We start from the raw sequence: 72,089 nt of genomic DNA, 5'->3' as shown, positions 1-72,089 counted from the left end.
TTTGGTAGGACCTGTAAATAAGCTTTATGAAAAAGCTTTCCTATAGTGGAAAGATATCTTGAGGTTTTTGGATTGTTGAGTTGGTGCACAAAAAAGCTTTCCTATTGTGGATGGTCTAATAATGTTCATATTAGTTAAATCCTGTTTTGTTTGATTGAGCTTTTTTACAACTTGTTTCAAATGCTAAAAGAATGTTTATTATTGATATTTTGAACAGAGCTAAGTTGGATAAAAACGAACGATTAGCGGATTTTGTTACAAAGCTAGAGACCTCGTGTGTCGAGACTGTTGAGTCAGGAAAGATGACGAAGGATCTTGCCATTCTAATCCATGGACCCAAGTGAGTGCTACTTTCACTATCTGATTATATTTTATTATTTAGGCTTTACATACTAGAAAACCACAACATACTTATCTTCATTTTATCGATTTAGCCACTCAACTATTATTTCTTTACGACTATAATAATAATTCAGTGGCTAAATCGATAAAAAAACAAAATAGTTCAGTTGCTATATTGATAAAATGCTGAAAGTAAATGGAAGCTAATCGAGTCACTCTTTATAAAGTATCAACTTCAATGAGTTGACCAACATGGCTTTCTAATTTGAGTTTTATTTACAGGGCATCAAGGGAGTTCTACTTGAACACTGAGGAGTTCATTGATGCTGTTGCTCAAAATCTCAACTCTAAGCTTCAACCTCTTGCAGTTGGTTCATTAAAGTAAAATACAGAACAGTGGTGAGTGGTGGTCTTTGTTTGGGTTGATTAATTTCTGCCAACAAAGCGTTAGAGCCATTCATTGCCTATGACTCACTCTACTGTGAAAATGGATAACCGACACCTTCAACAAAAACATACGAAACAAAATGTTTGTTTGTTTCTCAACAAAATAAATATTTTTTGCGCAGAAAAATGATTGTTAACGAGTTGGTTTGGTAACAAGCTGTTAACGAGTTAATTTTCCACAGAAATGTTTATTCCATTATTTATTCTAGGAAAAATGATTATTTGCAATGATGGGATGAGATTGACAAGACGTACATTTCTTTTTATTTTGTACATACAAGAGATTTAGAGCGGGCAATTGCAATTTTTTTCCTGTTCAATTCAAGGTATGGTTGGCATCACCAATTTAATTAAAGGGAAATCTCTAGAAAAATTTTAAAATTTTACCTTAATTTACGAAAAAGTCTCAAACTAAAATTTGTTTACAAAAAAACATGAATTACCGGTAAAAATGGCGATTTGACCACTTTTTTCCGGTTTTCCGGTTTTATTACTTATATGTTTCACTAAAGTCTCATTATTTTACCATAATTTGCGAATAAGTCCCAAAATAAAATTTACTGATAATTTGACCATTTTCTCTATGTAACATACATTTTACCGGTTTCATTGCTGACCTGGACGCCTAGTCATTAAATGAGATGATGAGATAGATATGTTGAGTTATATAATGCTATGTTTAGCATAAAACTTGATATCCTGATGTATTGTATACCTTTTTGGAACATAAAATGCATCCAACGAAGACTACAATAATTACATAAACTAACAACAACTGCGTTATTTTTTACGTTTATAAGAAATATCAAATTGTCTATCTAATCTTATGTAACCCAATATATTTATCTCATCAGACATCAACTCATTTTTGTAACGATGTAAATTTTAAAACAATTTTTCATTTTTCAAACATAATAAAACTCATATAATATTCTCAAAATCTCATGTATCAAATGTCATCACAATAAAACATATCCCAGAATCTCAACACATAATCTTCTGCCAGTGTGTACAAATCATGCCGACGCCTTCCCGTGATCCTCGCTGGTACTTGAAACACATATCACATAACACGGTAAGCATAAATGCTTAGTGAGTTCCCCAAAATACCACATACAACACATAAGCCACTCGAGGCTATAACTCAGTATGACCCTCCGGTCAATGTGTCTCAGCGGGACCCTCCAGTCCCGTAGCTCGTTGGACCCTCTGGTCCGGTCTAGCTCGTTGGACCCTCTGGTCCGGTCTAAATCGTAGGACCCTCCGGTTCGGTCTATATAACACATAACATACATATATCACAATGCACATAAACTCAAACATACACATAACACATAAGACCCTCCGGTCTGCACATAGTTACCACTCTAGGTAATGTATAGTGAGAAGACTCACCTCGGGTAATCTCGGAAAGTCTCGAACTCGAATCACTGATCTAGCCTCCGCCTAATCACATAAAGTAATTATCTCTAATTAATACGGCTCTCAAAGACTAGACTAGTCTCTCCCTATATTCTCTCAGAAGGGGAAAATACCATTTTACCCCTCCAATAGTACAATGTCCAACTATTGACCAAACCCTAAAAGTCAACCCCAGTCAACGATCCAACTTTGACCAGACTCGTCGAGTGCACTCGGGTGACTCGGCGAGTCCATGCGTGTCCTCTGAATCCTCCTAAGGCCTCACTCGACTCGTCGAGCTAACCTTTCTCTCGACGGGTTACCATTGATCACGAATCGTGGTGCAACACAATCCGACTCGTCGAGTCCTTTCATGGACCCGACGAGTTTCTTCCATGAGAATGCTTAAACGACCTTCTGAGGTCAGATCTGTTTCTCTAACTTATAGATCTGACCTTCTAACACCCAAAAGTCACGTAAAGGTCTGAACTTTACGTTCATGCATCGCACATATGGCTCTATTTGATGAAATAGCTCTAAAAATGGAGCCCTAGGCTCAATATTCTCATGTAACAGCATAAAGCTTGGTTGTTGGGACACTCTGGACCTCTCAAGGTCCAGATCTAAAGTCTATTCCTCAATGGGACTTCACATGCTCCATAGTCCAACTAAAGAAAGGGTAAAGATACCCTAGATTCAAGAGATCTACTATATACACGAAAATAGGCATGGATTCATACCTTGACAGCAACCTTTGGTGAAGTAATGGTAGGTCTGAGCTCCTCAATCAGCCTAGCTTGAATCCCCTCTCTTCTTCTTGCAAGAATGCACTAAAGGTGATGCAATTACCTCCTTCCCTCACTCTCTATGCTCTCTGGTTCGTTAGGGTTTCTCAAGTGGGTGTGTGGCCGCAATGAGGGCCATAAGGACCCTTAAATAGGGCACATGCCCGAAGATTTAGGGTTTCTGTCCACAGCGAGGACTCGTCGAGTCGACTCGCCGACTCGTCGAGTCCATTCATTAATCCTAGTCAGCAGTTGCGATCCTACTCGACGAGTTTAGGCGTCAACTCGTCGAGTCCCTCTCCTTGACTCAAAAATAAATACTCAATTTATGATACTTAGAAATCCAGATGTTACAATTTTCTGCCCTTTTTTCTTGGAAACACACATTTTATTGGTTTCATTGCTGACGTAGATACCTAGTCATAAATGAGCCGATGAGATGAGTATCAAATTTTATAGTAAATGTGGCATTATATAACCCATCGTATTCATCTTATCAGCTAATTTAATGACTAGGCGTCTAAGTCAGCAATGAAACCAATAAAATGTATGTTACATGAAGAAAAGGGCCAAATCATCAGTAAATTTTATTTTGGGACTTATTCGCAAATTAGGGTAAAATAATGGGACTTTAGTGAAACATGTAAGTAATAAAACCGGTAAACCGGAAAAAGGGGTCAAATCGCCATTTTTACCGGTAATTCATGCTTTTTCGTAAACAAATTTTAGTTTGAGACTTTTTCGTAAATTAGGGTAAAATTTTAGGACTTTTCTGGAGATTTCCCTTAATTAAACGAGTTGAGATTTTCAACCCAACTTGTTAGGTACACGGGATGACCAATCATTTTTTTCTTCCAATGTAGTCGGTTATGTAAAAGTGTTGGACTTGGTTTGACATATTTAAATTTATCATTTATATTACATAAAAAATCTTAGACTTTATTAAATCAAAACCATTGTTCAGGAAAAAAAAAGCAAATACAATTTAATTGTCAAAATAACATTTTGTTCTTGAACCCTTTTAATTTAGGGATAATGACTTAGGAGGGTAATTAGGTTTCTAGTTTGTCCGTATTAGGTCACTAAGGTTTTTTTTTTTTTGTGCGTATTAGACCAATATGGTTGTTATTACTGTTTAGAAATAGTCATTTTTACCGGTTTCTTCCTGTTTAACCGGTAAAAAAGACTCTTTCTAAACGGTAATAACAACCATATTGGTCTAATACGCACAAAAAAAACCTTAGTGACCTAATACAGACAAACTGGAAACCTAATTACCCTCCTAAGTCATTAACCCTAATTTTAAAGACATTAAGAATATATGACCATCAACAGTAAACTAGTTCGTTTAGAAATCGCGTCGTCCCATATCGACCAGAAGAAGAACTTGCTACTCCTCTATATGGCGAAACTCTTCATCTATAGTCGTCCCTTCGGGGACATCCGATAAAATTGGAACGATACAGAGAAGATTAGCATGACCCCTGCGCAAGGATGACACGCACAAATCGAGAAATGGTCCAAATTTTTTTTAAACCCTTCGTCGTCTTCTCTGAAACCCTAATTCCCTTTTCAAATGCTAATAGAGTTCAATTGCAATTTTTACGTTTCAGCAGATGAACTACTGAAGTCATGATCAGACAACATGTGGATTCCATGGTCAGATTGATATTCTTGTTGATGTCTTCAACCATTTGTGGCAAGTAAGGGTGATCTTTCTTTCTATAAAGTCTCCTTCAAGTTTTTTACTTTTCCTGTCATTAAGTTTCATGCTTTATAAACTTCTGTTTATGTGTTGTATATAGTCTGTATGTGTTTGGTTATGTGATGATTTTTTATTCATTTTGCAACTTCAGTTTCTTAGTTCATGTTGTGGTTTTGATGTTTATAAAATAATTGATAATAGGCATCCTTTGCAAGTCCTTGTTGGTTTTACATTTCCATTCTTTATCAAATGTAGACATTGATGGGAGGTATCAAAGTGAGATTGTTTTTGTACATATGGACGTGTTCATGTAAGCATTTAAATGACAAAAAAGAAGTTATTGATATAATGTTGCATATTTATGTAATGAAGATCATCAATCATATGAGTTTTTGGACTTGGAAATTCTGGAAGGGTTGTGTGATAAATTTAAATGGAAGCAACTATTTTCAGTCAAACAAGTCAGTCACATTGATTAGTAAGCATGTTTTCTAAATAATTAGGGTTAATGACTTAGGAGGGTAATTAGGTTTTCAGTTTTTCCGTATTAGGTCACTAAGGTTTTTTTTGTGCGTATTAGACCAATATGGTTGTTATTACCGCTTAGAAATAGTCATTTTTACCGGTTAAACAGGAAGAAATCGGTAAAAATGACTATTTCGAAACGGTAATAACAACCATATTGGTCTAATACGCACAAAAAAACCTTAGTGACCTAATACGGACAAACTAGAAACCTAATTACCCTCCTAAGTCATTATCCCTTTAATTTATGAGATAAGACAATATAAAAATGAATAAAAATATACATTTAAAAGGATTGGGTTGGATTGGAGATTGGGTTGATTTTTGTTGGTTCTGGTGTTTGAAATGTCCTCAACCAAGGTTTTGGTGTTTGACATGTGTTGTTTTCCAAAAGAAGTTAGGGATACTCGATGATGTGCACAAATGGGAGTTGGATGTTTGACTTCTGTTTTATCTTCGCATCCGACTTTCAACCTTTTGTGGTAGATTTTTCCAGAAGCTAACGACTAAAATCTGAAGTTATAAGTTAAAGCCTAAAGGTCGTCGAGAGTACCATTAAGTCAAAATGTAAGTGGTTAACCTTTAATGGGTGTTGGGGTTGTAACAAAGCGTCTCTGTCTCTGTGGACTGTGGCCGTCAATTGGGGATGTATGGGTTGTTTGAATTACGGAAATGGTCCCCATTATATTACAAAAAGTCCCAATGTGATAGCAACGTAATAAAAGATAGTCCTTATATAAGAAAAATTACAATAATGGTCCGGTGTAATGCCTAAATTACTGAAATGGTCCATGTAATAACGCAATTACCCAAATAGGCCCAACGATGATGAGGAAGAAGGGATTCATGTCGACGATGAAGAGTAAGGCGGATGAGACAGAGAAAAAAACAAGAAAAAATCGGTGTTGGAGAGGAGGAGATGGAAAGTATGTCGGCGTCATGAAGCTTCATTGAATATTGATGGGTTGAAGCTTTTAGGATTTTAGGTCTTTAGGGCATTTTTTAATACTCTACAAAAGTTTTTACAGAAATAATTCCTTGAGTTTAACATATGACAAAAAAAAGACACCTGAAAAAAAAACATGGGAATTTTCATCATTATACATTTATTTAACGAAGGCCTACTAAGGGTAGCTGCCTTAAATGCATGCACACAACTTTTGGAAACCATAACGACGAACTATGCAAGAAATTAAAAAGTTAGAAAACCATAGAGAGTGAAAACCATAGGGACTAAAACTCTAGATAGCTTTACACCAACTCTTCTATTAGTTTATTTAGTGTTTTTAGCACTATAAACTAGTTTTTTTTATTGCAATTTAGTAGTTTGATGAAACCATAAAAGTAGCTTATCGCAATATATAAACCGACATATAGGTTTGATTTTTGATAAACTATTTAAGGTGACTATTAATAAGTTAACTTATAAGCTAAAAACTAGTTTTTCAACTTGAAAGCCAAATAAAGCCTTAGTTGAAAATATAATATTAATAAATTCGCCATAAGGCAAATACCATCACCACTAGGTCAATGTATAAAAAAAGGAAACGATCCAAAATGAAAGTGTTTCCGACATTTTTAATGTCAAAGCTTAAAATATAAATAAACATTTAAAAATAAATAAATGAATAGATAAATCAACTTCCCTTCAAAAATCCTAATAAATTCTTTTATTACATTTAACATATAAAATCAAAGCCTCAGAAATCAAAACGACACGAATATATGTTGGTTTGTTTTTCCCATCACATGAGCCTTGTGTAATAAGTCAAAGAGTGTAAATGGAAATGAATTGCATTATTACATGATATTGAAACTTTCATTTCATTGTCATCCTTTTTTTAATAGCAAACACAGTTTTTTAAAATGACGTACATATGCACACACTGCTATACTACTCAATGTACACATTTTGATCATGAGGGAGTTAAACCCTCCATCTATGGTTGATGGCACCATTCCATTACTAAATCCGCATCTTTTATCTTAAGAGGAACTTGAATCCTCTATCTTTGGTTGAAGACACTTCTATGCTATTAACCTACATCTTTTATTTCAAGAGGGACTTAAACCCTCCATCTTTGGTTGAAGATACCGTTCTACTATTAAATCTACACCTTTTATCCGAAGAAGGAAGCCTCCATATTTGGTGGTCCATGGAACTACTATACTAATAAATCTACATATTTTATCTCAAGAGAGACTTGACCCCCCCCCCCCCCCCCAATTTTTGATGAAGAATCCTCTTTCTTGTTTTGCAAAGCGTATTTTATAATTTCTGATGATAGTTTGCACAGCAGAGGGGAATTCGCTGATGCAGTGTAAATTGGTGCCTTCTAGATAGATAGTGTCGATGAATCCATGAATAAAATAATCGCATAAAGTCATAGGATCTAATAAATCGGCTAGGAAAACTGCTTTAGGGCCTGGGCGCCTGGCTACTGGGTAAAAGCCCATTAAAGAATGGACCTCCGTGTAGGAAACGAGGCTATCCCATAATTCAGCGAATTTTTTGGCAGATGGTTTTTTCATGGCTTCCTTTTCTTTGGTTGATAGAATGGATTCAAGGGCAATTTTTGCATTTAATTGGTTAAGGGATCTTGGGATGGATACAGGTTTTTGTGGTGTGAAGCTGGTCATAGGTTTTTGTGGTGTTAGGAGAACTGTTTTTGAACATTCTACGTTATCTTTTATTACTGCTTTGTATGCTTCGTTGTATGCGGCTTCTGCTTCATTTTTTGTTTTGTAACTTTTGTGAATAATATTAATTGCCCTTGAATCCATTCTATCAACCAAAGAAAAGGAAGCCATGAAAAAACCATCTGCCAAAAAATTCGCTGAATTATGGGATAGCCTCGTTTCCTACACCGAGGTCCATTCTTTAATGGGCTTTTACCCAGTAGCCAGGCGCCCAGGCCCTAAAGCAGTTTTCGTAGCCGATTTATCAGATCCTATGACTTTATGGGATTATTTTATTCATGGATTCATCGACACTATCTATCTAGAAGGCACCAATTTACACTGCATCAGCGAATTCCCCTCTGCTGTGCAAACTATCATCAGAAATTATAAAATACGCTTTGCAAAACAAGAAAGAGGATTATTCATCAAAATGCATTCTAGCTACCCAATTTTTGATGAAGATTCTCAACTAATTGTCCCAAGTATTACTTTTGCAAACATGGGAATAAGCAACGGCTCAAAACCAACAAAAGATGATCTACCCCGTGAATCACCAACACAAGAGCATCTAATCTTTGCACTTGCCGGTGTTTATTTAGCATCATCACGCATTGGCAACGGTAAAGATCAAAGGTCAAGAATCAGAGTAAATTATGCTAGTAAAACTTTCATTATCTACTCTTTAACAGACAATGAAATCACTCCGGAAGCAATGAAAGCAATTGAAACATTCGAACAACCTTTCGAAAAATTTTCTCATCAACTGGCTGAATTACCCGATGATATCAAGAAACAACTTTGCAAACATATTATGCATGCTCCAAGACACAATTGCAGTCACTGTTCAGAAAACACAGAAGAAACACCATTCATGGAAGATTAACGTCAGCCATGACACAAGCAAACATTATTCAAAAACATGTCTTTTCGGAGGCGGGAGGAATGACGTAAGCAATGACATAAGAAGCCATTATTAAAGAAGACACATTATTGAAGACATGTGGCCTTTCAATATGGAAAGGAATTTGTAATTATTTATGGTTTTGTCTTTTATAATTATTGTATGCAAAGTGTCGGTAGCATAGTAAAATAAAGTATGTAAGACCTTCAATACTCTAGGGGGCATTAATGTAAATAGGTTTGTCATATTGCAATCAACCGATTGCAGTTCTATTATTGTACTCGGCTCCTTTGAGCCTATAAATAGGGCCTTTGCCCATATGGAATAAACAAGCTAAAATTGAGTGTTTAAGATTTGAGTTGTTCTCAATCTTCTTCTGTTGAAATAGCTCGTCTATTTCTGAATAGCAGAACCCTATCCAAACATATCCATATATTCATATAAACATATCAAACCCAGATAATCAATCCATTCCGACGCATCATTCAGGTACAATTCTATCCTAATTTTATTAATTCCGCCATGTTTTTCAATTCCTCCCCCCCTCCTCCTCCTCCTCCTCCTTGGTTAAAGGCTAGTCTACTACTAAATCTAAATCTTTTATCCCAAGGACTTGAACCCTCCATATTTGATCGGGGCAATACTCTACTATTAAATCTCTTTTTTTTTATCCCAAGAGGGACTTGAACCCTCATTTGGTTGATGACACTACTATATTATTAAATCTACACCTTTTATATCAAGAGGGACCTGAACCCTCCATTTGTGGGTGAGGGCACTACCCTACTACTAAATCTACATCTTTTATCTCAAAGGAGACTTGAACCCTCCATCTTTGTTTGAGGGCACTACCAAGTCTACATCTTTTATCTCACGAGGGACTTGAACCCTCCATGTTTGGTTGAGGACATCAATCTACTACTAAATCTACACCTTTCATCATAAGAGCTACTAGGACCTTTTATCTTTGGTTGATGGCCATCTATCCATCAATTTCTGATACCGTTAGCCAAAAGCCTTGTGGTTATAGTTATAATAGCAAATGTATTATAAACTCATCATTCATCAACTTTATAGAAAAACTAGTTTGAACTTTTTTATCGACACATGATTTGTTTTAAAACGTAAACTTTCTTATGGAGTGATGATTTGTATGAGATCATTTTAATTACGAAAACTTATTTCAATGTAAATAGTATGCATGGTATAAGTTGGTTCTGTTAAATTATTAATTATAATATATGGAAATATAAATCTCGTGGTTTATACAAAAGGGTTCGGTAAATGCCGGAATTTGAGAGGAAAGCTAAGCCCATCTTATGTATGGATTGATAATGAGAGTGATTTTGGCAAGACTAAAGGCTGTTTGGAAAACTTTTTAATGGTTTAATTAAAAGACAAACTCGTTTTTCAAATGTTAGTGAGTGTTTGGAAACTTTAAAATGAACATCTTAATAGTTAAGAAGCATCTGAATCAATGTATAACCTTTCACTAAACCATTCTATTTTCTATAAAACTCCTCATCGCCTTAATAACCTAAAATGCTCCCCCTTTTCTCCACTGAAATGTGATATTTATGTACTTATTATAAACTTAATTCAATTAAGTTGAACATTGCTAAATAACCTATGTGTATATGTACGCTCAAGATTCTAAATGGCGTGAGGTGTGGCGTGGCGGCAATATCAAGCCTCAAGCTTAACGAGCCATGACGAGCCATGACGTTTTTCAATGCGTGATGTAAGGCGGCGATTTTGTATTGATTTATAATTATATTACCACATAAATATAAATTTATATTAAATATAACTACTTTTTAGAAGTGTTATATCAATAACTAATAACAAAAAGTTAACAAAAAACACAACACTTGTATCCTCGATTAGAAAAGACATAATAAAGAGCAAAAAAACGTGTCTCAAACGAAAAAAAACACGCACCATAATACGCCACAATGCACCATGGCACGCCATATTATGCCTTGCCACGCGTCACACCTAACAACAATGTTATGAAGCTTTTCGTAACGATGAAGTCATGCCTCACGCCATGGTGCGCGTCATGGCGCGCCTTTTAGAACACTATGTACGCTATACATTACATATCTATAAATTAATAAACACATATTTATTTGTCATTTTGATCAAAATGTTTGCTAAAATAAAAATGAAAACCGAATATAATACCATGAAATCTTAAAAAATTGGTATTTAATATTATAAGATACTATTCACGCCTCTTGAAACCACCATTGGATCTGATCATTGCCTCCATCACCCCTACTGGCACTGATCACTGCCTCCATTACATGCCACCTCTTTGTTAAGCTCTGCCAAAGGCCCATCGACATCACTACCAGCATGTCAACCTCCGCCGCCGACGTCAATACCGGCCACTGCTACACTTTCTCTGATTTAGGTTTTGAAATTCTCTTTCCCTTCCCTTATTTGATTATAATTATGATTGAATATATTATTCCTATTTCTGAAATGAAATCAAATTGCATTTAAGGTTAGTAATTGAAATGGAATTATAGGATTTGATATATTGAAATGGAATTACATGCATTTTAGGTTAGTAACTGAATTTCATTTTAGATTATTTTGGGTTAAGGTTAGAAATCAAATTGCATGATTTGAAATCAACTTTGTTTTCATTTTAGGTTTTTTGGCATCGCCTTTGTTTCAAAATTGAAATTGAGTCATATTGTTTGTGAAAGGCCATAGAGTTAAAATGTCCAACATCAAAGTAGGGTTCGAAGAATCCTACTACTTTACCACAATCATTATTGCTTTAGGCAAAGAAGACTATATCATTAAGTATCAAACACTTCTAAAAGACGACGATTTGTGTCCATTCTGAGAGGTTTTCAACGAAGAGTATATCATGTTAATTCATCCTGCAATTCCAGTGAGTGGATTTTCTACGAGGATATCGTAGATGCAAACCACATGGATGTGTGTCGATGGGCAATATTTTGCAGAAAGTAAGGAAAAAAACTCATCCTACTTTCACACCTGCTTCTGATCCTGAACACCTGAACAATTCTCCCCCACTTTGACTCGACTAAGCACATATAGCACACGAGAATTAAAGAATTCCCAATCCTTCTTACCCTCTAATGATCGATCTGCTGACAACCTGCGCTTACCAATGTTAGTGTTCCATTACTAACCATTCCAAAAAGACCGCACAACCCCTGATGACCAGAAGAACACTTTCCGAACCCCAACAAAACTGATAACCCTATATACTTTGAAATGACACTACACTCAAATCTTGAAGTCCAAAAAAACAGATGCTTAGACCAAGACCTCAGCAATAGACCATTTCCCTTGGTGCCCCCACAAGTCAATCCAAGCACAATGACTGAAACCACCGAATCCTGACGGTGCCGGATAACCAACCTGCTGAACCCTGACCACAGACCTTCGACCCAATGCCCCTGGGTCGATCTCGACCAAAACCGGAAATAACAACCGAACACTTGGAACTCACTAAGTCGCTATACATGATACAACCCTTATTAACCCACTAACGATTCATGGCATGCAAATGGCATATAACATTTATTGAATATATAACCCAACATAAGCAAAGAAATAAACCAAATATATGCTTACCCAAACTGATGCAAGATTCCAAACAACATAAATACTGATATATATAACCCAAAAAGAAAGCAAAGGATACATACCCGCAATGTCGCCCGCTGGAGTCCTGACCTCCCCCGTCTGACACTGCAAGACCCGACTCCTTTCCGCTGCGATGCTTGCCCTACCCTCGCGTCCATCGGTGATCCTCAAAGTAGTCGGAGCAGGCGCACTTACTGCTCCTCCCCTCAACATCGGACAGTCGGCTTCTTGTGGCCCACCTGATCGTAGTGAAAACATAACGAGATTGCCCCCTGAGGACAATCCCTGCTGATGTGACCAACCCTGCCACAATTATAGCAGCTCAAACCCCTGGAACGACAATCTGAAGTCTTGGGTCTCTTTCCGGGACCCTCCTACACGTACTGCACTGACCCCGGCCCTCCTGGCCTCTCAAACGCTAATATGAAGTCTTGGGTCTCTTTCCGGGACCCTCCATTACATGCACCTGATCTGATCCCCTCTTCCCGAGGTGCTCCAAATCGATCTCCCGCTTTCGGGCTCTAGAAACCATATCATTCAGGGTCTCGCACCCTGAAATATTCACAAACTCCCTGATGTCATCCCGCAGCATATCATGATACCTCACCTTCTTCATTTCCTCATCTGCTGCATATTGCGATACCAATAAATCCCTCTCTCAGAACTTGGTAGTGATCTCTGCCACAGTCTCAATAGTCTGGCAGAGATCCAGAAACTCTTGCCCCAACTGCTGCACCTCAATCGTCGGAGCAAACTCAGATCAGAACCTGGTCGAGAAGTCATCCCATGACATAGAATCAACATCATCATCACCCAAATCACTACCGACCTCTTCCCACCAATCCTGTGCCCTATCCTTCAACAGGCAGGAAGCATATATGACCTTTGCCTCATCGGGGAAGAAACTCGTCCTGAACGCGTTAGACATATCTGCTAACCACCTCCTACTGACAATGGGGTCCCTCTTCCCATGGAACTCAGGAGCTCCACAAACACAGAACTCCTGGAAAGAAAGAGTGCGAGCTCCAACAATAGCCATAATCTCAACACGGAACGCGCCCAAGCACTCATCCAAGATCTCCGAAATACTATGAGAAATCTTCGATGAAATGAACTCTCGCAACTGCTCGCTAATCGGCTCAGCACCCACACCTGAGCCGGAAACCCAACCAGAACCAGAACCAGAACCTGAATCACCTCCCTGGGTGCTCATCTCCAAACTGAAATACAACAAGCCAATGATCAAAACATGCCCAAGATTCCTCCTCCCATAAGCTTCTTAGATTCTCCAAGACTCTCACCGATTCGAGTATGAATCCTGTGCTTTCAGTAGTACGGTCCCAATACTACCTTCCACACCTATCCATACTTTCCTCAGTAATCCTCCTGAATCCTCTAAGTCACTTCCTCAAACAAAAGCGCCAAAACTCACAAAAACGCACCACTAACCCACTAAAGCATATCCTAGGCTTTCCCAGGTTCACGACCTCACCCAGCCCTCAACTGCTGAAGGACTCACACCAATGTCAACTAGCTTCCTCATGAATATAGTCACATGCAACAGAGTTCAGATAATCCTTCGATTAAAAGGCTCAACCTTAGAACGGTTGGACTCAGACAAGAGCTGCGCAATAGGTTCAAATCCATCACTCTAAGATTATTTAACCTGTGCTACATGTGACTTAGCATATTCACTTAGAAATCAGTTCACGTCACTAAGAGTCCCACAAAGCGTAAAGCAAGCAACATTCAGGAAACGGAAAATCTAACCAACATACACTAATCAAGCCATTCTATCCACTTATCTGGAATCAACACTAGCATGCAATTCTAAAGCTCATACAATCAGACACATAAAAAGGCATCTCTCCTATCTTATAATACTGAGCAGATCTATAGCCCTATTCTAGCATGCATTTCTCATAATCATATAATATATCATAATAAACATGTATTGGTATTCTGGGAACCATTTACTTGAGCTCAACTGATTGCACGCATCACACCCCTTTCTTGATTAGAAATCTCTTTTCATTTGATTGTTTATTTTATAAAAGTTTTCACCAAACCCTCAGTTTGAGTCTAGGCACACCCAAGAGTATGCCTGAATCCCTCAAACCAAGGCTCTGATACCAATTTGTAACATCCCAAAAATCAAGGGTAAAAATTTCAATTTTATTATATTCAAAACACTAGAGTAATCCTGTCCAAACATTGCAAAGCATTTCAATACAAAACATTTATCAAAGTTCATTCCCAAAATCATATATTACGGAAAACATGGGTATATGCGCTGCGATCAAGTCGGGCTCTCCCCTATCAACAAACTGTAAACAACAAACATGGGTGTATGCGCTGCGATGAAGTACCTGAAACCATAAACAACAAACTGTAAGCACAAAGCTTAGTGAGTTCCCCAAATACCACATACCACACATACCAATCGATCCATAAATAACATTCATAACATCAAGCCATACATATCATACATATATCACAATCAATAAAAAATGTTATGTGCCATCTATAGTCTTGCCATTATGCCACGAGCCGCCTCGTGGTCTTTCTTGCCAGGCCGAGGGCCAAACCCTGGGTCTTACAGACAAGTTTCAGGAGCCACCTCATGTTCTTCCATGCAAGCATCACAAAGACAACTAGCATGCAATCTATCATTCTAACTAGTTAACTGCCAGAGTTCAGACTCTGGTCTTGCATACAGATTGCCAGGAGTCGCCTCCTGGTCTTTCATACAAATGCCAAGGGTCACCCCCGGGTCTTCCTACATCACATAAACCAAATGGGCCGGTATTGGTGCCTTTGACCCATAGAACAGTGAGGATACTCACCTCGAATGTTGAAGCTCACTGCAAGAAATCCTTAGCTGCTGCCCTGACAACTTCCTGAGCTAACAATACCAAAATATCACCCAATTAGCAATTGGGTTCCAAACCATGATCCATAATCCAAACTTGGGGTAAAATGACCATTTTACCCATGACCCAACAAGACTCACAACTAAGGCCCAAGCCCAAAACTAAACAAACCTAAAACCATAAGATTCATAAAAGCCCACTAATGGACCAATTTTCTAAATTGGGCCCAAACCCTTACATGGGCCTTTCCCTAAAGCCCATTTACTTTTTCTGAACCAAAACACATATTCATAGCTAGGCCAACTAAACCTCTAACAATACAAGCCCAAATGATAGTCCAAACTCGAAATGACACCATAAGACCCAATTACCCCAATTAGGCCCAAATCCATCATGGACCTATCCCGAGAAGACCCAATATCCAAAAAGGCTTGAAATATTGAATGATCAACCCTAACCAACTCCTGGTCCATGGTCTAAAGCCCAACAAGTCAACAAAACAAGAAGGGTCAACCAGGTCGAGTACGCCCTGCGTACTCATCTGGTACGCCCAGCGTACACTCTTTGGGGCCAGTACGTGTAACGTACCAGGTGGGTACGCCCAACGTACTCCCCTGGACTCCAAACTTCTCTATTAAGCACTTAATCACCTCATCCCTTGCTCCAAACTCTCCAGTCTGATTCCTATGGATGACTTTTCAAGTAAAGTTGGCAACTTTACTAGCATGTATGGCTTAATGGGACTCTAGAGCTCAAAAGAGATTAATGGATGGTCTTAACTCATGCTTGAACTCAAAACTCCACAAAGCTTGCACCTTTATGAATGAGGGACCCTTAAAATGTCCAGATCTACTAGATTGAGCTCCTAAAAAACCCTAGCTCACCAAGACCAAGAAAAAGGGACTAAAATGGCCAAAAACAGCCTAAAGTAGATCTATACAATGAATAGCCAAGATAGAGACTTTATACCTCTAAATTCTTGAAATCGAGATGCTAACACTGGATCTCTAGGCTCTTCTCCAGTGGTTGAGTCTTTCACTTTCTTCTTCTCTTGCACAAACCACCAAGAACCTTCTTTCAAGCTCCAAGCTTCACCCAAGGCACTCTAGGGTTTCATGAATGTCAAAAGGGGCGGTGGCTGACTTAAAATGATCAAAGGGGTGGTATAATGTTGCTTATATAGGGTAGGAACCCCAAATTTAGGGTTTTGCTCTGAAGGGAGTACGCTCCGCGTACCCCTTAGTACGCCCGACGTACTCACAAACCACCCGCGACCACTTAGCCTTATACGCTGGGCGTACCCTAGCTTATTCTGGGCGTACCCAGCCAAGCACGTGCATGCCACCTTGCATTCATGGGACCGGAATGCAAGCTTTTCTATCCAGGGGCCAATTGTGCCAATAACTTCAAAATACCATAACTCCCTCATCCTAGGTCCGTTTCCAACGAACCTTATATCCACGAAAAGGTGGCGAGAAGCCCTACACTCCTGACAACCACCCAGACCTTAAAACCTCCTGAACAAAACCCAAAATCCATAAAAGATCGAGATATCAAATTGTGATTACACCCTTGGCTTTCGAAGACACAATCGAACACTTTGATCACTTATACTATGACACCCACATCCGAATTAGGCCAAATCCTTCCTTTCCCAAGGCCCTAAACCTTACGACAACTGATGATTGGGCCGCAACCCCGAGCAACGAAGCAAATCCAGAATCGAGCGTTACACATGCCATCACCAGTAGTTTAATGTATAAAAAAGGAAAAAAAATCCAAAATAGGGAGTGGTTACAAAGTTTTTAATATCAAATCTTAAAATAAAAATAAATATTAAATAAATATTTTAAAATAAATAAATGAACAGATAAATGAACTTACCTTCAAAAATCGTATTAATCTTTTTTTTTTACATTTAACATATAAAATCAAAGCATTAGGAATCAAAATGACATGAATATATATATATATATATATATATATATATATATATATATATATATATATATATATATATATATATATATATATATATATATTCCTATCATTGGCATCATTTCTGTAATAGTGATAGTGTGCCTTCCAGACACCAAATACACTAGCCGCATAACCAGTCGAGTCGACTTACGTGGCCGCCTCATTCGGTTTCAGCCAGCATCAGACTATCCCCCGGTGTCCGATGGCCGGCCTGGAACATGCACGGGAAAGTCAACAGACGACAAATTGGCATCTGCTAACTCTAGTGAAGGTTCACACACCACTACCATGGCTAAACCAATCACAGCATGGACAGGGGACAAAGGTACGATCTACTAATCATCCCGACCAGGGTCTGCTATTCCTGTCTCCACGAGCAAGATCCGTGCCCAGATCCACCAAAATCTAGTCAAGCGCACCTAAAAAGACAACGAAGGTCCAATATCACATCAAATAGCAAACATATTTTTTTAGAACGACTTACATACATACACTGTCACAACTAGGAATTCTAATACTTTTGTAAACATTAACAATGATAACATTTGTGACTAAAACTTGAAAGTATGCATGATGTTTATTCAATAACACCAAAGTTCCATCAATCACTCCATGCAAACACTTCAAATAGTCAACAAAAGATTGGAAACCCTAAAAATCCCGATTTAAGTCCATTATGGACTAGGATTTCCTTATTGGGCCTAATGGACCAATAAGTTTCCAATTTGACTAGTTTGGGCTTAGAACCCTTAATTGGGCTCTAATTCAACCCACCTTCATGAGATTTGACATTTTTGGGCCATATTGGGCCTAAAATGGAAGTAAACTACTCCAATAAGCCTTATTGGGCCATAACTAGCCTAATTAACCTTGTTGGGCCATAACTAATCTAATTAGCCCTAATGGGCCGCAAACCTAATCTTTTATGCTAATTGGGCCGTGAACCCCCCCTAAGGGCCCAATGGGCCGAAAACTCCTTTATGGACCTCATGATTTCAAGTAAGGATCAAGAATTGGGCCAAAATGAATCCTCTTCCCTTCTTAATGCAATTCTCGGCCCATTTAAAAAGAAAGGAAAGATTAGAAGAAGAATTAAGAGAAAATGGATTAAGGAGAAAAATTGTGAGCATGCCACCTCCTTATTGTATGGTGGACATCCATGAAATGTCACCTCACCCTCTCTCCCCTCTTCTTCTTCTACTCTCGGCCGAGAGAATCAACACACACACACACACACACTTAATTCACTTCAAAATACTTCCAAATCCTTTCAAGAACACCTTCATTCTTCCATCAAAAATTTTGAGATTTGCAAGCATTCCAAGAAGGTTCTTCACTCATATCACAAATCCTTGGTAAGTTTTTACTTAGATCCATGGATAAAATTCTATATCTTATCAAAAATCTTCTCTTACTTCATTCAAATTCATGATCATGCTTCTTAGAACCCATCTAAGCCCAAAGATTTCTCAAGAAGCTTGCTAGGGCTGAGAATCACCTCAACCCCTTCCATTTCTTCTTCAAAACCGTGAGCAACAAAGCAAGGTGAGTTCATACCCCACTTGTTTTCGGTTTTTACTTGTTTTGGGGGGAGAATACAAGTACTATGTGTTGATCTATGTGTGTATGCTTGTTATATGTGATTTCTTTGGTCTATGTTGTGAAAATATGATATTATTTGCTAAATCTTGAAATCTATGGCTAAAGTGTGAAGAATACATAAACAATATACATAATAAACAACTTACTTCAAAGATCTAAGGTTCTTTAGGCTTAAGAAGTGAAAACAAAGTCAAAATCCTTATAAGTGTCATTTTTGCAAAAATAATCAAAGTTTGGGTAAAATATGATATTTTCGGTTTTATAAGGACAAAATAGTATTATTTACATAGAAATCTAACTTTTATGAAAATAACACTTGTCTAGGGGTCAAAAACATAAATTTTAGCTTAATGGGCTTTAAATTTGGGCCTTACGAGTTTTGGGCCCAAAGTTGCGAAAAATGAAGTATTTGAGGGGCTGAAATGGAAAAGTTAACAAACTATGTATTTTGTGATGTCATTTGATAAACAATTTATGTTTTGGGATTATGTAATGTAAACAATGTACTTGATGTGAACAATGACGGTTGTAATGTATTAATGCATGGTGATGTTTATGTTATGTTTCATGTATATTCATTGTGATGATATTTCAATTTAAGTCACACGAGCCCTCGGACGTTTCCGCCGTCTGGTTCAGGGGTGTGACAGGTTGGTATCAGAGCTCTGTTTATAGTGAACTGGCATATCTAACCACACATTGATATGCAACTATAAACCCAAAGAGGGACTAAATAACTCTGAACAAAACAACTAAAATATAATAATAAACACTCTTACTTGTGCGACTTAGAAAAATAAACATAATAACAATTCAAATAAGATGATTGGAAAAATCCTGACATCTCGATTAAGCCAGGGCTGTCCACAGTTGTATTAGGGATGAATGTAGCCTGATCAACTACATTTCCTTCAGAATACAACTATCACATGCCCTGGGGCAATCGCGATGGTCAATAAACCTAAGGCATACCCTTTTGTTAACCAAGAGGAGAACATCAACCCAATTTTTAATAACAACTAAAATATCTTAGGATTAATAATGGTTTAATTATATACCCACTTGCAGACAGTATGGCTGGCTTCCATCTTCCTGGAGATCCGTATTTCCATAATCAGGGGAATAACGGATGGCTTGAGGAGGAACGTGAAGAGGAGTCTGAGGAGGAACCCGAGGAGGAACAAGAGGTTGGGATCGAAGACGGGCCTGCGGAGCCTGTGGCTGACTCTGGAGGGGAAGAATCTAGCGACAATAGTGGCGATAACTCGGACGCAGAGTCCGTAGTCATCAACCCACCATTTCCAGTAAATGGCCCTACACCCCCATGGGGAGTCGACATTTGGAGATGGAGTAGGCAGCAAGGTCAGCAATCCCCGTACGACATGGCCAGGGAATTATATGACCTGAGGGATGGAGGGCCGGCTGACCGAGCACTCCCTGTCATGGTGAGGCGGTTACGGAACACTGGCGACCTAGCCCAGGACACAGTCGAGCAACTGAATCAGATGCGAACCGCAGTGGCTAGAGCGGAACGAGAAACTCAGGAAGTAATCCATAATTTTCATGTACGTCAAGTGGCGCGTCTTCAGGGCGCATCCACGTCATCAGCCCCACCACCCTACACATCTCGGAGCACTCCGGATCAGTAGACCTCCCTACTAGTGCTATGTTCTCTTATGTTTACCATGTTATGTACTACCAACTCCATGTTTAAGTGATTACACTACTCATAGAGTCGTTATGCTGCCGAACTTTGTATCCTTACGTATGCTCTTTCGAGCAAATTTTCATGTATCAAAGTACGAATATTATTAGTGGAAAATATTATGTGTTTTATCGTGATGTTGTTATCTGCTATGTGTTTTATATTCTTATTGTTTGGTGTAAATATATGGAATCAATTAGATGCACAATCGATTCACGGAATTCCCAACTTAAATACAATACGTACTCAACATCTTCCTGTTCCATAACAGCAAGATGCCGCAAAGGCCAAACCGTGGAAACAATCAACCACCGACGCCACCAGAAATCAACTCAGTTGCATTTCAAGCAGCTATATCTGCCGCAGTCACAACAACACTGGCGCAGATCCATAATGTGAACAATGGTGGAGGCAACGGACAGGGGGCCGGAAGTTCAAACAACGGGATGAACCAAGGACCTACCAAGACATGCTCTTACAAAGACTTCACCAACGCCAAGCCACGAACCTTTAATGGCACAGGGGGAATGATAACCCTGAAAAGATGGATTGAAAAGGTGGAATTGGTGTTCGAGATATGCGGATGCCCGGATGAAGTCAAGGTGAAGTTTGCAGCATGTACATTTGTTGATCAAGCTCTCACCTGGTGGAATGGAAATGTGGAGGCTATGACTCTTCCTGTGGCTAATGCCATGCCATGGACGAAATTGAAGGAAATGCTAATGGCTGAATACTGCCCGCGTGGCGAGGTTCAGAAAATGGAGCAAGAGTTATGGAATCTCACTATACGAAACTCCGACATCGATGCCTACATATCAAGGTTTAGTGAACTGTCTCTGTTGTGCCCTGACATGATTACTTCAGAAGGGAATAAAATAGAACGATTCATCTGGGGATTAACTCCCCCAATTCAAGGAAACGTGATAGCCGCAAATCCTGAAACCTTTGACAGTGCCAAGAGGTTGACCAAAAAGTTGTACGACCACAACAACAAGAAGGGCGAGAAAGCAGGGGAAACTGAAAGCAATAAGGAGAGTGATAACAAGAAAGGAAATAATAACAAGAGGAAGGGACGACAAGGCTCAGAGTCGTCAAAGAAACAACAACTAGTAACAGTTCATGCTGCAACCACCCAAGTTCCCTCCACACCACATGCTCCAGCCTCATCCACCCCAAGTGCCCCTAAGCAGTATTCCGAAAATCTCCCAAAGTGCAACAAGTGAAATCTCCATCACAATGGTGAATGCAGGGAGATGCAATGTACCAGTTGCAACCGAAAAGGTCACACGGAAAAATATTGTAAGACCTATCCTCCCCAGAACCAGCAACAAGGAAACAACAACAACAACCGCAACAACAACAACAACAACAACAACACCAACAACAACCATGACAACAACGTTGGGGCTAGCCACACCTGTTATGGATGTGGAAGGACTGGGCATTTCCATCGAAACTGCCCCAATGTCAACAACCAAGGGAATGGAGGATTAGGGAGAGTGCTGACCATGGGTCAAGGAGAAGCGGTTCAGGATCCCGCTGTTGTCACTGGTACGTTTCTCCTTAACAACATATATGCATGCATCCTGTTTGATACCGGGGCAGAGCGGAGTTTTGTGAGTAATAAATTCAAACATTTGCTAAAACAACAACCCCAGAAGCTTAATGAAACCTTTACGGTGGAAATGGCTAATGGGAAAACAGAATCAACTGGGGAAATCTACGTAGGATGTAACCTAACCTTAAATCACCACGCATTTCAAATAAACTTAATGCTTGTAACTATTAGGAGTTTTGATGTGATTATCGGCATGGATTGGTTGAGCCCCCATCATGCCGAAATTATGTGTCACGAGAAGGCCGTTCGCCTTCATCTCCCTAACCACGAAACCCTAATTATATACGGAGATAAACCCAGTACGAACCTTCGTCTTATCTCATGTATTAAGGCACAGAAGTGTCTACAAAAGAAGGACTTTGCGTTTCTGGCTCACATCGTGGATAAATCCAAGGAAGAGATCAATATTCGAGACATCCCAGTGGCTTGCGATTTCCCTGACATCTTTCCTGAAGATCTTTCGGGGATACCCCCAGAAAGACAAGTCGAGTTCCGAATCGACCTTGTGCCAGGAGCTACACCCATCGCCAAATCGCCCTATAGGTTGGCTCCTGCGGAGATGCAAGAATTGTCAAGACAACTCAGCGAACTCTTGAGCAAAGGATTCATCCGACCTAGCTTCTCACCTTGGGGAGCTCCGGTCCTTTTTGTTAAGAAAAAGGACGGATCCTTTAGGATGCGTATCGATTATAGAGAACTGAATAAGCTCACTATCAAAAATCGCTACCCACTTCCACGAATCGACGATCTATTCGACCAGCTTCAAGGAGCAAATTACTTCTCTAAGATAGATCTGCGATCCGGCTACCACCAACTCAAGGTACGGCAAGAGGATATCCCCAAGACCGCTTTCCGAACTCACTATGGACATTATGAATTTGTTGTAATGCCCTTCGGTCTAACGAATGCCCCTGCCGCATTTATCGACCTGATGAATCGAGTTTGCCGACCATTCCTCGACAACTTTGTCATCGTTTTCATCGACGATATTCTGGTCTATTTTTGAAGCGAAGAGGAACATAGTCGACATCTCTGACAAATCTTGGAAACCATGCGAGCTGAAAAGTTATACGTAAAACTCTCTAAGTGTGAGTTCTGGCTCCGTAGCGTAAACTTTTTAGGTCATGTTGTCAGCCAAGAAGGGATACATGTGGACCCTTCTAAGATCAAAGCCATTGAAGGATGGACAGTCCCAACGACACCCACAGAAATTCGTCAATTTCTGGGTCTCGCAGGCTATTACAGAAGATTCATTCAGAACTTATCCAGAACAGCCAAGCCACTTACCATGCTTACACAAAAGGGCATACCATTTGAATGGACAGAAAAACAGGAGGTTGCCTTCCAAACTCTGAAACGAGCTCTCTGTAGTGCACCAGTACTATCATTACCAGCGGGAACTGAGGACTTCGTAGTTTACTGCGATGCTTCGAATCAGGGTTTAGGCTGTGTACTCATGCAGCGTGGGAAGGTGATAGCTTATGCATCCCGGCAACTAAAGACACATGAGGTGAATTATACCACCCATGATCTCGAATTGGGAGCTGTGGTCTTTGCTTTGAAGATTTGGAGGCACTACCTTTATGGTACAAAGTGCACCATTTTCACTGACCACAAGAGCCTCCAACACATTTTAAATCAAAAGGAGTTAAACATGAGGCAGCGAAAATGGGTTGAGCTGCTAAACGATTATGAGTACGAAATCAAGTACCATCCAGGCAAGGCTAACGTGGTAGCTGATGCCTTGAGTCGGAAAGAATAATCAAATCGTCGTGTGAAAACTCTTTCAATAACCATTCAATCCCACCTGTCCTCGCAAATCAAAGAAGCCCAGTTTGATACCATGAAGACAGAGAACAGAACAAGCGAAGCGTTACGTGGAATTGAAAAGAACTTCGAAGCCAAGGAGGACGGAGCATATTATTTCATGAACCGAATTTGGGTCCCTAAACTTGGGGGATTCAGAGAGGTAGTCATGAATGAGGCCCGTAAGACACAATACTCCATCCATCCGGGTTCAGATAAAATGTACCTGGATATCAAACAACATTATTGGTGGCCTAACATGAAGGCAGAAATTGCCACTTACGTTAGCAAGTGCCTCACTTGCGCTAAAGTGAAGGTAGAATATCAGAAGCCCTCGGGACTATTACAATAGCCGATAATACCCGAGTGGAAATGGGAAAGGATTACCATGGACTTTGTGACCAAATTACCCAAGACAACTGATGGATTGGATGCCATATGGGTAATAGTTGATAGGTTGACAAAATCCGCTCATTTCCTGCCAATAAAGGAATCATACAAGATGGAACGATTGACGAGAATCTACATCAAGGAAATTGTGAGACTCCATGGAGTACCAATATCTGTCATCTCAGATCGAGATAGTAGATTCACTTCACGCTTTTGGCAATCACTTCAGAAAGCTATGGGAACACAACTCGACATGAGCACTGCTTACCACCCACAAACGGATGGTCAAAGTGAGTGAACCATTCAAATGCTTGAGGATATGCTTCGAGCATGTGTGATAGACTTCGGAAGGTCATGGGATACCCACTTACCTTTAATTGAGTTTTAGTACAACAAAAGTTATCACACAAGCATTAAAGTTGCTCATTTTGAAGCATTATATGGGCGTAAATGTAGATCACCGTTGTGTTGGGCTGAGGTAGGTGACACTCAGCTAGCAAGAGGACAGACACCAAACAATGCTTTAACAGGGCTAGAAATCATACGTGAGACGACAGAGAAGATAGTTCAAATCAGAGCTCGACTTCAAGCATCACGAGACCGATAGAAGAGTTATGCTGATAAACGGTGAAAACCCTTGGAATTTCAAGTCGGGGATCGGGTGTTGCTAAAGGTCTCTCCCTGGAAAGGGGTGATTCGTTTCGGAAAACGGGGAAAACTAAACCCACGGTACATTGGGCCATTCGAGATTCTTGCCCGAATCGGTCCAGTGACGTATAAGCTGCAACTACCTGGTGAGCTCAGCAGTGTACACCCCGTGTTCCATGTTTCCAATTTGAAGAAATGCTTATCCGACGAAACTCTTGTCATCCCATTGGAAGAAATTGAAATCAACGAGAATCTCCTGTTCATCGAGGAACCAGTTGAAATCATGGACAGGGAAGTGAAGCGTACTAAGCAAAGTCGCATTCCGATTGTGAAAGTTCGGTGGAACGCAAAACGTGGACCGGAATTCACATGGGAACACGAAGACCAGATGAAGCAAAAGTACCCTCACCTATTCTCGCATTCTCAAATCTAGCTTCAAAAAGAAATTCGGGACGAAATTCCCTCTAACGGGGGGATGATGTCACAACTAGGAATTCTAATACTTTTGTAAACATTAACAACGATAACATTTGTGACTAAAACGTGAAAGTATGCATGATGTTTATTCAATAACACCAAAGTTCCATCAATCACTCTATGCAAACACTTCAAATAGTCAACAAAAGATTGGAAACCCTAAAAATCCCGGTTTAAGTCCATTATGGACTAGGATTTCCTTATTGGGCCTAATGGACCAATAAGTTTCCAATTTGACTAGTTTGGGCTTAGAACCCTTAATTGGGCTCTAATTCAACCCCCCTTCATGAGATTTGACATTTTTGGGCCATATTGGGCCTAAAATGGAAGTAAACTACTCCAATAAGCCTTATTGGGCCATAACTAGCCTAATTAACCTTGTTGGGCCATAACTAATCTAATTAGCCCTAATGGGCCGCAAACCTAATCTTTTATGCTAATTGGGCCATGAACCCCCCTAAGGGCCCAATGGGCCGAAAACTCCTTTATGGACCTCATGATTTCAAGTAAGGATCAAGAATTAGGCCAAAATGAATCCTCTTCCCTTCTTAATGCAATTCTCGGCCCATTTAAAAAGAAAGAAAAGATTAGAAGAAGAATTAAGAGAAAATGGATTAAGGAGAAAAATTGTGAGCATGCCACCTCCTTATTGTATGGTGGACATCCATGCAATGTCACCTCACCCTCTCTCCCCTCTTCTTCTTCTAATCTCGGCCGAGAGCATCAACACACATACACACACACACACTTAATTCACTTCCAAATACTTCCAAATCCTCTCAAGAACACCTTCATTCTTCCATCAAAAATTTTGAGATTTGCAAGCATTCCAAGAAGGTTCTTCACTCATATCACAAATCCTTGGTAAGTTTTTACTTAGATCCATGGATAAACTTCTATATCTTATCAAAAATCTTCTCTTACTTCATTCAAATTCATGATCATGCTTCTTAGAACCCATCTAAGCCTAAAGATTTCTCAAGAAGCTTGCTAGGGTCGAGAATCACCTCAACCTCTTCCATTTCTTCTTCAAAACTATGAGCAACAAAGCAAGGTGAGTTCATACCCCCCTTCTTTTCGGTTTTTACTTGTTTTTGGGGGAGAATACAAGTACTATGTGTTGATCTATGTGTGTATGCTTGTTATATGTGATTTCTTCGGTTTATGTTGTGAAAATATGATATTATTTGCTAAATCTTGAAATCTATGGCTAAAGTGTGAAGAATACATAAACAATGTACATAATAAACAACTTACTTCAAAGATCTAAGGATCTTTAGGCTTAAGAAGTGAAAACAAAGTCAAAATCCTTATAAGTGTCATTTTTGCAAAAATAATCAAAGTTTGGGTAAAATATGATATTTTCGGTTTTATAAGGACAAAATAGTATTATTTACATAGAAATCTAACTTTTATGAAAATAACACTTGTCTAGGGGTCAAAAACATAAATTTTAGCTTAATGGGCTTTAAATTTGGGCCTTACGAGTTTTGGGCCCAAAGTTGCGAAAAATGAAGTATTTGAGGGGCTGAAATGGAAAAGTTAACAAACTATGGGTTTAAAACGTGAATAAAACTGTTTTAAGGGCTGAAAATGACTTTGATGTAAAAATTGGACTAAAAATGCAAAGTTTTCGACTTTGGGGTCAAAATTGTAAAACTTACAGAAATTGAGCCAAAAATGTAAACTTTTTTCAACTGAGGGCTGGAAATGGCAAATACAATAGTTTTGGGCTGAATTTATTATTTCAAATAAAGTTTGGGTCTAAAACGTCAAGAAAAATGGTTTAAGGACCAAAAATGTCAATTTTCATAAAAGGGGACTAAAAGTGCCATTTTTATAGATAAAGGGGCTGAAATGGTCAAACTAAATGTTTTTGGGCCAATTAGACGAATATTAAATTATTGGGTTAAAAATATTAAGTTTATAACGCATGGTTTTAAATATATATATATATATATATATATATATATATATATATATATATATATATATATATACGTATAACCAAAGCTTCGTTATTAATCAAACGTCAGAGTATTTTAATACTTCGAATAAACATTTCGCTTACACCAAATAGCTACATTACGAACTTAAGATCAATAAATTATAAATGATTTAATGGTTGGGCTCAAATATATTCTATTCGTGCTATTGGGCCTTTGTGGCCCAATATCATGATTATTGGGCCCAATATAATCGCACATGTTTATTGGGCTTCCGGTGACCCAATTACATACCCAATGGGCATTTATCAGCTTTAACATGCTATTGGGCCTTAATGGTCCATTTGCATTTCTAATAAGACCCTAAACGTTCATAATATGCTTAATGGGCTATAACGTGTCCATATCATACTCGACAGCCTGTAATAACATACAAGGTTAGTGGGCCTCCGTGTCGTCTTTTCTTCGTCTGTTAGGCTTACCTTTTATACAAGTAAACATAAATCGGATTGTAAAACAATGTTATTCAATTTCATTTGGATTTAGTGAGAAATAACGGGTGACACCAATAAGTGTTGGTCGTAGTCTGTAGTTATAATCAAAGTCTCCTGGAGGGAGAGCGGGAGTTTGTGTATAGATCTATACGGGGGCGACTCCCCCACACCTAAGCTGTTCGCTACAGTTAGACTCGGCCAGTCTAGGGTGACAAAATCTTAATTCAAGACCGACATTCGATAAGACAGGCGAATTAGTCATTATTATGCATGGTTATAACGACTCACATAGAGATCCATTACCATCTAAGTAATCATTGGGAAATCATGTTCATATGCTGTGACGATACAATAATACAAACTATCATACTATTTATATCGGAAAACATCGGGTTTTCCGGGGGAACAACATTATTCACTTTTACTTACAACAACTATAATACAAGAAACTATTATGAAAAACATATCACTTTTACATGTTTTGAAATCATTCACACGTATACTTATGGATCATCACACCTTTTTCGTAAACAATTTCTGTTTCAGAAAATATCGGATTTTCTGGGTTTTACAAACAATACAAAACATTTTCATATCAAACCTGCTTATGAACTCACCAACATTATATATGTTGACCGTTTTCAAAATAACTTGTGTTCTCAGGTAACCGTTAGAATGAAGAATTATCAAGCTTGTGTCTGAATGTATTTTGTGATGTCATTTGATAAACAATTTATGTTTTGGGATTATGTAATGTAAACAATGTACTTGATGTGAACAATGACGGTTGTAATGTATTAATGCATGGTGATGTTTATGTTATGTTTCATGTATATTCATTGTGATGATATTTCAATTTAAGTCACACGAGCCCTCGGACGTTTCCGCCGTCTGGTTCGGGGGTGTGACACACACACACACACATACTAATATACTAATAAATCTACACTTTTTTTTATCCCAAGAGGGATTTGAACCCTCTATCTTTGGTCGAAGGCACCATTCCATTACTAAATCTACATCTTTTATCCTAAGAGGGGCTTGAACCCTCCATCTTTGGTTGAGGGCACTTCTCTATTATTAAATATACACCTTTTATTTCAAAAGGTACTTGAACCCTCCATCTTTGGTTGAAAACACCGCTCTACTACTAAATTTACACCTTTTTATCCTAAGAAAGAACCCTCAATCTTTGGTTGAGGGAACTAATCTACTAATAAATCTACACATTTTATCTCAAGAGGGACTTGAACCCTCCATATTTTGTTGAAGGCTAGTCTACTAATTAATCTACACCTTTTATCCCAATAAGGACTTGAACCCTCCATATTAAGTTGAGGGCAATACTCTACTATTAAATTTATACTTTTTTTTATCCTAGGAGGGACTTGAACCCTCCACCTTTGGTTGATGACACTACTCTGTTATTAAATCTACACCTTTTATATTAAGAGGGACTTGAATCCTCCATCTGTGGTTGAGAGCACTACTCTACTACGAAATATACATATTTTATCTCAGGAGGAACTTGAACACTTCATATTTTCTTGAGGGCACTAGTCTACTACTAAATCTACATCTTTTTATCTCAAGAGGTACTTGAACCCTCCATCTTTGCTTGAGGGCAGTACACTACTACTAAGTCTACATCTTTTATCTCAAGAATGTTGGGTTTTGAGTACTATAACACTCATATGGTGCACATACAACCCTAATGCATTGGATCTAAGTTTTCTCTAATTATACATGGAATTTCATTTTATCCAAGGCATGAAGCCTAACCAGCATACAATTAGAGATATACAACATAAAAACTAGTTGGAAGATTACCTCTTTGTTGTAGCTTGTAGAACTTGGCCTTTAAGAGCTTAGCACCCCAAGTGTGATGCCTCAAAAAAGTCACAAACACCATGAACAAGTGGAGGATAATGAGAGAGAGGCTAGGATCACCAAAAACGGCTAGGTTTACACCTTGGAGTACTAGTGGTCGATTTTGCAAGCTTAGGGACCCTATTTATTGTTTGGAATCTTTAGGGTTTAAACTTGTAAACCTTAATTCACTTGGGCTTTTAATCCATTAACTCATTAGCCTTATGTACTAAATCTTCATGGACTCTCACAAAGGTTTAGTCCATTTCTAATCAACATGGATCATTAGTCCACACTATAAATATCACTGATTTACATAATCAGTCCCTGCATATTTAATTAGTCTCTTTTGATCACTAAATTAATTCCAAATTAATTCTTGACCAATACTAATTAAATAATATGATTTCACAATGAATATATTATACTTATAAAATATTAATAAATCACAAATAACCTGTTTCTCAAATATCTATCCTGTCAAATTGTCCTGATGAAGGCAACCCGAAATGGATCATGCTGCTCTCGGGTCAAGTACATACCAATTATAGTTATGGGCTTAGACACCTAATACAACAGTCTACCACTTGGATAAGTCTAATAACTATAACTGCAAGTACGACTTGAAAACCGACCAACAATCGTAGATCTTAAAAGCCGTTGTCGAACTCTGACGCGTCCATTAGATAAGGGATCATATATTCCTCCATTCTAGATATCATATGGACATGAGACATGGATTATAATCATTCCCTCTGTCCATATGTTGTTTCCCGATTTCCAATTTATGACGACCGACTAATTGAACAAATCAAATCAGTCCAGGCTTCGCCAAGCGCTTAGGGTTGTCATCACTAAATCATCAAGGGGCCCACATATATCACTTTTATCCCTCTTAGGGTAAAAGGAACAAATAAACTTCGACTCATATGCTTTCTCTATTTACTCATCAAATCACACACAACAATATGTTTTTTAACACCAAGTTACTGGTGCGTTTACATATCATCAATGTGCAACCGACTTGTAAAGTGAAACTATATGTCTCCGTTTGAAGAATATAAGATATTATCGTCTCACTAATCACTCATGATAAAATCCATGAAACGATTCACGTGAGCGTGGGTTTAATCCAATACTCAAATCTTATTACATGAGTACTCATGAACACTGCAGCAAACTCGCGCCATGTCTAAACACCTTAGACAATCTACAGTCGGATTCATGACAGTCTTGCCTCAATACCTACTTCCAAAGTATGATCGATTGTGGATAGTTTGAATAATCTTATTATTCGGGAAGTCAAAACATGCGAAGTGAAACACAAGAATAATCAAATCCAATATGGTCTCAAAACTTTTGAATATAAATAAAACACATTTTATTTAATCACCATATTGATTGCACATTATTCATGTTGGATTAGTGTCTAAGCCCGTAACCATATTTGGTAAGTACTTGACCCAGTTGTGCATGGTCCTTTTGGGTTGCCTTCACCAAAGCAACTTGACTGGAGAAATTAAATAGAGAGAGAGGTTATTATGATTTATTAATATGTTATAAGAATAATATATTAAAGGAGAAATCATATTTGTTTAATTAATATTGGTCAATAATTAATTAAGAATTAATTTTGTGATCAAGTGTAATTAATTAAACTAGAGGGGCTGAATTGTAATTATGTAATAGTTGCAAAATAGGGCAATGGTTATCCTTGTTAAAGGATGGACGAATTCAAGGATAAGGATATCCTTAAAATCGTCCAAGGTCCAAGAGATAAGGGTTTTCAAGGTTTATCTTGTGGTTGCTTGGTGGGCAAGTAACTGGATAAGGATAAGGACTGAAACCCTAATCCCAACCCTATATAAAGACCCCTAAGGCCTTAGGATTTCGTCCACTTGATCCCTAGAGCATCCAAGGACGATTTCTACCTCTCCCCTTCTCTCTTTATAGCTTCTCCAATTGCTTGTGGTGTTTGTGAGCCATTAGAGGCACTACACTTGTGGTGCTAGCTTTCAAGACTTAGGGTTTGAAGATTTAAGTTGTTATTGAAATATAACAACAAGAGGTATGTGATCTAACCTTATATATGAATTTCGAAAATAGCATGCTACAATAGGGTTTTATCCATGTGTTCATAATGTTGTGTATCTAATAGTGAAAACATAGATCCAATTCTAGGGTTGCATGCACACATAGGATTGTATGTCTAAAACCCATCAGTGGTATCAGAGACTTTGGTCAACTTGTTTTCAATTAGTATTATTCAATTGTATGAACTTGACAAATTAGGGTTTATAGCCAATAAACCCCAGGAGGCCATAGATTTCGAGATTAGGGTTTCCTAACCCTAATTTGCGAAAATCTTGAAAGGGTTTTTGAATCCTTTCCTTTTAATCCAAGATTTCGAAATCTAGGGTTTGCAAACCCTTAGATTTCGAGATTTGCCTCCTTCCCCAAGATAAGATCCTAAATTTTAGGGATTAGGATAATCCCATATCTTGTAATTATCTTTTAATGGTTAAATATGTTAAATCAAAGATTTGGAATTATCCCATCCCCTTATTTTCGAAATTTAGAGGGATTAAAGGGATTAGGATAAATTAATTGTTTAAATGGTAATTATCCTTATGATTTAGATAATCCCTTATGATTTGATAATTAAATTAATAGTTTAATTTAAGATAATTATTAAATCAATTGTTTTAATATTTAGAATTTTAATTTAAATGGTATTAAATTCGAAAATTTTAATTGAAGATTAAAACCCTAGTATTTTGAAATGTCTAAAATACACCCTATACTATTATATTATTACAAGCTTAATAAATATATATGTATAATTAAAAGGCTAGTCTTACCGTTAGTAGGCCTCATTCACGAAGCCGGTCTATAAGGTGGGTATAAGGTTGCTGCCTATAAAATGGCGCTTAATGGGTGTACACTCACACCCACCGCTTGCTTGACTGGTGGAGGGTCGTTAGCCGAACGGGTAGGATATGGCAATCCACTCTTCATTAATAAGTATAATAAAGTAACTAAACGTTTTTTTTTACAAATTCCCAATCCTAGTTACTTTAGGCAAAAGTGAAATTGATGCAATCCCATGAAATTACACTTTGCACCCTTGCTAAAGAAGTTAGTGGAGCGTGTGTGGTTTACCGGCACACTAATTGGTTCTAAGCAAAGGTGGCAAAGGGTGATTCATTGTTTATCATAGTTCGATGGAGCGTGTGTGGTTTACCGGCACATCGAATAGGTGATTGTAACAATGAAGGCACCATGTAGATTTGCATGGTTATTCACACCCACTTTGTGATCCTCGGCATCCCAGTCACAAACGAGAGGGGCATATCGAGATTCAAACATGCCATTGAAAAGTTCAATGTATCTCCAAGAAAATCTAGGAATTCTCAATACATTTAAAACTTAAGCTTATGTTTTTCATGGTGAAGAATTAGTGAATCGTCATTCACTTACCTCCAAAATTATTTGCGTGTTGGATTACGGCATCCCTTTTCTAATATGTAAATAATGTTGTTGGGTCCTAGCCCTAATTTTTCATTTTGGGTGTTTAATTAGGGATTCAATTCTAATCAAACGTTGTCCTTTTCTATTTGTAGATGTCTAACGCAAACAACGCTGCTGCTAACTCATTCACGCTAATGAGTCTTTGTCCAAAAGTGACTTTCGATGGATCGAACTTTAGCGAATGGATAAGATACATTCGCACCATCGCGCGTTACGAGGACAAAGAGTATGTCCTCGACGAGAAGCTCGAGAAGATCAATCCAGAAATCGCTACTCCCGAAGAAATGGCTGTCTTTGAGACCCACGAACGTGATGCAACGAAAGTCCATTGCATCATGATAGCCACAATGAACTCCGAATTCCAAAAGTCCTATGAGGACATGTATCCTTATGAGATGCATATAGACTTGATGGAGAGATATCACCAAAGCGCGAGGCAAGAGCGCTATGAGATCATAACGAATATGATCACTGCTAAAATGGGAAGTGGAGAGTCTCTTACCGTGCACTTGCAAAAGATGCAAAGATATGTTGATCGTCTTCGCAAGTTAAATGTTAACTTTGGGGAGGATTTGGCTATCGACATTATTCTTCACTCCTTGCCCTCGTGTTACAACCAATTTAGGATGACCTACCACATGAACAAGGAAGAGGTCACCCTAAGTAAGCTCCAAGGTCTCCTTAGGGTTGCTGAGAGCAACCTCAAAGACAAGTCTGTTGCACCCACTCCCAATCCACCCGCTGCTCCTGTTTTGGCCATTGGGCAAGGAAGAGGAAAGAAGAGGAAGGCTTCGTCTAAGAACCATCGCAAGGTTAAGTCCCGAGATGGTGCCTCTTCTAGTGGGACCAAAGTTGATCCTGCTAAACCCTGTCCTAACCCAAAGGAGGCAGAGTGCCATCATTGCCACAAAATAGGGCATTGGAAGAGAAGCTGCCCAGAATACCTGCAAGCTATCAAGGAAGGAAAGATCAAGCCATCTTTTGCAGGTATATACACAATTAAATCTAATGATTCATCTCATGCTATTTCTTGGGTTCTTGATACAGGGTGTGGTTACCACATTTGTTCTGATTTGCAGGGACTAAGAAGAAATAGGGATGTGGAGCATGGAAGAATAAATCTAATCATGGGGAACAGAAGATCGTCGCCTGTGACCAAGATTGGAGTGTATTCTCTAGTGCTTAGGAATGGTTTATGTTTAGATTTGAATAATTGTTGCTATTCGCCAGAAATGGCAAGAAACATCATTTCATTTCATGGTTTGTTTAGACAAGGATTTAGATTTTCTTTTAATAATGAGAATGGTTCTATTTGTGCTTATCTAAATGGTGTCTTATATTTTGAAGCAATACCATGTAATGGAATTTATGAAACTGTTATGATTGTAGATAACATAGGAAATGATGTTTTATGCATGGATTCTTCCAATAGTATGGATAAAGCATCCTTGTGGCATTGTCGTCTTGGACATGTCAACAAGAAGCGCATAGCCCAACTCCAGAAGGATGGAGTGTTGGAGTCATTCGACCTTAGGGAAGATGACACATACGAGTCTTGTTTACTTGGAAAGATGACCAAGTCACCCTTCACTAGTACATGTGAAAGGGGTGAGGGTTTATTGGACCTCATACATACCGATGTATGTGGACCTTTTAGATCAACCATGAAGGATGGAAACCGCTTCTATGTGACTTTCACCGATGACCATAGTAGATATGGGTATATCTATTTAATCAAGCAAAAGTCAGAAACGTTTGAAAAGTTCAAAGAGTTCAAGAATGAAGTGGAGAATCAATTGGGCAGGAGAATCAAGATGCTTCGATCCGATCGAGGAGGAGAGTACCTAAGTCTTGAATTCCACGACTATCTCAAGGAGTGTGGAATAGTTTCACAATTGACGCCACCTAGGACAACGCAGTTGAATGGTGTGGCAGAAAGGCGTAATCGAACCTTGTTAGACATGGTCCGCTCTATGATGAGTCGTGCTTCACTACCTATCTCGTTCTGGGGGTATGCCTTAGAGACTGCCGCCCATATCCTTAACCTAGTCCCTACGAAGAAGGTTGCCAAAACACCTCACGAGATGTGGACAGGGAAAGCTCCCTCGTTGGCACATATCAAGGTTTGGGGTTGCGAGGCTTTCGTAAGACGAGATACTCACGACAAGCTCGAACCTCGTAGTGAGCGATGTATTTTCATCGGCTACCCGCAGAAAATCTTTGGATATCTCTTCTATAGACCGAAGGACAATGTTGTCTTTGTTGCAAGGAGAGGAGTTTTCCGAGAGCGAGAACTCATAAGCCAAGGAGACAGTGGGAGGCAAATCGAGCTTGAAGAGATTCAAGAGTCGAGTGATGAAGGAACCTCTACCGCTGGCACTCAACCCGAGGAGGAAACTCCGGTTGAACCAATTGACGAGTCCTTACCTCTTAGACGTTCCGAAAGAGCTAGAGTTCAACCCCAGTTTTATGGGTTTCATATTACTACCGAAGGGGATACGTATATTAGTGATGGTACACTAATAAATCTAGATGAACCTAAAAGCTATAAGGAAGCCATGGCAGGCCCGGAGTCTGCAAAATGGAAGGAGGCAATGGACAGCGAGATTCAATCCATGTATGATAACCAAGTTTGGAATTTGGTTGATAATGTGCCCGGACGTAAGACCGTTGGGTGCAAATGGATCTTCAAGAAGAAGACCGACGTGGATGGAAATGTACACACATATAAGGCGCGATTGGTTGCAAAGGGCTTTACTCAAACTCCCGGAGTTGACTATGATGAGACCTTCTCACCAGTTGCTAAGATAAAGTCTATTAGGGTGATGCTAGCAATTGCCGCATTTCATGATTATGAGATTTGGCAAATAGATGTCAAGACCGCTTTCCTTAATGGAAAGTTGGCCGAGGATGTTTCCATGGCTCAGCCAGAGGGTTTTGTTGATCCGAAGCATCCGAATAGAGTGTGTAAGCTTGAGAAGTCCATTTATGGACTTAAGCAAGCGTCTCGCAGATGGAATCTTTGCTTCGATGAGAAAGTCAAAGAGTTTGGATTTGTACGAAGTGAAGATGAATCGTGTGTGTATGTCAAAGCCAGTGGGAGCATAGTAAGTTTCCTCGTTCTGTATGTCGATGACATACTACTCATAGGAAACGACGTCCCGACACTGCAGGATGTTAAGTCCTGGCTCGGGAAATGCTTCGCTATGAAGGACCTCGGAGAGGCTTCCTATATTTTGGGAATAAGGATAGTGAGAGATCGAAGTAAGAGACTAATAGGACTTAGTCAGAATACTTACTTGGATAAGGTACTAAAACGTTTTAGTATGGAAAACTCGAAGAAGGGAGAACTACCGATACAGAGTAATGCCAAGTTGAGTAAGACTCAAAGTCCGAGTACCGAAGCCGAGATAGCAGAGATGAGCCGAGTACCTTACGCTTCCGCAGTTGGCTCGATCATGTATGCTATGACTTGTACTCGCCCTGATGTGGCCTTTGCTTTGAGCATGGTCAGTAGATATCAAGGGAACCCGGGCAAAGCCCATTGGATTGCGGTCAAGAATATACTTAAGTACCTTCGGAGGACGAAGGAATGGTTTTTAGTCCTCGGAGGGAGTGATGACTTGAAGGTGCGAGGGTATAGTGACGCCAGTTTTCAGACCGACAGGGACAACTACCGTTCGCAGTCGGGCTGGGTCTTTACCCTGAATGGAGGAGCAGTTACTTGGAAAAGTTCCAAGCAGGAAACTGTAGCTGATTCAACGTGCGAATCAGAGTACATTGCAGCGAGCGAAGCGTCAAAGGAGGCGATATGGTTGAAGAACTTCATTGGTGACCTTGGAGTTGTGTCTGCCATAAAGGAGCCTATGGAAATTTTCTGTGATAATGAAGGAGCGGTTGCCTTAACCAAGGAACCGAGGGATCATGGTAGATCTCGACATATCGACAGAAAGTATCACTTTATTAGACATCGAGTAGAAGAAGGACATCTCGTGGTTAAGAGGATATCATCAGAAGATAACCCAGCAGATTCGCTTACGAAGGGACTGAGTAGGGTTAAGCACTTGCAGCACGCTAGGAGCATTGGGCTGAAGGATGATATTAGTTTAGATTAGATAGTTTTAGAAACATGTAATAGATAAATGTAATTGACGTTTGATGATTAAATAAAGGAGTATTATTTATGAGTAAAGTTACTGTCTTATGTTAATTGTTTAACTATTGTTTCACTTTGCATGTTTTGACTTCCAGAATAATTGAGTTTATTAGGAATAATCGAATTATTCAAATAGTCCACAATCGTTCATATGTTGGAAGTAGGTATGAATGAAGATTGTCATGAATTGGTGTGTAGATTGTCTAAATGGTATTAGACATAGCAAAGGTTTGCTACAACGTTCATAAGTGCTTATGAACAAGTTTTGAGCATTGGAATAAACCCGCGCTTGCTGGAATCACTTTACGGAACGTGACAAAAGTGATCGCAAGACGATAATATCATATGGTCTTAAAACCTAGATATATGGTTTATTATTTACTAATTGGTTGTGCATTGATAATGCGAAACCGCATCAGTAAATTGATGTTTTAAAACGCATTGTTGTGTATAGCTGATTAGTGGATAAGTAAATGCATATAAGTCGAAGTTTATCTGTTACTTTTATCCTAAGAGGGTAAAAGCGATATCACGGTCGCTCGATGATTTGATTTGACTTATGTGTCGGGCCCGGTCAGGACTGAATTGATGTGTTCAATTAAGTTCTATGTCAAATGAAACTGAGATCGAGAAACCAACTGCTGGACAATTAGTTCCGTAAAAATTGTCCGCACAATATCAAAACAGAGGACTGTACGATCCCTTATCTAAAGGACAGGTTACTGATGAGATCAGAGTTCAGCAACGTCTTTGAGAGCTACGATTGCTAATCGAGTTGTACGTTACATTTGTGGTTACTAGACTTATCCAAGTAGGAGACTGTTGGATTAGTGTCTAAGCCCGTAACCATATTTGGTAAGTACTTGACCCGGTTGTGCATGGTCCTTTTGGGTTGCCTTCACCAAAGCAACTTGACTGGAGAAATTAAATAGAGAGAGAGGTTATTATGATTTATTAATATGTTATAAGAATAATATATTAAAGGAGAAATCATATTTGTTTAATTAATATTGGTCAATAATTAATTAAGAATTAATTTTGTGATCAAGTGTAATTAATTAAACTAGAGGGGCTGAATTGTAATTATGTAATAGTTGCAAAATAGGGCAATGGTTATCCTTGTTAAAGGATGGACGAATTCAAGGATAAGGATATCCTTAAAATCGTCCAAGGTCCAAGAGATAAGGGTTTTCAAGGTTTATCTTGTGGTTGCTTGGTGGGCAAGTAACTGGATAAGGATAAGGACTGAAACCCTAATCCCAACCCTATATAAAGACCCCTAAAGCCTTAGGATTTCGTCCACTTGATCCCTAGAGCATCCAAGGACGATTTCTACCTCTCCCCTTCTCTCTTTATAGCTTCTCCAATTGCTTGTGGTGTTTGTGAGCCATTAGAGGCACTACACTTGTGGTGCTAGCTTTCAAGACTTAGGGTTTGAAGATTTAAGTTGTTATTGCAATATAACAACAAGAGGTATGTGATCTAACCTTATATATGAATTTCGAAAATAGCATGCTACAATAGGGTTTTATCCATGTGTTCATAATGTTGTGTATCTAATAGTGAAAACATAGATCCAATTCTAGGGTTGCATGCACACATAGGATTGTATGTCTAAAACCCATCAGTGGTATCAGAGACTTTGGTCAACTTGTTTTCAATTAGTATTATTCAATTGTATGAACTTGACAAATTAGGGTTTATAGCCAATAAACCCCAGGAGGCCATAGATTTCGAGATTAGGGTTTCCTAACCCTAATTTGCGAAAATCTTGAAAGGGTTTTTGAATCCTTTCCTTTTAATCCAAGATTTCGAAATCTAGGGTTTGCAAACCCTTAGATTTCGAGATTTGCCTCCTTCCCCAAGATAAGATCCTAAATTTTAGGGATTAGGATAATCCCATATCTTGTAATTATCTTTTAATGGTTAAATATGTTAAATCAAAGATTTGGAATTATCCCATCCCCTTATTTTCGAAATTTAGAGGGATTAAAGGGATTAGGATAAATTAATTGTTTAAATGGTAATTATCCTTATGATTTAGATAATCCCTTATGATTTGATAATTAAATTAATAGTTTAATTCAAGATAATTATTAAATCAATTGTTTTAATATTTAGAATTTTAATTTAAATGGTATTAAATTCGAAAATTTTAATTGAAGATTAAAACCCTAGTATTTTGAAATGTCTAAAATACACCCTATACTATTATATTATTACAAGCTTAATAAATATATATGTATAATTAAAAGGCTAGTCTTACCGTTAGTAGGCCTCATTCACGAAGCCGGTCTATAAGGTGGGTATAAGGTTGCTACCTATAAAATGGCGCTTAATGGGTGTACACTCACACCCACCGCTTGCTTGACTGGTGGAGGGTCGTTAGCCGAACGGGTAGGATATGGCAATCCACTCTTCATTAATAAGTATAATAAAGTAACTAAACGTTTTTTTTACAAATTCCCAATCCTAGTTACTTTAGGCAAAAGTGAAATTGATGCAATCCCATGAAATTACACTTTGCACCCTTGCTAAAGAAGTTAGTGGAGCGTGTGTGGTTTACCGGCACACTAATTGGTTCTAAGCAAAGGTGGCAAAGGGTGATTCATTGTTTATCATAGTTCGATGGAGCGTGTGTGGTTTACCGGCACATCGAATAGGTGATTGTAACAATGAAGGCACCATGTAGATTTGCATGGTTATTCACACCCACTTTGTGATCCTCGGCATCCCAGTCACAAACGAGAGGGGCATATCGAGATTCAAACATGCCATTGAAAAGTTCAATGTATCTCCAAGAAAATCTAGGAATTCTCAATACATTTAAAACTTAAGCTTATGTTTTTCATGGTGAAGAATTAGTGAATCGTCATTCACTTACCTCCAAAATTATTTGCGTGTTGGATTACGGCATCCCTTTTCTAATATGTAAATAATGTTGTTGGGTCCTAGCCCTAATTTTTCATTTTGGGTGTTTAATTAGGGATTCAATTCTAATCAAACGTTGTCCTTTTCTATTTGTAGATGTCTAACGCAAACAACGCTGCTGCTAACTCATTCACGCTAATGAGTCTTTGTCCAAAAGTGACTTTCGATGGATCGAACTTTAGCGAATGGATAAGATACATTCGCACCATCGCGCGTTACGAGGACAAAGAGTATGTCCTCGACGAGAAGCTCGAGAAGATCAATCCAGAAATCGCTACTCCCGAAGAAATGGCTGTCTTTGAGACCCACGAACGTGATGCAACGAAAGTCCATTGCATCATGATAGCCACAATGAACTCCGAATTCCAAAAGTCCTATGAGGACATGTATCCTTATGAGATGCATATAGACTTGATGGAGAGATATCACCAAAGCGCGAGGCAAGAGCGCTATGAGATCATAACGAATATGATCACTGCTAAAATGGGAAGTGGAGAGTCTCTTACCGTGCACTTGCAAAAGATGCAAAGATATGTTGATCGTCTTCGCAAGTTAAATGTTAACTTTGGGGAGGATTTGGCTATCGACATTATTCTTCACTCCTTGCCCTCGTGTTACAACCAATTTAGGATGACCTACCACATGAACAAGGAAGAGGTCACCCTAAGTAAGCTCCAAGGTCTCCTTAGGGTTGCTGAGAGCAACCTCAAAGACAAGTCTGTTGCACCCACTCCCAATCCACCCGCTGCTCCTGTTTTGGCCATTGGGCAAGGAAGAGGAAAGAAGAGGAAGGCTTCGTCTAAGAACCATCGCAAGGTTAAGTCCCGAGATGGTGCCTCTTCTAGTGGGACCAAAGTTGATCCTGCTAAACCCTGTCCTAACCCAAAGGAGGCAGAGTGCCATCATTGCCACAAAATAGGGCATTGGAAGAGAAGCTGCCCAGAATACCTGCAAGCTATCAAGGAAGGAAAGATCAAGCCATCTTTTGCAGGTATATACACAATTAAATCTAATGATTCATCTCATGCTATTTCTTGGGTTCTTGATACAGGGTGTGGTTACCACATTTGTTCTGATTTGCAGGGACTAAGAAGAAATAGGGATGTGGAGCATGGAAGAATAAATCTAATCATGGGGAACAGAAGATCGTCGCCTGTGACCAAGATTGGAGTGTATTCTCTAGTGCTTAGGAATGGTTTATGTTTAGATTTGAATAATTGTTGCTATTCGCCAGAAATGGCAAGAAACATCATTTCATTTCATGGTTTGTTTAGACAAGGATTTAGATTTTCTTTTAATAATGAGAATGGTTCTATTTGTGCTTATCTAAATGGTGTCTTATATTTTGAAGCAATACCATGTAATGGAATTTATGAAACTGTTATGATTGTAGATAACATAGGAAATGATGTTTTATGCATGGATTCTTCCAATAGTATGGATAAAGCATCCTTGTGGCATTGTCGTCTTGGACATGTCAACAAGAAGCGCATAGCCCAACTCCAGAAGGATGGAGTGTTGGAGTCATTCGACCTTAGGGAAGATGACACATACGAGTCTTGTTTACTTGGAAAGATGACCAAGTCACCCTTCACTAGTACATGTGAAAGGGGTGAGGGTTTATTGGACCTCATACATACCGATGTATGTGGACCTTTTAGATCAACCATGAAGGATGGAAACCGCTTCTATGTGACTTTCACCGATGACCATAGTAGATATGGGTATATCTATTTAATCAAGCAAAAGTCAGAAACGTTTGAAAAGTTCAAAGAGTTCAAGAATGAAGTGGAGAATCAATTGGGCAGGAGAATCAAGATGCTTCGATCCGATCGAGGAGGAGAGTACCTAAGTCTTGAATTCCACGACTATCTCAAGGAGTGTGGAATAGTTTCACAATTGACGCCACCTAGGACAACGCAGTTGAATGGTGTGGCAGAAAGGCGTAATCGAACCTTGTTAGACATGGTCCGCTCTATGATGAGTCGTGCTTCACTACCTATCTCGTTCTGGGGGTATGCCTTAGAGACTGCCGCCCATATCCTTAACCTAGTCCCTACGAAGAAGGTTGCCAAAACACCTCACGAGATGTGGACAGGGAAAGCTCCCTCGTTGGCACATATCAAGGTTTGGGGTTGCGAGGCTTTCGTAAGACGAGATACTCACGACAAGCTCGAACCTCGTAGTGAGCGATGTATTTTCATCGGCTACCCGCAGAAAATCTTTGGATATCTCTTCTATAGACCGAAGGACAATGTTGTCTTTGTTGCAAGGAGAGGAGTTTTCCGAGAGCGAGAACTCATAAGCCAAGGAGACAGTGGGAGGCAAATCGAGCTTGAAGAGATTCAAGAGTCGAGTGATGAAGGAACCTCTACCGCTGGCACTCAACCCGAGGAGGAAACTCCGGTTGAACCAATTGACGAGTCCTTACCTCTTAGACGTTCCGAAAGAGCTAGAGTTCAACCCCAGTTTTATGGGTTTCATATTACTACCGAAGGGGATACGTATATTAGTGATGGTACACTAATAAATCTAGATGAACCTAAAAGCTATAAGGAAGCCATGGCAGGCCCGGAGTCTGCAAAATGGAAGGAGGCAATGGACAGCGAGATTCAATCCATGTATGATAACCAAGTTTGGAATTTGGTTGATAATGTGCCCGGACGTAAGACCGTTGGGTGCAAATGGATCTTCAAGAAGAAGACCGACGTGGATGGAAATGTACACACATATAAGGCGCGATTGGTTGCAAAGGGCTTTACTCAAACTCCCGGAGTTGACTATGATGAGACCTTCTCACCAGTTGCTAAGATAAAGTCTATTAGGGTGATGCTAGCAATTGCCGCATTTCATGATTATGAGATTTGGCAAATAGATGTCAAGACCGCTTTCCTTAATGGAAAGTTGGCCGATGATGTTTCCATGGCTCAGCCAGAGGGTTTTGTTGATCCGAAGCATCCGAATAGAGTGTGTAAGCTTGAGAAGTCCATTTATGGACTTAAGCAAGCGTCTCGCAGATGGAATCTTTGCTTCGATGAGAAAGTCAAAGAGTTTGGATTTGTACGAAGTGAAGATGAATCGTGTGTGTATGTCAAAGCCAGTGGGAGCATAGTAAGTTTCCTCGTTCTGTATGTCGATGACATACTACTCATAGGAAACGACGTCCTGACACTGCAGGATGTTAAGTCCTGGCTCGGGAAATGCTTCGCTATGAAGGACCTCGGAGAGGCTTCCTATATTTTGGGAATAAGGATAGTGAGAGATCGAAGTAAGAGACTAATAGGACTTAGTCAGAATACTTACTTGGATAAGGTACTAAAACGTTTTAGTATGGAAAACTCGAAGAAGGGAGAACTACCGATACAGAGTAATGCCAAGTTGAGTAAGACTCAAAGTCCGAGTACCGAAGCCGAGATAGCAGAGATGAGCCGAGTACCTTACGCTTCCGCAGTTGGCTCGATCATGTATGCTATGACTTGTACTCGCCCTGATGTGGCCTTTGCTTTGAGCATGGTCAGTAGATATCAAGGGAACCCGGGCAAAGCCCATTGGATTGCGGTCAAGAATATACTTAAGTACCTTCGGAGGACGAAGGAATGGTTTTTAGTCCTCGGAGGGAGTGATGACTTGAAGGTGCGAGGGTATAGTGACGCCAGTTTTCAGACCGACAGGGACAACTACCGTTCGCAGTCGGGCTGGGTCTTTACCCTGAATGGAGGAGCAGTTACTTGGAAAAGTTCCAAGCAGGAAACTGTAGTTGATTCAACGTGCGAATCAGAGTACATTGCAGCGAGCGAAGCGTCAAAGGAGGCGATATGGTTGAAGAACTTCATTGGTGACCTTGGAGTTGTGTCTGCCATAAAGGAGCCTATGGAAATTTTCTGTGATAATGAAGGAGCGGTTGCCTTAACCAAGGAACCGAGGGATCATGGTAGATCTCGACATATCGACAGAAAGTATCACTTTATTAGACATCGAGTAGAAGAAGGACATCTCGTGGTTAAGAGGATATCATCAGAAGATAACCCAGCAGATTCGCTTACGAAGGGACTGAGTAGGGTTAAGCACTTGCAGCACGCTAGGAGCATTGGGCTGAAGGATGATATTAGTTTAGATTAGATAGTTTTAGAAACATGTAATAGATAAATGTAATTGACGTTTGATGATTAAATAAAGGAGTATTATTTATGAGTAAAGTTACTGTCTTATGTTAATTGTTTAACTATTGTTTCACTTTGCATGTTTTGACTTCCAGAATAATTGAGTTTATTAGGAATAATCGAATTATTCAAATAGTCCACAATCGTTCATATGTTGGAAGTAGGTATGAATGAAGATTGTCATGAATTGGTGTGTAGATTGTCTAAATGGTATTAGACATAGCAAAGGTTTGCTACAACGTTCATGAGTGCTTATGAACAAGTTTTGAGCATTGGAATAAACCCGCGCTTGCTGGAATCACTTTACGGAACGTGACAAAAGTGATCGCAAGACGATAATATCATATGGTCTTAAAACCTAGATATATGGTTTATTATTTACTAATTGGTTGTGCATTGATAATGCGAAACCGCATCAGTAAATTGATGTTTTAAAACGCATTGTTGTGTATAGCTGATTAGTGGATAAGTAAATGCATATAAGTCGAAGTTTATCTGTTACTTTTATCCTAAGAGGGTAAAAGCGATATCACGGTCGCTCGATGATTTGATTTGACTTATGTGTCGGGCCCGGTCAGGACTGAATTGATGTGTTCAATTAAGTTCTATGTCAAATGAATCTGAGATCGAGAAACCAACTGCTGGACAATTAGTTCCGTAAAAATTGTCCGCACAATATCAAAACAGAGGACTGTACGATCCCTTATCTAAAGGACAGGTTACTGATGAGATCAGAGTTCAGCAGCGTCTTTGAGAGCTACGATTGCTAATCGAGTTGTACGTTACATTTGTGGTTACTAGACTTATCCAAGTGGGAGACTGTTGGATTAGTGTCTAAGTCCGTAACCATATTTGGTAAGTACTTGACCCGGTTGTGCATGGTCCTTTTGGGTTGCCTTCACCAAAGCAACTTGACTGGAGAAATTAAATAGAGAGAGAGGTTATTATGATTTATTAATATGTTATAAGAATAATATATTAAAGGAGAAATCATATTTGTTTAATTAATATTGGTCAATAATTAATTAAGAATTAATTTTGTGATCAAGTGTAATTAATTAAACTAGAGGGGCTGAATTGTAATTATGTAATAGTTGCAAAATAGGGCAATGGTTATCCTTGTTAAAGGATGGACGAATTCAAGGATAAGGATATCCTTAAAATCGTCCAAGGTCCAAGAGATAAGGGTTTTCAAGGTTTATCTTGTGGTTGCTTGGTGGGCAAGTAACTGGATAAGGATAAGGACTGAAACCCTAATCCCAACCCTATATAAAGACCCCTAAGGCCTTAGGATTTCGTCCACTTGATCCCTAGAGCATCCAAGGACGATTTCTACCTCTCCCCTTCTCTCTTTATAGCTTCTCCAATTGCTTGTGGTGTTTGTGAGCCATTAGAGGCACTACACTTGTGGTGCTAGCTTTCAAGACTTAGGGTTTGAAGATTTAAGTTGTTATTGCAATATAACAACAAGAGGTATGTGATCTAACCTTATATATGAATTTCGAAAATAGCATGCTACAATAGGGTTTTATCCATGTGTTCATAATGTTGTGTATCTAATAGTGAAAACATAGATCCAATTCTAGGGTTGCATGCACACATAGGATTGTATGTCTAAAACCCATCAATTCATTGTATAATGTTTCGATTAATCAACTTAATACATGAATTAAAACAATAGTTATCTCATGCTCCAAGCATGTACACTATGTTTACCTATGGTCCTTACTTTGTGAAATAGATCAATCGAAAACAGTTCAATGATGCTCATTTCACAATTCCAAATCCTTAGTGTAAGAATACCTATTTCTTGCCACTATAAGAGTGTGTTAGATTCTAAACTATCATGCAATGATCCTTTTGTAATGTCGAGCTACCAAAGTCACAGAGACTTTGGCAACGATATTACAAAACTTTCCACTGGAGATTGATAACAAAACAATTCAAAGGAAGCGAAGTCTCAAATTCAAAGTACATTCCTGTGAACATCCTTCTTTCATAAAGGTTTCTAACCTACACATAGATTCTTAATATCCAACTCCCTAACATTTCCATATTTGCCATATGACAATGCATTATTAATAGAAATATGTCTATTCGTAATAATGTCAATATGGTCCATCCATTACTATACTTTCAATTGTCCTTAAGCAACCAATCCTTAGCGAACTTTAGATTGTCCTTGACAGTTGTTTAACCACTTTAGTCATATCCAGTTCTAGTCCTTTTTCCCTCTTAATGCCCTAGGCATTTGGAAAATTAGAACACGTGAATATTATAGCATATGCAATCGATCCTATATCCAAAGCATATGGGACACGATTCATAATGTCTTACATAAAGACATGATACTTGACCAGTCTTTTGCTATAATATTTTCATATATAGAACTTCCAATGTTGAAATATTTCAACATGGTATTCATATATATCCATGACTAAGTTTGATTAATACTTCAATCTAAACTTTTAGATTTCGAAAGAAAGTATAAGTATCATCTCCCTTACTATAGCGAAACGATTTTTCAACCTTTGCAACTTTGCAAATTAGAACTTTGTTTCCTATAAATAGTATTGCTAACTTGCAAAACTTACCAAAATAATTATTGAAACATCCCAAAAATACAGTCCAAAAATTTCGTTTGAAAAACATTATCAAAAACTATAATCATCCATAATCAAAGGAAAACCAAGTGTCATGTATCTCAAAATCCCATATAAAATACTGTATCAAAACCAAATGAGAAAATATCAGAGTCTCAATCAATCCCAGGCTGAACAAATGGTGTGTGCACTGCAATCTTCCCGAGCTCCTCTTTTGAAAACTGAGTACCTGAAACCAAAACTGAAAACTGTAAGCACGAAGCTTAGTGAGTCTCCCCAAACTACCACATACCATACAATAACACATACTGGGCCTTGCCCACTGCATCGGGCCCCGCCCGACATCGTACCGAAGTCCGGACTAACTTGGGCCCCGCCCACTGCATCTGACCGAAGTCCAGAATGTATTGAACATAACAAAACATAAACATATACATAATCATATATACTGCATCAGGCTTGCCCGGTATCGGACCGAAGCCCGGAACATATAACACATAACACAAACATGCATGAATCACAAAGACATCAAGCATACATAACTACTTCTCGGGATTTCCCCGGCATCGGACCGAAGTCCGGAACACATAACATATAACATGTAAGCTAAATCACTGCATCGGGCCCCGCCCGGCATCAGACCGAAGTCCGGAAACATACAATCTGCATCGGGGTAACCCCGACATCGGGCTCACCCCGGCATAGTCTACTACTTAAACGGGATGGCATTGTGGCCGTAGACTTGTTACTACTGGAAGGAAACTCACCTCACACTGCTGAAGTCCTGCTCATAAAGCCCTAGTTGCTGGATGACAGATTCCCGAATCTGTCAACATCAAAATAACACCCAATTAATAATTGGGTTCTAACGCATATCCATAAATCCATGCTTGGGGTAAAAGACTACTTTACCCCTAACTTAGCATGACTCAAGCCCAAGGCCCAATCCACAGGCCCAAAGTCTAACTATGGCTCAAAGCCCAACATATGGCCCAATTTTCCAAATTGGGCCCAAATCTCTACATGGTCTTCCCTTAAGGCCCAATTCAGTCCAGCCCAACATATGGCCCAATTCTAAGGGCCCAATATCATACAACCATCTAGGCCCAAATTATGGCCCATTTGTGGCCCAATTTTCCAAATTAGGCCCAAACCCTCCTATGGGCCTTACCCTAAAGCCCATCTATTTGTTCTAGTCCATATGATCATTCTTGGATGGCCCATTAACAATCCAATTACCCACGCCCAATGGGAAGGCCCAACACAAAGCCAAAATGAAATTAGGGTTTCACATGGAATGACAATTAGGGTTAAGTGTTTCTCATTTAACCCTTTAAGGACTTAATTCATTAAGTCCATCTCTCTACTAGATAAATCATATGGTGTAGTTGGGCTTAATACACAGTCCAATCCCCAAGGCCCAAAAGTGGGTCCAAATAAGTCTAAGGCCCAAATACTCACAGTTAGGGTTTTCTAAACCCTAATTAGAGTTTCCACCCAACCAGGGCCCAATAGGCCCAAAATAAATCTTTAAGCCCATTAGGGTTTTGCTAGTGGGGCACCACCCACTACCACCTCGGGAAGTGGTGGTCAATCGGCGGCACACGGCGGCGGCCACCACCTTGCGGTGTGGTTACTATTATTTTTATTATTCATTGTTAATTACAGTTACAAAGCTTAATCTAAAAATAAACACACACACACACACACACACACACACTAACTAACACACACACACACACAGCCACCCTAGCGGTAGCCGGCGGTGGTACGTGGCGGCAGCCACCACCTCACGGTGGTGATGGTGGCGGTTCTTCGATTTCCAGCCAACCAACTATTACATACAATATCACACTCATCAAAACACTCATACACACACTAAAACGCACCTACACGGCGGCATATGGTGGCAGTGGTATCTTTTGGCTTCCAATCACGCAGCAACACAACACACAAACTTGAAGCTGAAACGCACACCACACAAACCCACAACCACCTCCCATGGTGGCTGGTGGTGACGAGATAAGGCAGCGACGACAGCAGCAACACCATCGGTAACAGCAGCGACATAGTGGAGGGGAGGTGCGACAGAAACGGCGGCAGGAGGCGCTCCGTCCTCATCTTCAGCAGCGACAGCTATCGGCGGCCTCGTCTTCTCGTCGGAATGACCGCAGCGATGGCAGCGAGGCAGCAAGCGGCGTTGGAGGTTGCTTGGCAGGTGGCTCGCGACTCCGACCTTGGCTAGGAGGCAGTTGATCGATCTTCAGCATGCCTCGGGTCCGTCGGTACTCGTCGGGGGAAGCATCTCTGGTGACACACGACTCTGACAACGGAAGGTGTAGCGGCGCCAGCTAAAGGGGTCATAAGGGTGGCGGGTGGTGAAGAAACGATAAGGGTTAGGGTTTGATTTGTGTTGACGGGTTATATCCTCAGCCTCAAGAAACTTCCGCCCATAACGACGGAATTGGCCCCTCATTCTCTATTTTCTTTCAAATTTAATCCATATTTACCCTTTAGCCCTTGATCCCATAATTTCCTTTCATAAAAAGTCTTGAAATTGCCAACCAGCCCCCCTAGGCCTTCAAATCTTTTCAATTTAAGTCCATTAATTACCAAACGCACCCTGACTTCTGTAATTATGACTTTTAACTCCTCGAAACTAACGCCTTGCTCAATTATTATTCATTTTAGGGCTTCTATACATTTATTTATTTATTTTATAAACGGGGTGTTACAATTATGCTCCCACAATCATAACAATTATTTTGTTACTAGCATAACATTTATGCTCCCACTAGCTTTGATATGTATCCAAAATCAGCTGGACTTCTAGAAATCAATACTTTATTGAATTTCTTACCAAAGTTCAGATTTCTGATACGAGATGCTTCGATAAGCCTTTATCTAAGCTCATACACCTTTTATTACAAAGCTCATATGTGTGTCTAAACTATTTCAGAACTTACAACAATAAGTTCCGAGTGTTCACACTATTTTTCATTTCTCACAATTCGAACTATGAAGAAGGATACCGTAATCATAATTGAATTTGAGAACGCAATTTACACAATTGCTATCTCCTTAAAATCTACTTAGTGAAAGCGTTTCCTCACAATCATTTTCATGAATTGGAAAGAAACCTTATGACACTTAGATTTTATGGTGTATGTGTTCCTATCCATGTGAATCTGTCATTCCCAACCATTATCATAAGACAAGGTCTATGACAAATTCAAACTCATATGGACTGAACTTGTTCAATCTTAATTTCTTGCCACTTGGCAGCACAAGGGCCTACCATGTCTTCCAAGTTGTTAAGCAGCTCACCTATACAGACCAATGAACTTTCACTGATCAAGGTCCTTCGCCTTATGCAAACAATTGAGAACTCAGAGAACTCACATGCATAGTCAACTTTTAATTGGAATGGGCACAGACAAGAATATGTCAATACGATAGGTTACAAACCTTAAGTCGTGAGCTAGTGATACACAATATGTTTGTTATTGATTAGTTCCTAAAACTTTCCTAGATCTTCAAGACTCCCACTGACTTCTTGACATATAAGATTCTCTTTTCAAGAAACACTCATTGACAAACAAATATTCAAGAGTCAGTGCAGATTCTTATCAAGGAAAAACACTTCATACAATTGGTCTTAGTTGGTCTTTGTCTTATCCAAGACATCACAATTACCATTTACAAATGTGTTATAAACCTACTTAAGACATGTCACTCAAGTGACAATCTTAGAGAATGACTGTAAGACTCGATTTTGGAACGAAGTATGATTCATCTTCTCGATTTAACCATTTCAACAATTCTTGATTCCTCTTCTTAGTCATGCAAGTGCACTAAGCTGTCCTTAGAGTATCAATTGAGATATGGTTCCATAATCATTAGGATGATCATAAAACACGATATTAAAGTACTCTCCTTTCCTTTTAGATTGGAGAAACTTTTATTTTTCTGCCTAATTGATTCTTCTTATTCGTTATGTTATTCATTGAAACTTTTTCAATGATTCAAAATTACATTTATTCTTGTAAGCATAACCATATTTACTAAACCTTTAGTAAATCATGACGAATAGTCTTTATCATTCTTTGTGGTGGATCTGACCAGTGCACATCATTGTGTACTAGATCCTTTCATCTTTCACTTGAAGTGATACATTTGTGGTGGATCCCATTGTCAATGTCCATGGAAGTTTGGGAAGTAGATCTTCCAATCAAATTTGCATTACCAGTGTGCCAAATCATTTCTGATTCAGCAACAATTAGCAAATAGGTAAGATCAATAAGGGTCACGTTGCGGTCCGTCATATAGTAATCTTTAACAAACTCACTATATGACTTAGGAAGTGCTTGAAGAGCCAAGTCAACAACCAACTTCCTCATGACAACGACTCCTAACATTCCCAGCTTGTCAATGTGTGACTTCATCTCCAAGACGTGTGCATACACAGACTTTCCATCTTTGTGTTTACTAGCCAATAGGGTTTGAGTGACCTTGAATTTTTCAAGTCGATAAACATGTGGGTCAGGGAGAATAATTGGAAGAGGTGGAGGAAGTGAAGTATGATTTCTGTGAACATCATCTTCATGTGGAAAGCTTTTTCCATAAGATTCGGAAAGACCATAGTTGTCAGAACTAGACATCTACATAGGAGAAATTCAAGTTAATTGATTTAAGTCCTTAATTTAACACCAAATGAAATATTAAGGCTAGGACCCAACACAATATTCTGCAATTCGGAAGAGGGATGCCGTAATCCAATTGCAAAATATTTGAAGGTAGGTAAATGACGATTTACCAATTTCCACCATGAAAAAAAATGAATATTAGGTATTAAATGAATTGAAATTCCTAGATTCTTTTGAGATTCATTGAACTTTTCAATGACATGTTTAATCTCGATTATGCCCTCTCAAGTTTGTGACTGGGATACCGAGGATCACAAACAAGGTGTGAATAACCATGCAAATTAGCTTGGTACTCTCGATGTCATTAATCACCTAATCAATGTGCCAGTTAACCACACACACTCCATTGATCAATGATAATTTACGAGAAACCCATTACCATCCTTCATAGTCCACATTAGTGTGCCGGTTAACCACACACGCTCCACTAACTGACCAATAAGGTGCAGTGTGCAATTTCATGGATTAGCATCAAATTCACATTTTTCCTAAAGTAACTAAGATTGAGAATTTATAAGTGTTTACTTACTTTGTATTTCATTATACTTTTAATGAGGATTTAAGTGTCCTGTCAAACCCGTTTGGCTAACGACCCTCCACTGGTCAAGGGTGCGGTGGGTAAGAGTGGATACCCAATGACGGTCATTTTACATGCCACTTCCTTAAACATCCCTTATAGACCAGCTTCGTGAATGAGGCCTACTAACAGCAAGACTGACTTTTTACTTATACATATATAATATATTAGAATTTTAATTTTATATAGTATAAGGGTGTATTTTAAACATTTAAAATACTAGGTGGTTTAATCTATTAATTAAACTAGACTTTTAATTTAATTAAACTCAAACCATATAATTATGGATTTATTAATACTCTTTTAATTAAACTTTTAATTAATTATCAACAAAACCATAATTAAAACTTTTAATTCTAAATTTAACTTATGAAGCCAAAAGGTTTAGTATTTAATATTTCACAATTAAAACCTTTTTAATCAAATTTTAAATTCCAAAACTTGATGGCAAGTTTTGTAACTCTTCAAAACTTCTTGAGTTTTAGAATTTATGTTACATAAATGAGACTTTCTAAGTTCCATAACTTGAGTGCAAGTTATGAAACTTTTCAAACCCATTTAGATCAAATTTTGTAACTCTCTTTCAAAGACTCTTGGCTTCCATAACTTAAGGAGTTAATTTGTTTTATGAATGAGACTTTACATATTCCATAACTTGAGGACAAGTTATGAACCTCTTCAAGAAACATTTAGATCAAACTTTAAACTAATAAAATAATCATATCATTTTATCTTTTACTAAATTGATCTAATTCAACTTTTGATGCAAAATGATTCAAAATTTACAAATAATTAGTTTTTCACAAAATCAAGTAATTATCTTAAAATTTGGCAATCATCATGTTATTGGATGGGGATAATCATTACCATACCAATAAAATCAAATTTTATGAACCAAAACAGTTTGTGGTAATGATCCTAATCCAAAACAGGCCAAAAACTCGAAAAATCTGCCAACAGACTGCCCAACTCGTCGAGTCAGGCTATGGACTCGTCGAGTTTATCTCCATATGATCCAACTCGTCGAGTCCAGCAGTCAGACAAGATTTTTCCAGTTTATTCAACTTTGAACAATTAACCAATGCATCTATATAACAGAAAACACCCATGACTCTGATACCATTGTTGAGTTTTGAGTACTATAACACTCATGTGGTGCACATACAACCCTAATGCATTGGATCTAAGTTTTCTCTAATTATACATGCAATTTCATTTTATCCAAGGCATGAAGCCTAACTAGCATACAATTAGAGATATACAACATAAAAACTAGTTGGAAGATTACCGCTTTGTTGTAGCTTGTAGAACTTGACCATTAAGAGCTTAGCACCCCAAGTGTGATGTCTCAAACAAGTCACAAACACCATAAACAAGTGGAGGATAATGAGAGAGAGGCTAGGATCACCAAAAACGGCTAGGTTTACACCTTGGAGTACTAGTGGCCGATTTTGCAAGCTTAGGGACCTTATTTATAGTTTGGAATCTTTAGGGTTTAAACTTATAAACCTTAATTCACTTGGGCTTTTAATCCATTAACTCATTAGCCTTATGGACTAACTCTTCATGGACTCTCACAAAGGTTTAGTCCATTTTTAATCAACATGGATCATTAGCCCACACTATAAATATCATCGATTTACTAAATTAATTCCAAATTAATTCTTGATCACTAAATTAATTCCAAATTAATTGCAAGAAATTGTTCGTTTAATTAGTCTCTTTTGATCAGTAAATTAATTCTTGACCAATATTAATTAAATAATATGATTTCACAGTTAATATATTATACTTATAATATATTAATAAATCACAAATAACCTCTTTCTCAAATATTCATCCTGTCAAATTGTCCCGATGAAGGCAACCTGAAATGGGTCATGCTGCTGTCGGGTCAAGTACATACCAATTATAGTTATAGGCTTAGACACCTAATCCAACAAAGAATGACTTGAACCCTCCATCTTTGTTTGAGGGCATTACTATACTACTAAATCTACATCTTTTATCCCAAGAGGAACTTGAACCCTTCATGTTTGGTTGGGCCTCTATCATCTGTCAACTTCTGATACCGTTGGCCAAAAGCCTTGTTGTTATAATTATAATAACAAATCTATTATAAAGTTCTATAGAAAAAGTAGTTTGACCTTTTTTATCGACATGTGATTTGTTTTAAAATGTCAACTTTCTTATGGAGTGATGATTTATATGAGATAACTTTAATTACAACTTCTTTCAATGTAAATATCATGCATGATATACGTTGGTTCTAATAAATTATTAATTATAATATATGAAAATATGTCTGGGCTTTGTCTGTGGTTTATACAAAAGGTTTGGTAAAAGTCGGAATTTGAGAGAAAAGCTACGCCAATCTTATATTTGGATTGAAAATGGGAGTGATTTTGGCAAGACTAAAGGCTATTTGGAAAAGTTTTTAATGGTTTAATTAAAAGATAGTCTCGTTTTTCAAACGTTAGTAGGTATAACCTTTCACTAAACCATTCTATTTTCTCGAAAACTCCTCATCACCCCCCCCTCCTTTCTCCACTTAAATGAGATATTTATCTACTTATTATAAATTTAATTCAGTTAAGATGGACATTGCTAAATAACCTATGTGTATATGTACCCTACACATTATATATCTATAAATTAATAAACAAATATTTATTTATTATTTTGATCAAAATGTTTGCTAAAAAAATGTAAACCAAATATAATACCATGAAATCTTTAAAAAAATGGTATTTAATATTATAAGATAATATTTAATACATAAGAACAAAATATTCCATTATTTTAAAAATGAATAAATAAATCAACCTACCTTCAAAAACTGTGAATCCCCGTTGTTCGGCCAAAATCGTATTTTTGGTCCTAGTATTGAATTTTGGTCATGGGTGGTCCCTGTGGAGGGTTTTTGTAACATCGGTGGTCCCTGAGACCGTTACCCTTTGTTAATCTCTGTTAAGCTTCATTAGTAGCAATGTGAAAAGACTAAAATGCCCTCGAGCTATATTTGATAAAACCCTAAGGTGGAAGAAGGTTTTCATTTTCTTCTTCCTAACCTCACACATTCACACCTCTCGACACCACCATTGGATCTGAACACTGCCTCCATTACCACTACCAACACCGATCACTTCCTCTGTTACCTACCACCTATCCGTTAAGCTGTTACCTGCCACCTCTCCGTTAAACTATGCTAAATGTCTGTTGACATCACTACCAATACATCAACCTCAGTCACCGACATCAACATCTGCCACTACTATACTCCTGATTTAGGTTTTGAAATTCTCCTTCCCTTCCCTTCTTTAATTATAATTATGATTGAATATAGTATTCTCGTTTCTAAAATAAATTCAAATTGCATTCAAGATTAGTAACTGAAATGGAATTACAGGATTTGATATATTGAAATGGAATTACATACATCTTAGGTTAGTAACTGAATTTCATTTTAGGTTATTTTAGGTTAAGGTTAGAAATCGAATTGTAAGATTTAAAATCACCTCTGTTTTCATTTTAGGTTTTTCGCATCACCTCTGTTTCATAATTGAAATCAAGTCATGCCGCTTGTTAAAGGCCATAGAGTTAAAATGTACAACATCGTAGTAGGGTTCGAATAATGCTACTATTTTACCAAAGTCATTATTTCTTGAGGTAAAGAATACTATATCATTAAGTATCGAAGACTTCTAAAAGACAATAGTTTGGGTCCATTCCAAGAGGTTGTCAAGACAGAGTATATAAAGGCAATCCTCCTGAAATTTTGGTGAGTGAATTTTCTATGAGGATATTGATACAGACCCATAGCATACTAGGCCCGTATCATGCAATAAGCTCAAGTGTAGAACTCACTCCCAAAAGCTAATTTGTAGGAGGAGGGGACACCTAGACTTATAAGCCACCAACTTATAGTACTTTCAGCCGACGTGGAATCATAGCAATACCCCACGCTTTGAATAGCCAACGTCCTTGTTGATCATGGTTGGCACCCCCTTTCGGTCCAACCCACCACTCCGAGTCATTGTTGATCACAACTACGTTGGTCACGGTTGACACCCCCCTTTTCGAGTCCAAGCCACCACTTCGTAGGCCACCACTCCAAGTGTTGGCACCTCGAAAGATAGGGACGGCTATGATACCAATTGATACGGACCCATCCCATACTAGGCCCGTATCATGCCATAAGCCCAAGTGTAGAACTCACTCCCAAAAGCCAGCTTGTAGGAAGAGGGGATACTTAGACTTATAATCCATCAACTTATAGTACTTTCAGCCGATGTGGGATCATAATAGATATCATGGATGCAAACTACTAGATGAGTGGTGGATAGGCAGCGTTTTGCAAAAAGTAAGGACAAAATACTTGGTGTATTTTCAACATCCAAGGGAGGAAATTTTGTTCACATCAAACATGGTAAGGTCCCACTAAGAATAAGGCAATGATGTTTGGGTTTATTACAAGATATATTATTCATTAAATAAGTCTTCATTGTTGCTATTATCATGGAAATATGTTATTCATTAAATAAGTCTTCATTGTTGCTATTATCATGGAAATATGTTTTTTTATAATGTTTGTAACCATGATATTTGTTAAGTTTCCTTTATGTATTTTTGTCCTTGTTTTACCAGAAACAATGAATGCTTTTTAACAGAAAATCTATTAAGTTTGGTTGCATTTGTTGTGTTTAGTTTTATGTTTTTCATGTGTCCCTTGGATTAATTTTTGTGCTTTGTTGTTAATAAATGACGTGGAAGTTGAAACATGTAGATTACTTGTTCGGGTAAGTGTTTGTGACAGTTACGTAGTTTGTGGGGTGGTGGCAGCAGGATGATGGTTGTGAGGGTTGTAACTGTTGGATTATGTGTCTAAGCCCATAACTATATATGGTATGTACTTGACCCGGTTGTAGCATGGTCCTTTTGAGTTGCCTTCACCAAAGCAACTTGACTGGATGAATAATAGAGAAAGAGGTTATTATGGTTTATTAATATATTATATGAATAATATGTTAAAGGAGAAATCATATTTGTTTAATTAAAATTGGTCAAGAATTAATTAGGAATTAATTTTGTGATCAAAAGATATTAATTAAAGCTAGGGGACTAATATTGTAATTATTGGATAGTTGCAAAGTAGGGTAAGGAAACCCTAGAGATAGGGTGGACGAATTCTTGGGGATAAGGCCTTAGAATTCGTCCAAGGTAGGGATTCCAGAACATTCTTATGGGCTGCTTAGAGCCTAAGCAACCGGATAAGTGTGTGACTGAAACCCTAACTCCTCACCTATATAAAGTGTAACACCCATAAAATTCGAACCAATTTAAAACTTTTAAATCATTTAAAAATCACTCGGTTATTACAATTTGTTTTCAAAATAGTTTAAACATCAGAGTTCCCAGAAATCATAATCATTAATCGAGGAAGTGTACGGTCACGCCTTCGCCTTCCCGCGACCATCCGCTGAACCTGAAACAATAAATCGAAACTGTAAGCCCGAAAGCTTAGTGAGTTCCCCCCAAATACCCATACCCACAACAAGACACATATAACCATAAACAACATACTATGGGTCCAGTCAACCATCGGGTTGGAATACCCCAGGCCCTCAACCATCCGGTTGAAATGCCAACAGACTATGGGTCCAATCATCCTCGGGATGGAATACCCCAGGCCCACAACCAACATGTTGTAATGCCCACATACTACGAGTCCAATCATCCTCGGGATGGAATACTCACAGCCCACAACCTACAGGTTGGAATGCCCAGATCTATTGGCCTCCGCACAAAGTAGATAAACCTCAACCGCTAAATGAACATGTGCACATATAACAGATAATCACATAATAGTCTATAGACAATAATTGATCTAACGAATCATACTACATAGCATATGACACCATCCTATCTACCAGGATGCCGATCTAACAGATCATACCACATATCATATAATATTATCCTACCCTCTAGGATACCAGTCTAACAAGTCATACCACATACCATATAATATTATCCTACCCTCTAGGATACCGATCTAACAGATCATACTAGCATAACATAACCAGATAACAATCCAAAGGGCCGACCTTGGTGCCTTAGACCCTTGAGTATAGTGAGGATAACTCACCTCGCAAGTAGCTCGGAAGGTAGTGTCAAACTCCTCCAGATGTAGCTCCAACTCCAACACCTATATTCACCAATGTCCTTTGCTATCAATATTCAATTTACCAAAATACCCTTCGAAGTCAACTGGTCAACCCTTGGTCAAAGTCAAAGTCAACTGTCACGGTCAACAGTCCATGTTGACCTCAACTCGCCGAGTTCCTTGCATAACTTGCCAACTCGCCGAGTCACTCGTATGACACGCCGAGCCTAAGGCAATCTTCATCGGACTCACCGAGTCGTTCATACGACTCGCCGAGTCCCTTCAGTCCTTCATCCATACAGATGCTTTTTAAGCCATGCTAAGGCTCCATACTGCAGATCCAAGCTCCTAGGGAATGTTTATCACGTAAAGTTGCAAACTTTACGTGCATGCAAGGTGCTAATGACTGAAATCAAGCTAAAGAAAAGGTTCTAGGCAAAAGAGCTTCACCAACATGCTAAAGACTGAGACTTTATGATGATAAGAGCCAAGACGAGCCTAGATCTGAAGTTGCAACTTCAGATCTTGGTTCATCACTCGAAATGTAACACCAAATGCCCAAAATGGTCCCAAAACTCAAATATAAAAGGGATATAGCTAGAAGAAGCTCAAGGTGATGACTTAATACCTTCAAATGATGATAAACTGAGGTAGACTTCAGATCCCCAACTGTTCCTTGCTCAAAGCTTCTTGATCTTCAAGCCTTTCCTCACCAAGATCCATCTTTCAAGCTTAAACACACAAGTATGGAGAGAAAATGGAGATTTAGGGTTTCTGGACTCACAGGGGCTGTAAGGGAAGGCTAAGGGGGCAAAGGATCCTTTAAATAGGGTGCAAAACCCCGGGGATTAGGGTTTCACCCTCCAGCTCCAACTCGTCGAGTCACTCTTCCGACTCAACGAGTTGGCCACTTAAATACGTGGCCCAATCCCGCTCCTACTCGATGAGTCAGGGCATCCACTCGTGGAGTAGACCTTGAAACTTGAAATTTAAAGTCATACTATAAATACCTGAGAATCAGGGTGTTACATAAAGGGACCCTTGGCCACCTAAAATCGGCTACACATAACCCTAAGTGTTCTAGGAGCCGATTTTTAGCCTTCCCCTCTCTCTTTTGCCTTCTCCAATTGTTTTGGTGTTTGTGATCTATTAGATGCACAACATTTGAGGTGCTAAGGTTCTCAAAGGCTCAAGTTCTTCAAGCAACAATCAAGGTAACTTTCTAACTAGTTTATTATATATGATTTCGATTTTTATGATATGCTAGATTAGGGTTTTACAAGTCTTGGACAATTATGCATGTACTAATTAGAAAAACTAGATCCAAGCATTAGGGTTTGCATGTACACCACAAGATTGTTGTAATGCTCAAAACCCATCAGTGACATCAACCTCGTTGGACGCAGTTGGCACCCCTTTTCGGTCCAAGCCACCACTCCGAGTCATTGTTGGTTACAGCTACGTTGGTCACGGTTAGCACCCTTCTTTTCGAGTCCAATCCACCACTCCGTAGGCCACCACTCCAAGTGTTACCTTAAAATATGTGGATGACTCTGATACTAATTGATACGAATCCATCCCATACTAGGCCCATATCATGCCATAAGCCCAAGTGTAGAACTCACTCCCAAAAGCCAGCTTGTAGGAGGAGGGGACACCTAGACTTATAAGCCACTAACTTATAGTACTTTCAGTTGATGTGGGATCATAACAGATATCGTGGATGCAAACTACAGGGATGAGTGGTGGATGGGCAGTGTTTTGCAGAAAGTAAGGACAAAATACTTGGTGTATTTTCAGCATCCAAGGGAAGAAATTTTGTTCACATCAAACATGAAAGGGCCCACCAAGAATAAGGCAATGATGTTTGGGTTTATTCCAAGATATATTATTCATTAGATAATTCTTCGTTGTTGCTATTATCATAGAGATATGTTTTGTTTGGTAATGTTTGTAACCATGATATTTGTTAAGTTTCCTTTGTGTGTTTTTGTCCTTGTTTTACCAGAAACAATGAATGCTTTTGAACAGAAAATCTATCAAGTTTGGTTGCATTTGTTGTGTCTAGTTTTATGTTTTTCATGTTCCCTTGGATTGATTTTTGTGCTTTGTTGTTAATAAATGGTGCGGAAGTTGAAACATGTTGATTACTTGTTCGAGCAAGTGTTTGTGATAGTTACGTAGTTTGTGGAGTGGTGGCAGCAGGATGGTGGTTGCGCGGGTTGTGGCATCAACATTGAGGTGGTGATGGTGGTGGTGGCTATAGGATGGTGGCAGTAACACTGGTGGTTGTGATTGTTGGATTTAATCTAAATGTGTTCAAAAGATACATATTTTCACTTAAGGGGATTTTAGTCTTTTTTTTTTTCATTTGAATAACTAAAGGTCATGTAGACCATTTTATTTTCATATTTTAGAATAGTTGGTGGTGTAGTGGTTGTGATGGTGGTGGGTGGATCCGTGGAGGTTATGGTTATAATATTTGTGGTGATGCTAGGTATATTTAGTAGGAGTGATTAGTAGTTTTAATTCGTAGATAATAAGCAATAAAGAGAAGATAAACACAAGGACAAATTAGTCATATTCTAAAAATATAACAGTTAGGTTGTTAGATTTAACAATTCAAGGACCATCGGTGTTACCAAATACCTCCACATGGACCATCTATGACAAAAAGATGATACGATGACCAAAAGTGCGATTTTGGCCAAACCAAAGGACCAAAAATATATTTTACTCTATTACTTTAACGTATAAAATCAAAGCATCACAATGAGAACGGCACGAATATATCTTGGGTCGAGATCACCCACACCCTGAGGCTGTGAACACGTGTACGTTCAAGATGACAGGAGAGGGGCTCCGAATCTATTTAACTGTCCTGTATAAGTAATAAGTATATGGTTGTTAAGTATCATCCAAAGTTCCAAATCCCGTTTCGCGTCCAAATTCATATCTTACCTAATTCCTCTTTCGGTTTACGTGTAATTTTAATCAACAATGGCCTCAGCCAAGGCGAAGGAGCTCGTTTCATCCAACCCTGTCGTCGTCTTCAGGTTTCATTCCTACCATTTCATAATCCTTCTCTTAAATTTGGTTTGCATTTTTTTCTCGTGAATTTCAAGGAATTGTGGACGAATGGGGTACATGCTCTTTTGATTTGGGTATACTGTATAAATTTAGTGGTTTTTATGTATATAAACTAATTTGTGTTTGAATGGATCTCTGTTAGTGATGTTTGTGTTTTGGATTTGGTTTTGGCAGCAAATCGTATTGCCCTTTCTGTGTGGACGTTAAGAAGTTGTTGACGGAGCTTAATTCTTCCTTCAAAGCTATTGAGCTTGACCTAGAAAGTCAGTTCCTTTCTCACTCTCTATATGTCTGTCTATAACTGTTTGAGCGATTTGATAAAACATCATCATCAATGGTAAAACTAGGATTTGATTAGAATTTTGAACATGTTCATATGCTAAGAAACGAGCTAAAAATTCTGGCACATAAATTGAGCTTTATAACAATTGAAACTTTGCTACAAATTCAGTATTGTTTTAGAATTCCATGCCTTTGAGAAATCTAGTTATCCAGAAAGGCTGATTTATAAGTTCTCGTTTACCAACTTTATTATGTAATTTTGAATTTCACAAAGTAGTGAAGTACAAATTCATTATCCTCTTTGAAAACACGATAAGCTCATCATGGAACAGAATTTGTCTCCACAGGCTCACTGTTAGCATCTTAGTTCTCCAACAAACATTTTTTTTTCCACATCAAGTCTGAATGAATAATGATTTTTGTGTGTGTATATAAGGTCTATTTTTGTCTGTATATATAAGGTTTGTTTCTTTTCTAGACTGAATAAAAACCATCTGAATGAGATCATCTTACCATTACTTCACTTGTAATTATGATCATACTCAATTACTCATGCCAACTGATTTGAAAATTGTGTTGTTATACAATACAAGATGATGGAGGTGAGATACAGTCAGCATTGCATGAGTGGACTGGTCAACGAACTGTGCCAAATGTGTTTATTGGCGGAAAGCACATCGGTGGCTGTGACAGTAAAGCCTTTATCCTTTTAATCTTTTATATTTTATGATTTTCCAGTTTTACCCTTTTCGGTTTTTCTCAATTTAATCTTCCTCATATTCTCCTGTAGGCACTGTTGGCATGCACAAAGGAGGGAAGCTTGTCCCCCTGCTGACAGAAGCTGGAGCAATTGCTTCCAAATCTTCTTAATAAGTAAATAAAATAACTATCTCATGGTTATCTTTATAAACAGAATTTATATTTATCATAAACTTTCTGAAATTCTGTTTATGCGTATTTCAGTATTTGCTCCTGAACTTATGGTGTTTCTGTAACTGATTAAAAATGTTGCGTTTTAATATCAAGTACTGTTTTCATGGAGTCTATTATCTTATATAATCCAATTATTTTTCAATTACAAAAAAACAAATACCAAAAAGGCGTACATAAAATCTTATTTTAATTCTTGCAAAATAATTAAGAATTTGAGACAAAAATCCAATGGTCTAGTGTCTTAAGAGCCTTTCCAGATTGGTGTGTATCGTGTGCAAAAGCCACTGCTTCAGATAAGGTGCCAACTTGTCCACTCACTGTAAGTGCTGCTGCTGCATTCAGGACCTGATTTTTTTTTTTAGTTTGCAATAGTTAGAGCACTTGATTTTTATACTTTGTAATATCAGAAGGGCAATTTCAACCTATTTAGCTAAAAAATTGGTCGTTTGAAGTTGTATTTTATCTCCAATGGGTAGAATTAAAAAAAGGGTTAATGTCATAAATGAGTAATAAACTATTTGTTTTCAAAAAATGGCATAAATGAGTAACAAACTATTTGTTTTTGTTCATAAAATGCCATTGATATAATGGTATTTTGTGAACATTAAGTTCGAGTGAGTTACTTATCTTCTGATGGCATTTAAAAAAAAAAAATCAATGGTGTTTTGTGAAAAAACAAATAGTTTGTTGCTAATTTATGATATTAACCCTTATAAAAACTTAGGTAAAGATGTGTCAAATAGGTGGAGTGGGTAGGTCTAAAGTTGCCCAAAGTGTATAAATACTTACAACCTCCTTAAAAAAGTCCACTATTATTAGTTTTTTTAATCATATTAAATACATAGTTATTTGTAAAATAAAAATAAAGAGCTAAATGCAAGAAATAGTACTTTAAAAATACGATAGCATTCGACTTACATTTCTTTCTATTACAACAATGTACTTTTTAATTATTTTGTATCAAGGCGTTGTACTTTAAAAAATCAACCCAATTATATCATTGTACTTTCAATATTTTTCTTATTAAGACATTGTACTTCAAAAAGTCTACCAATTATATCAGAGACTACTTTTTTTTTCTATTGAGATATCGTACTATGAAAAATCTACCCAATTATCACAATGAAAATTGTTTTGTATTTGGGTGATATTGCTATAATTATGTAGATTTTTCAAGATACAATGTTGTAACATGAGAACATGAAAATATAACGCTATAATAAACCAATAAATGAAAGTACGTTGCTAATTCTTGCATTTAACCCTAAAATAAATACAAAAGAGTTGATGGGTTGACCCGACCCGACATGTTTTTACCCATTAAAAAAAATCTTTTTGACCCATGTTGGAACTATGATAGACTGTTCAGAAGACTTACCAATGCATCTGCAATAGGTCCTCTCTCACCAGACAATACACATCTTAGCACCTTTGCATTGTATTGTGGGTCCCCCCCTCGTAAGTCCTCAACAGTGCATCTAGGAATCCCAAAATCCACTGTAAATGATCATTTCCATTTAGGTTAGAGATTAGAAAGCAAGTCCAATTGTGTGATCATCTATGAGCAAATTTACCAAAACAGAATTCTTACATGGGTCAAAATGGAACTTCTTGATCTTTTCTGGTGTGACATCGAAAACTACTCCGGGACCTATTTCATGTGTCATGATCATCAATAAGTCTTTAAAATTAATAAAACTTTAGGTTGTGTTTTATTTTTTATACGTAACAATATTTGACAAACTTTCTAGGGCTATTTCCGATAATCTGGATGAGGGTGACATTCATGTCTTTTGCGCAGACAAAAATATAACCAATTTTTTACTACTTACATCTACAAAATTCATAACACCATTTAAAAAATCACAAAAAGTTGATAAAGGGTTAATATGATAAACGAGTAACAATTTATAAACTATTTGTTTTTATTTTTTCATAAAACAAAATTGTTTATATAGAATTTTGTGTCAACAGAGTACATTTATTTTAATGGTATATTGTGAACAAATACAAATAATTCGTTACCCATTTACACTACTTTTTAAAAACAATTGTGTTTTTTTATAAAAGAACAAATAGTTGGCAACTCTATGAAAAAAAAAGAACCCCATCAAACCTCAACATTTTGAAATTTATGGGGAGAGAAAGGTGTGTCTCCATACTTTAGAGTATTTTTAGTTATTTTGAAAGAAAAAAAAATATTAATGAAAGATGGTGGGACCACTTTGAGTGGTGTCATGGTAGGACAATATTATAAGTTGTGTGTGATTGATAATGGTATAAGTCTTAGTCCGGTACATGTCTGAGTCAGAGTGATATGCTGTAGTGTAACAAATGGGATCTTAGTGATAAGGAATGTACAACAATGAGTTGTCATACCAAGCGGGCTCATCTCATCTAAACCCTCGGAGTGTACAACTAAAGCTCTTTTCATGCCATATCTTTGCAAAGCTTTTGCCATTTTAGTAACCTACCACCAAAAGTGAAACAATAAAGATGTTGTTAACAAGTTGTTGTTTTTGGGTGTAGTTAGGTTAGGTGGTTAAAAGTTAATTTAAACTTACAATGTCTTCCTTGTATACACCAACGACTGCAAAGGGAACCCTAGCAGGGTTAAGCATAGGACCTAACACGTTGAAAACGGTCTTCACTCCTAGTTTCTTTCGAATTGGTGCAACAATCTTCATTGCTGGATGATAATTAGGAGACATCATAAACCCGATACCCACTTCTTCCAAACATTTCTTCACTCCCTATCACCCAAGATAATTTTTTTCTTTTTTTGTAAAAAGTCAAAAGCGCTTTTTTAGTAGAATGGTGTATGGAGGGACTTACGAACCTCAGGTTCCAAATTTATGTTTACTCCTAACGCTTCCAATACATCCGCACTTCCGCAAGCAGAAGAACTTGATCGATTTCCTTGCTGTATGTAGCGCAAGTGCTATTAGGTTTTCGAACCATGAATGTACAATTAAAGATGCAAAGAAAAATAAAAACACACAAGATTTATGTGGTTCATACATTTAGGGTAATCATGCTACATCTACAGTGGAACCAGACATGTTTATTGATTTCATAATAATGTTTACAGTTACATCATCTACTTGATCATAGGATGGTATAAACTGTATGTGGCAAAATGGGCGGGGTTAAGTTAGGTAATGCGTAAAACACAAATAATATTTTGAGAGATGTTAAAATGTGTAAGGTCGAACGACGCAAAATACCACTATTTAATGGTGTTTTGTCGACAAAAACAGGTAGTTCGTTACCTATTTATGATCCATTTTTAAAACAATGATGTTTTGTAGAAAAAAATTGTTAGTTACCCATTTATAATATTAACTCAAAAATAAAACTCATTTTCACATAAATAAGTTAGAATTCCCTCCTTTAGTGTGTATATATATATATATATATATATATATATATATATATATATATATATATATATATATATATATATATATATACACACAGAGAGAGAGGGGAAGTTTTTCACCTTGGCAACCTTAGCACCACAGGCAGCAGCAAGTAAAGCAGCTCCAGTTGATATATTAACCGTGTTAGCCCCATCTCCACCCGTCCCTACAATGTCGACTGCATGCTCTATCCCCTCCACCTTTCGACTGCAATTGATCATTGCTTTTGCTAAACCTACAATCTACATTGCAAGAATCATATTGTTTGTCTGGATAAAGTTTTGTATGCACAAGATGAAACCGTCTAAGCGAGACTAAACGACCGTTTTACCCTTACATAAAAAAAACAAAAAAAACAAATTTTCATAATATTCATCAATTATGATGTGAGAGGAGTTGGAAGGGAAAAAAGAGAGGGGGGGGGGGGGTTGTAAAGAGTTAGGCAGTTAACCCATTAAGTCATTCTTTCTGGATTAAATAAAAAAAACACATTGTCTGAATTAAGTATTTAACCTGTTAAAGCTCATTAAATAAAACATAAACATCTAAGTAATGATGGATAGCGACGATTAGGGTTGTTAGTCCAAACCATCGAATCAACAAAGTATGGTTATCAAAATCTATGTCTTAAAATTTTATACTTTTTTTTATAATTATCCTTACACTATGGGATCTTCTAACATGTGCCCTAAAGACTAATATAAAAAATATTAATTATGGGAAATATTATCATAATTAAATATAAAATGCATTAATTATGAAAAATATTCTTATAATTAATACATTTTACATTTAATTATCAAGAATATTATTTATAATTAATAAATTTCATATTTAATTATGGTAATATTTATTATAGTTAAAGTTTCTTATAAGAGAAAATTACAAAAATAGCCTAATTCCTTAATTGATTTGTGGAAAATAGCAAAAAAAAACCCAAATTACAAAAATAGTCATCAAAATCGCAGATGGACTCAGTCTATCTGCGATTTTACTTGTCCATCTGCGAACGTACAAGTCGCTAAAGCACATTTGTGCTTTAGCGACTTGTACGTTCGCAGATGGACTTTTTTTATCTGTGATTTTGCGTCCATCTGTGATTTCCTTTTTTTCAGGGGTATAAAAACGTAATTTTTTTTTTCTTCTTTCATTTTTCAAACTTTTTTTTTAAGAACTCTCTCTCTACATGCACTATGGACGATTTCATTTTTCAAATATTTTTCAAAGTTTTTGTTGGAGAATTCATTTTATTAGAGATGTTTTAAACAAATGTTCCAAAGAAATAAGAACTAAATTTATAATTTTTGCAAAACTTTATATATAATAAGGTTGTTTCGTAGTTAAACCCTATCAATTTGTAGTCAAAATTTGAAAAAAAAAAAAGTTTGAAAAAAAAAACGCTAAATCGCAGGTGGGATGAGAGGAATTGCAGATGAACTTAGTTCATCTGCGATTTCAGTCAAAGATTGGAGTATTTATACGGAAAAAATAAAAAAAACAAAAAAAAAACACCTGCGAACGTACAAGTCGCTAAGCACGACTGTGCTTTAGCGACTTGTACGTTCGCAGATGGAATGCTAAAATCGCAGATGGGCTTAATCCATCTGCGATTTTCATGGCTATATTTGTAATTTGGCTTTTTTTTGGCTATTTTCCACAAAGTAATTAAGGAATTTGGTTAAATTTGCAATTTTCTCTTCTTATAAACTATTTATTCAATAAGGTAACACCCGAAAATCTAGTTTGGGGTAAATTTTGAAAGAAGGGAGAAAAAGGAGGGATCTTTATATAACTTATTAATTTCAATTTTATGTTTGTTGCATTTTATCACAACGGAACAGAGTCAACAGACGATCTGATTAATTTCAATTATTCAGTAATATATAACACCTCAAAGAGAAATTAAATTTCCTCCTACAATTTCTTCATACTATTCTCCTAGCCATGTAATACTATTCTCCTAGCCATGTAAAATGATGACATGTGTCATATATAATTTTTTTTAATAATATTTTAATCTACTTGTCGCCATTTTAATTGTCACCATTTAAGATAAGTAGGAAGAAATTGTAGAAGGATATTTAATTTCTCCAAGTCAAATTGCAAACCTAAACACACCGATTTGATTATGAATTTATGATCACTCGTAAGACATAACTGAAACTACTAACCTCCTCAAAAGTTTCTCCTTTGGCTCTAAGAAGAACAAGGAAAGCACTGATCAGAGCTTCATTAGCATCTCCGAGCAAAAACTCCAGAGAGTTTTGCGCCTCCTCCTCACTCAAATCAACACAATCCAGCAAGTTCTCGATGAACTGCAACCAAAACACACACACACTGCTTAAACATAATCATGAAACGATTTACAAAAATGACGATGAGATTTGAGGAGTAGTACCTTCGGAGAAGAAACAGAGAGCTGTAAATCCGATCGCGAGCAAGAAAAGTGAGTATTCGAAGCTAAAAAGTTGAAATTCTTCCATGGATGAGATTTACGACGGATCTGAGGCGGTGATGCCTCCCTGAAAATGCTACGGCGGTGGAAAACGGAAGAACTGCTGCAAGGAAATGGAACCGCCATTACTGCTTTGAGTACTCAATTCTTTTCTGCTACTAATCGTACCAGCAAAATTTCTATTTTTGCGTCACGAGTTTTCTCACCATTAATGCTACAACAACTGCCTTTATATTAAAATAGAGTATGTTACATTTTTTGTCCCTAAGTATATCTGGTTTTAGCAATCTTAGTCCGAAAATATTTTCTTTCGAAATTTTGGTGTTCGTTTGAGGTTATTGTAACATTTTTTTTTGTCTATCTTCCAGGTTAAATGAAAAAATTTGGTCCCTACGTTTATATGATTTTTACAATTTTCGTCCCAAATAAGTAGCGATTTTATATGGAACAGAGTGTAAAAACGTTACAAAATCTTGAACAAAAAATTGCAAAAGAAAACTTCCTGTGACCAAAAAAAAAAAAAATCACCAATACTTAGGGACGAAAATGTAATTTACTCTAAAGCTTAAGTTCCCCCAAGGCTCTAACTACGAGTTGGATTATGGATTTCGATGGAATCGATTTAATCTAATTGGATTATGTTAACGGATGTAGTTGGATGTTGGATTGGATTGTTTTTATCCATTGGATATTTTTGATTGGTTTAATCGGTTGTTTATGCATTATCCAAAAATTCTAATCCATTTCTCTCGAATAACCAAATATAACCATGATAACTAAAAATAAAACCACACACAATTTCGTTAAATAAGACTACCAAAGTAACATTAACTTCAAGTCTTCAACTTATTTTTTATTAAATAAATAATATTATTAATTGGATTTGGATAATAACATTGGATATTTATTGGATTAAAATTGGATATGCAATTAGATCAGATTTGTTCGGTTATCCATTTAATTTTCAAAATGATCCAATATCCGATCCAATCCAATTGAATTTTGAAAATTTACATCCAATCCAATTGGCCGGTTTGTAATTGGCTCTGTCCTTTCCAATTTTAATTTATGTACACCCTACCTTTAACTACCTATCATTAAGTGATACATTCTTATAGGGTTGTAAATGAACTGAACTTCAACGAACCATTCATGATTCGTTCAGCGGTAAGTTTGTTTATGTTCGTTTATTTAATAAATGAACGAACGTGAACAAGATTGTTTGTTTATTTAGTTAAACGAACGAACATGAACATTGGTGTTGTTCGTTCATTTACGTTTGTTTATGTTCGTTCGTTTATGTATAGAACTAATAATACTATGTCGTTTTGACTTAAAACTACATCGTTTTTATCGTAAGATTTGGTGTAATGCATGTATTTATGTATGGTTCTTTGTTTGGAAGTTAATGGTCGTTCATCTTTATTTATCTTCGTTTATGTTCATTTAACATCTTAATGAGCAAACATAAACGAAGTAATTTCTTAAAAGAACGACCATGAAAAAGGAAATTCATTCGTTTATGTGTCCGTGTTTGTTAATTTATTCGGTTAAACTTAAACGAACGAACGTGAACACACTTAATTTGTGTTTATTCGGTTCGTTTACAGTCCTATATTCTTGTATGGGACATTCTTACGCGAATATTATTACTCTATTAAGGTATTATTTTTTAAATAAATGGGTAATGTTTCTGAGAGAAATATATCGCCATAATGGATCAATATCACGATATAAAAAAAAGAGTAAATTATAGAGGTGACAACTTTCATGATACTATATTGAATATTTGAATTTCAATGATTATCTCTCTAACAAAACATTGTAAGAAGAAAGATTAGACTTGACATAGCAAAAGTAATAGTAAAAACAAAAAATGAGATTGTGTCTAGTTAACATGGGACACTAACAATTCCAAGGTGACATGTTTGGGATAAAACAACAGGTTAAGTCTTGACAATAACAGTGTGAGTTTTTTTTCCAGTTGCATTATTACTCCTCTGGGGGATCTCTTTGCAAAGTTGTCAATCATCGATCATAGCGGGCTTCTAAATACATGATTAATATGCAATAGATATGACTATCAACTTTGTCTTATGCAAGTCGGTCAATTATCGATCATAGTGGGCTTCTTGTACATTTTAGCGACTTACTTCTTTCTGTTTCATTATTTTTATATTTTTATGCATGGTTTTACTTGCAGACATTTTTCCCTCTTCACATGAGCTAGTACCTACTTTCGGCACACTTCTTCTATTTGCTTTTACTATGTCTTTATTTATTCATGTTTTACCTGTTGATCTTTGTCCTTCTTCATGTGTAGATTTTATTTATTTATTTATTTATTTTGTCTAACAAGATCTTTCATACACACACCATTTCACTCCACTTTATCATTCACAGTGAACTTACATTTTTGTACGCGGGGATCATAGGTTGGGATATGCAGTGTGGTCGTGATACAAATTAATTAATTAATTAATTTTTATTATGATTTTTTTATGTTGAAGGTCTTCTACAGAAACAGTCATCAATCTTACGGTTTAGGTTGTCAACCATACCTCCTTTTACCCCATTTATATGGGACTTGGATAATGTTTTTATTTTTATTGTTGTTATATGGAGTATAGAACTTTATATGTCTATTATTATGCCAAATTAGATAGCAAAGCAAAACCCATCAATCCTTAATAACAAGCTACATCAAATTGTATATTGTAAGTAACCCATTGACCTGAATTCAAACTTTTGCCCTACTCAACACCTATGGTCATGGAGGTTCGTCTGCAGTGACTCCATAAAAGTGTCTCATATTTGCAACGAAAGATTAGTTGATGTACAAAAGCTGACCTGAAAACCCTTATTAGGGAAATCCCATTCCAAAATAAATAAATAATAATTGTAATCCAAAATGTTTGCCAATTCTTAAACTCAGATCGTGCCAAATTGACAAGTTTGGGCTAATGGTATATAAGATTGTTGGAATTGTAGAACTTAGAGGTGGTAATTTCGACTTAATTTACTTTTGAATAGTTAATATCTAACAGGTAAAAATAAAATATTAGCTAAAAACGAACTAGTCGAATGGGGTTGCATGGTTCAGAAGTTGGGAGAAATGTACTATTTTGTATTACATACATGATACAACTTGCTTCGTAATCATATACAACACGTTATAGGGGCAATTTCAACAATTTATGTGAAAACGGTCAAACATATCAAATTTAAATAACAAATAGCTAAAAATG

At 37.7% G+C, this 72,089-nt stretch overlaps 3 protein-coding genes and 1 non-coding gene across 4 annotated transcripts in view; 3 read left to right on the top strand and 1 right to left on the bottom strand.

The window, feature by feature from the left end:
* The window catches only part of LOC145109511 (Isocitrate/isopropylmalate dehydrogenase family protein), a 4,834-nt gene extending 3,817 nt beyond the window's left edge, over nucleotides 1–1,017 (top strand). Inside the window, exons 14-15 of the mRNA XM_079046684.1 lie at nucleotides 218–340; nucleotides 625–1,017. Of these exons, the coding sequence (XP_078902810.1) occupies nucleotides 218–340; nucleotides 625–727 (226 nt within the window). The 3' untranslated portion in view covers nucleotides 728–1,017. The remainder of the gene's footprint in view (nucleotides 1–217; nucleotides 341–624) is intronic.
* A 3,385-nt stretch (nucleotides 1,018–4,402) lies between these two features.
* Nucleotides 4,403–4,505, top strand: LOC145110051 (U6 spliceosomal RNA). The gene has a single exon (XR_013709437.1). It is a non-coding gene; the product is annotated as a U6 spliceosomal RNA (small nuclear RNA).
* A 56,941-nt stretch (nucleotides 4,506–61,446) lies between these two features.
* GRXC2 (Glutaredoxin family protein) lies at nucleotides 61,447–63,072 on the top strand. Its single transcript, XM_079046683.1, has 4 exons — nucleotides 61,447–61,715; nucleotides 61,924–62,012; nucleotides 62,625–62,723; nucleotides 62,822–63,072. The coding sequence occupies exons 1-4, from the start codon at nucleotides 61,660–61,662 to the stop codon at nucleotides 62,899–62,901; spliced, it is 324 nt and encodes a 107-aa protein (XP_078902809.1). The 5' UTR covers nucleotides 61,447–61,659; the 3' UTR covers nucleotides 62,902–63,072.
* On the bottom strand, nucleotides 63,061–69,038 carry LOC145109509 (anthranilate phosphoribosyltransferase, chloroplastic-like). Its single transcript, XM_079046682.1, has 9 exons — nucleotides 68,785–69,038; nucleotides 68,558–68,701; nucleotides 66,467–66,628; nucleotides 65,804–65,887; nucleotides 65,529–65,717; nucleotides 65,344–65,434; nucleotides 64,556–64,615; nucleotides 64,343–64,461; nucleotides 63,061–63,309 (listed from the first exon to the last, which is right to left on the bottom strand). The coding sequence occupies exons 1-9, from the start codon at nucleotides 68,965–68,967 to the stop codon at nucleotides 63,169–63,171; spliced, it is 1,173 nt and encodes a 390-aa protein (XP_078902808.1). The 5' UTR covers nucleotides 68,968–69,038; the 3' UTR covers nucleotides 63,061–63,168.
* Between the last annotated feature and the right edge of the window lie 3,051 nt (nucleotides 69,039–72,089).

This window comes from Lactuca virosa, chromosome 4 (genome assembly GCF_052849685.1).
Source record: "Lactuca virosa cultivar CGN04683 chromosome 4, Lactuca_virosa_CGN04683_v6, whole genome shotgun sequence".
NCBI lineage: Eukaryota > Viridiplantae > Streptophyta > Magnoliopsida > Asterales > Asteraceae > Lactuca > Lactuca virosa.
This window is presented reverse-complemented; position numbering and strand designations above follow the sequence as displayed.

Excerpts from the sequence above, each read along its gene's own strand:
- GRXC2 (XM_079046683.1), top strand. The coding sequence starts at position 61,660 with ATGGCCTCAGCCAAGGCGAAGGAGCTCGTTTCATCCAACCCTGTCGTC. Across the intron at positions 61,716-61,923 it reads AACCCTGTCGTCGTCTTCAG|CAAATCGTATTGCCCTTTCT; the intron begins GTTTCATTCCTA and ends TGGTTTTGGCAG. Across the intron at positions 62,724-62,821 it reads GCACATCGGTGGCTGTGACA|GCACTGTTGGCATGCACAAA; the intron begins GTAAAGCCTTTA and ends ATTCTCCTGTAG.
- LOC145109509 (XM_079046682.1), bottom strand. The coding sequence starts at position 68,967 with ATGGCGGTTCCATTTCCTTGCAGCAGTTCTTCCGTTTTCCACCGCCGT. Across the intron at positions 65,888-66,466 it reads GTGGTGCTAAGGTTGCCAAG|CAAGGAAATCGATCAAGTTC; the intron begins GTGAAAAACTTC and ends CGCTACATACAG. Across the intron at positions 64,616-65,343 it reads AGATGAGATGAGCCCGCTTG|GTCCCGGAGTAGTTTTCGAT; the intron begins GTATGACAACTC and ends CACATGAAATAG.